General features: G+C 46.5%; 1 protein-coding gene across 1 annotated transcript; it reads right to left on the bottom strand.

Moving 5' to 3' along the window:
* Window positions 1-32,130: 32,130 nt before the first annotated feature.
* Window positions 32,131-36,484, bottom strand: LOC122529598. Its single transcript, XM_043655882.1, has 3 exons — window positions 36,110-36,484; window positions 35,491-35,670; window positions 32,131-33,374 (listed from the first exon to the last, which is right to left on the bottom strand). Exons 1-3 carry the CDS (start codon window positions 36,353-36,355, stop codon window positions 33,324-33,326), a joined length of 477 nt encoding a protein of 158 aa, XP_043511817.1. The 5' UTR covers window positions 36,356-36,484; the 3' UTR covers window positions 32,131-33,323.
* Between the last annotated feature and the right edge of the window lie 35,605 nt (window positions 36,485-72,089).

The following is a 72,089-nucleotide window of genomic DNA, read 5'->3' as shown; positions in this document are numbered from 1 at the left end:
GAGAAATTGAAATTCTTATCCGAGGCGTGTGCGCGGCTGAAAGGCTCTCTCGCGAATCACATAAAGGCCTCATCAGAACGATCGCTCGAATATCCTTGTTCGAAGTCCCGTCGAGGCAAAACGCGAAGAGAGAGAGAGAGAGAGAGAGAGAGAGAGAAAGGGGAAGGGGTGGCGGTGAGGGCCAAAAACGGGGAAATAAAAATGGGGATTGACGGAAGAAGAGAGGAGGCCTGGTGGAGGTGGCGTTGGATATAGCTGCGGGTTAGGCACACTGGGAAAGGTGGTGGTTGGTCGGGGGTGGCGAGTATAGAGGGTGGGCAACATAAAAGGCCAGCAACCCCTATTCCACGCAGGTTTCAATTGTTTCGGTTAGGCAGCGTTCATTTGTTTTTCTTTGCGTGCGCTTTTGCACGCTCCTCTGCCCTTCCACTCTCTTCCTGCTGTGCTCCTCTTTCTTCTCCTCTGCACCCTCTATCGTGTCACTCCTTCTCTTCCCCTTCTTCTTTCTCTTCATCTTGCTGTTCGTTTCTTTCTACGACGTAGTGTGGCACCTACATGTGATATACAGTTGCTCACAAAAGTGTTCAAAGTTTATAGGAATTCTTCAGAGATATATTATTTACTGCAATGTCGTTAGTTTGTTGTATACACATGGAGAGCATTCATTTTATCGTTTCGATGCTCTCTCGCTGTAGTACTCGTGAGTTAATCGAAAATCGTTGCATTTTACATACGTGTCTGATGTCGATTAACTCCATAAAATTAATATAATATAAGAAAAAATACGATTACTTTTAAACTTCGCGGTTATTTAATTTCATCGCGCCTTTTTAGCTTTGCTTCTCTCTCACTTTGCACCACGCTTCTCTTCGGTAGTTTCTCTCCTCTTTTTCCACGTCTCTCTCTTCTTTTTCCATGCCTCTCTCCACCCCAACTTTTATTCACAGGACGCACGTGAAACGTAGATCGTCTTTTGCCTGTCGTTGCTCGTTCATCTCGCTCGCCCCTTGTCGCGCGAGCTGTATTAAAATCGACCATTGTTATCGTAGCAGAGAAGGGAGGAAGGGGGTGGTTCGCTAGCGGTTTCGGGGTGGAAACGAGGTGCTCCGTCAGCGGTCTTCAACGCGACCACAAGGATCGTGCGCCCTGAAAGCTTTTGAAATAATATACCTCGCGTGAATCCCCTAGTCTGCGTCTTGCACAACCGAATACAGCACGCGAGACCTGCAGCCACCTGTGAACGTGTGGCTATTTCGTCCAGAAAACACACGTGGCACAGCGTACACGTCGTGTACCAACTTTATTCCCGTTGTTTTCGAAACCTTTCACTCCATAACTGAGGTTATCTTTGTCGAAGCTATTACTAAAGCAATAGCCTTTCTTTTACAACATATACGACATTTTATTATATTTTTAGTGGAATATTTTAAATTTTATTTTCTTAATTCCGAAGAAAATAAATTGCTGAAACAACAATTTATTCTTATAAAGATGAGAAAATTCTTCTCCTTCCAAAATACAACTATTTTTGTTTAAATCTTACTTCTCATTTTTTCCAAGTCCTGTCTCGAATTTGTTTTTTAACTGACGACTCAAATGCAACTTCAAACTAAAGAATCGGAGAGTCATCGAACCTTTGTTAACAGGCTCTGTCCTAATCGATTTTCATTGGCTTGAACGCGGTCGTTAGTAAGAGATATTAGTTTCACGGAATGGGTGTAGGCGTGGAGAATTGAACGTTCGATCGAATTGAACGGAGGAGACTTTGGGAACGGGGAGGAGACAGATGTTAAAATAATTCTAATTTACACCTGCTCGTAATAAAACGAAAATTCACTGCGGCTAGCCGAATCTCTAAACCGATATCGCAGCGTGGGATAGTCGGTGAATTAGGCGGTGTCATCTGCAGGCGTGAAATTTCGGGTGGGTTTAACCGTAACGCCAACAGCTGACAGGATCGACGCGATAGCCTATATAATAACCCTATTGGCGAACTAGCCCGTTGACGGATCGCCGATCAATTAATCAATAAAATTCGGCTGCACTTCCCATCGACAAAACGATAGATGTCCACGCGTTTTCTATTCATCGTTCACCAGAGATGCAAATAGAAAATTCCCGCGGAAATCACATAGAAAATCGTACGGGTATAGCTAAATGTAGGCTACGTACATATTATTTGCATTTCAATGTTCTCCATTGAACATTGTCGAGTTGAATGAGAGATGGCGTAATTTATTTCGCTCCTTTTGTACCTTTTCACTGCATCCAGAAGCTCATGAAAGTATTCAAACACTTGTAGAAACGTGGTGAAATCTGAAAAATTACAGATAATACAATTATATCACGTTATCGTGTTCGTTTCTGCTTCTTTCTTTTTTTCATTTTCATATATAAAATATTTTGCTTCGGATTAACTTCGAATATTCGTAAGAATTCAACAGTGTGAATCAGTGTTTGAAGTTCAATAAATGAATAATTTCACAGAGCTATTTTAATGTTTCAAGTCTACAGATTTTTGGTGCAAAAAGAACCAGAATTCTTAAAATTCTTATATTAAATAGAACAATCGAGTATCTTGCGATTCGTAAAATCTATTTTGAAAATGATCGAACTTCAAGCTAATAGATCGTAACTCGCAACTTCTAAAAATTCCACCGATAACACTGATGCAGCATAAAGAGCCTAGAGGTATCGTAGAAACAATTTTTCCGTGAGTCACACCGAAAAATACGATACCAAAAATTTCTGCGCGTTACAACGAAATCATTGAATCCTGCGTGTCCCGATGAGCGCGGTGAAACAGGTTTGCTTTCCTTGACGTTGGTCTAATCGTCGCATCCTCGTGGCGACGTGCTCCAATAACGGCTATTTCGCTTAATCGTCGTGTCCGTGTAATTGGCATTTCAGCATAAAGCAGCGGAGCACAGTCGGTGTCGTCACGTCGCCGGTGCCGTTTGACGCGCGCGGATTTTATTCAAGAACGAACGACTGGTAACGACTCATTAGCCGCGATTCAGGATTCTTGCCGGAGGAACAAACTCCTTTTCCTTCATCCCCCTCCTCGTGCGCATCCTATCGATTCTGGACCGCTTGGATCCTCCCCAATACACGGCCGTGCACACGAGTGCGCGTGCACATACAGGGGATCCGTGTGTCCCTCGCGGTATGGCGCGGTGGCGGTACGGCATACGCGAATAAATCGTGGCTTCGTTACACGCGACTCGAAGGCGGCAAACAAATAGGGTTAATTCCACGTGCGCCTGCTAGCCTGAATACGTCGTTTCCGAATGGAGGTAATTCCGGTGACAATGTGGCCTTTGATTTCATAGAACCGCACGGTTGAATGACTACCTCCACCCACCCGCCTCCTCCGCCGACCACCCCTCCGTTCTCCGGGTCCCTTCAACTCCGCGAAAACCCTCTTCCATCCTGGCTGCAGCGAATATACATATAATAAAGTAAAGTCAGCCACCGCCAGCTCCGGCCAACCCGGCCGAAAGGACTTTATTCAGTAACTAGCGATTCATGCGAAATCGTGAATCCGTTTCTGCCCGGCTTCGCTTCCACCTGCACCCTCCCCTCCCCTCCCCTCCACACCCGCCTTCCTTCACCCCTGCTTCCTTTTCCGCCACCCTTTCACGCAGTTTCGTTTCTCTCGTTCGCCTTGTGCGCCAACGTGTTCGACGCGTTCCTCCGTGAACCGTCGTCGTCGTCGTCGTCGTCGTCATCGGTCGTGTCGCGGGAGCTACGACTTTCCATGATTTCTACAGAAACACGTAATGACATATCGATTTAGAGTTGAATGAAGAATAGTCGGTAGGGATAGTCGGGGAAAATCGATAGGCGTTCTTCCTTTTACTCTTTAGTAGAATCTTTGTTGCGACAAGTTGCAGAATTGTAGATTTGGAGTAGGTGGAATTATTAGGTTTATGGAAACGTCGAGGGATGATAGGAAGTCTTGGATTGTCGGGGCCTTCTCGAATTTTTCGAAATTTCAGATACAGATCGTAATACAGAGTCTCCGTTTTGAAAGACGCGAAGCTTAATTTTGTCGAAATTGACATCGACAGTTAACGAAAAATGTTGAGCAATTTTGAACAAGTTGATGGTAGAATCGTTCTGGAAATTTCTTTACCTTAAACTTTCTTCACTTGAAGGTAGTAGATTGTTCTTAAAACTTTAGAGTTGTAAATTTTTTAAAAATTATCAGAATCCCGAACGAATTGTGGCTTAGATTCTCATCGTCGTGACAAAGGTCTAGGAACTGGATAAAGTGCAATTGTTATAAAGATGATATATTGAAAAAAATGGAATCTAGATGGAAAATGCTTTACTTATTAAACATTGTAAAATATCCCCTGTATTGCGTGCATTTTTCATGAATGTATAAAAATCAAAAACTCCAGTTAGAGTAGTTCTTTTTCATCGGTAGCCTGGTGAAATTCTCGAATGTTCCGAAGATTGACAAGAAATCTGGAACAGGTTGCGAGCTTAAACAAATCGGTCTGTGGGACAAACGAGCGAATGCTCTTTTCCTAATGCAGGGGAAAGTGTATCGCAGCGGGTAGCAAATCTACGTATTATACAGACCGATGGGATAGCATATTTCATTTTTATCAACGCCGACCCTAAAAGTAAAACGACAGAATCGTGCGCTTATTTCTCGTAAGGTTAATTCAATCGACTCGATTATCGATATTTATCTAGTTTAAATTTTCCTCGTGTAAATCGTAGGAAATTGAAAAGCCAAGGAATGATTCTCGTGCTCCGAGGAAAATTCCTGGACTTTGGACAGAAAGTATTGTATATTCTGCTGAAAGAACTTCTAAACTTCTCCAGACTAATTTTTTCCTTTTTTTTAAATTCAGTCTTTGGTACAGTATTTGATTCGTATGTTTACGAAAAATTTAGCTGAAGCTTAACTCGTAGAAAAATCTAATCTGAATCTTGTCTAGTTTTAAAATTCTCTAAATTAAATTTTCCTTGAAATATCGATTGAGATCATCGTCAGTAGTGTTAATCCTGCTGGTCACATTTACGTTTCGTATTTTATTCGGCAATGTTTCGTCGTGTGGGGCCTTCTCGAAGAAATTTCCAAGAGGGCCTGTCACGTTCGCGTCTCGCGTCTAGATACATAGACGATAAAGAGAAGGTGGGGGAGGGGCAGAGGGTGGCGATGTTGGTCGCGAGGGGGTTGGGCGTTGAGGGTAGTTGCTTTGCTAGAACGAGAAGAACGCGAAGTCGGTAGGGGGAGAGAAGAGTTTTCGCCGCATTCGGTACTCCTCCTCGGCTTGGAAATATTTCCGAGGATTCAGCGAGTTTATTAAGGCTATTCAGAGCGCGTCTGCCTCTGAGACAGCATTGTGGATACAATTTAGTCTTATTCATCCCTTCGCGGATGTCTAAATATTTTCAACCCCCATCCCACACCTCCCTCTTTTCGTCTTTCTTTCCCTTTCTCGCTCTTTGTGGGTCGCCTTCTGCGTCTCCTTCTCTTTCCGCCAGTTCTATGGGACTTACCCTGGCTGGCGCCACGCACCCTTGTACCATCGGCGGCACATTTGAGCCTCTTCAACCCGAAGCCAAGCGACAGGAATCATTCCAAGCGTCCGGCATCGATATTCGCCGTGTTCGTGTCCGTGACGTGCGACTTAAAATTCCTTTCGACTTTTTCTTTACATGTAAACGAAACAATCTCGAACGAGTCTTTTTAATGACTAGACTGCGAATTTTTAGGTGAATTGGAATTTCCGTACGTACAGTAAAAGAAATGAGACGATAGGTAACTTTGTTTCATTTGGCTATTAAATTAGGATCATTAGAAATTTTTATTTTTATTCGAATATTGTTTTTGCTTGGTTTATCAATTGTTTAGGTCGTTTTGAAATGTCTCTGTTTCTCGTGTAAATAACTTTGGTAAGTTATAAGACAAATTGCTACTTGTCTGACACAGCTTGACATAATCTACTTAGACACTAAATTTCCCGCGTACGATCCTAAATCGATGGCCAGCTGCTCAAGCATCTCGATCAAGAGCAGATCAGATGTAGTTCAGCTTGAAAGTTGATGCGTGCGATATTTATGACGACAAAGAGAAGAGTGCATTTATTGAGCGTAAGCGGTAGGATGATTAAAAAAAAAGGAAACAAGAAAAAAAAATGATCGATGGTAGATGACTATATTTCGATCTCGGACAGCCGAAGGGTTTCTCCGTCTTGCTCGGCTATTCCGAAGCGTTCAACTAGAGTCGATGCTTTTCGTTCCCTCTCTGTTCACCGGCTGAAATTAATTTTCCAGCCTTCCTTGTTCCACTCCCTTCAATTCCTCCCCCTTTCTCTTCGTCGTTGGTCTCACTTGAAGCACGGTCGCGATGAATCCTTCGACATCAAACGATTCTTTCTCGAGGCGCGGCTCTCGGGCGACCATTGTCGCGGTGGATAACGCGTTATGTAAAGCGGGTTCTCGTGCTGGCAGTGCGCGCCTCTCGCTTCCCTCCTCCTCTCTTTCGTTCCTGGACGGTTTCGCACAGTCCCGGACAATCAAAGGAATCCTATCTTCGTCCAACAATACCGCGGCCCCTGCCTGGCCGATAGCTTTGTGAATCCTCCACCTAACAACCACCACGACGATCAGCCACGCCGTCGTCGTCACCGTCGTCGCCTCGAATTTTGCGCAAACGCTGCTTCCTGACCTCCCGAGCTCCCCGCCAATTTCTATTTGTCACAACGATCACCCTCTGTCTTTTCATCGCTCGCGCTTTAATGGCCGAAGTGACGAGTATTTTGGAAAACGAAATCCTTTTCTCTTAATACATTGTTGAATTACTACGAATTAGACGAAGAAAGAAAGACGTTGAATTCAATGTAATCGTAATTATTCGGTCTCTTGACAGTGTCGAGTTAGTAGAAATATCAATTATTATTCCAACAATATCCACCATATCCAGTTGGGTTCAAGGTTGACATTGTTTAAAAGTTAGACTGTCGCGTTTCATCTCGGTATCGATGAAATTCCAAAATGTTTTATAAAACTCGTACAGAGAACAAAACAAGGAAGAAAAAGAAAGATGAACATTTCCCGTGACGAGTGAGACAGCGATTATACTGTAATCCGCGAGATTAGAGTCGAGGATGTTCGCACGAGACCACAAAGGAGAGAGGGGAGGAGGAGGGTTTTCTTCGCACGCCTCCGTCGATGATCAAGAAAGTCGAAATATTAGAAAAATGAAAGAGAGAGAGAGAGAGAGAGAGAAAGTGTGTGTGTGTGTGTGTGTGTAGACGGACTTTTCTTCCCCCTGGTCTTCTATCCATTTCCCTCTCTTCTCGGCCGAGAGGCAAGGACTCTGAGGATTCCGCCACTCTTTGAGTCACTCTCGCTTCTCGCATTGTTTACAGAGTGATGAGTCTTCACACTGGCGCGAGTGCGCCTCTGTCTTTCTCCCTTTCTCCGGATCCCGTCTCTCCCTCGGTCCCATTTCATTCCATTCTTCCGCGTTCCCGCCATTGTTCCGTCGTTCCTTTTATACGGAATAAAGTATCAAGCAGCCCGGCACAATGTACCCCTGTCTTTCTGGGTTCCCTTTATCTCTTTCTCTCTCCTCTGCCCGCCGCCAACCCCCCCCCCTCCTCCCCCTCCTCCGCTGTCCACCCCTTTTCGCGAAATCTTTGTGCTATCGTCGTCCCTCCCGCCGCGCGCGCAAGATCGCTTTGAACGTCGCCGATCGTTTCTCGTTCGTCAAACGAGATCGGGCCCTGAAAAGAATCGCTCCTGCTGGTTGTGAAACACGCCGAGCAAACCAAACATTTTGTCCTATATTATTCCGATGAACAGATCCGATTTACTATATTCGCTTCTGGCGCACGATACATTCACACTCTGCTAGCATAGCGTTTACATGTGACAATTTATTCTCCTCGTGGTAACGCGCGACTGAACATGCGACACCGACTGTGCGAGATTGCAAAAGATTCAATTGGCTTTCTAATGCTTCATATTTCGACTTTTTAACCCTCGGACAGTATCAATGGAGTAGTAATTTTTGTGAAATTACTGAAATTTACGATATTTGAATTTATTCTGTGATAAGAGATCGGTAATTGAAAGAAATTTGTCAAAAGTCCAGTGATATATCATTTAAAAGTTACGCGTTATTCTAACATATCGCTGTAACACTTCAAAATATCATACAAATATTAACACTGCAGCTTATATTAATATCAATACCATATTTCTTCTCTTCTTTTCCTCAATCTTCGTCATTTCTCGTTTGTCCGAGGGTTAATTTTTCTCGTGCGTTTCCCGAGAGATAGAGAGAGAGAGAGAGAGAGAGAGAGAGAGAGAGAGAGAGAGAATCCATCAAAAGGTATTTAAATCGAGACTTGGTAACGCGTAACGTCTCGCAATCTCGTCCGTGTCGAAAGAACTCGCCTACCCCTCGAACCTCCTCTCTACCGTACTTGTGCAGTCTGGCTTTCTCTCCACCTTTGCCGGAGGATCCCGCTTGGATTCGCGGCCGCGCACAAGGAAGAGGATCCTCCTTCCCGTTCTTTCGATTCCCGGTTGGTATATCAGCCACGTTGTGTGCACCATGCTATTTGCTAATAAGAGTCTTTTCAAGCTGCACCTGGTTCTTTGGAAATGGCGGTGGGTGTTGGCGTCGGTGGTGCCGTACAATTCGTGCAATTTAATGCGACTCGAATGCCGGTATTAATTAACAGTCGGCTGCCATTCACGCCCTCAAGACGCGCCGGTTTATTCTTATCTATCTCGTCGATAGGCTGCTTCTTACCGTACTGAAAGTACACGGGATCTTCTTTTCATCTTGCCAACTGTTACTCGTTGAATGATCCTTCGTTGAATGAAAGATCACGCAACCGTGCAAGGAGCCTTCGAAATACTTATTTCTCTCGCTGTTAGGTCTTAACGCGAATCGTGTCTTACCTGTCATCGTCGTTGAGCGAACAATTTCCAGGGGGAAATGCACGAAACGCGTGAAACACGGTTGAGTCTCATGTTTGAGAATTATTTCGATAGTCGTTTATTCTTGACAAAGTGTCGGATCATTTTCATTGACACAAACGATATCCTATCTCGCGGATAGAGGATTGAAATTCAATTTCAAAGTTCAATCGTTACGTCGCGCGGGATGGAATTCACGCGTGAGACGTTCAACGTGTAATTATATTTGCTTGCCAGTCTCTCAAAGTTCGATTTCTATAGCACGCATGGAGTGCTGCTCGCACGTGGAAACGGTCGATGCTTAATTGCACTTATCGCTTCGCTTAATAACCTCGCTAACCGACGCCCTATCGCGCAACAAAAGGAAGGGGAGTGGAATCGCGTTTCGAAGTCATCCCTCGGGATGACTTGACCGAATCTCCACGGTCACGCAGGGGTGCCCCGAAAAGACCGCAGGAGGATAGGGATCGTACACGCGACTAATGAAAGTCAAACTTGATCGATGTAACAGATACAGGAAAGGTAACGTCGGAAAGCTGATTTGTCCTCTTGGAAACCTAGCCCATTGTGCGGGGAATAAATTTCTTTCACCAGCCCGATCGAATTCTGTCGATACATCCTTTCACTATTACTATCAGCTCGCTTTCTTCGCCGACAGCTTTTGTCCATTGATTTCTCTTTGCGAGAAACGACTGCAAGATCACCTGTTTTTTTTTTTGGTTCTTCGATCTTGGAACTGAGTTTGGTGATAAGCTCATGACGAAGTCACGCCGGTCACGGGGCAAACTTTCAAATCGAACTCTGGTAATTAGCTGAAACGTAACACACGGACATTTATGTTTAAAAATTATATATATTTAAAGATCTCGATTTTCAATGCACTTCGAAGTTCAATCCTTTATATTTCAGAAGCTAAGTAATTGTCAATTCAACTCTAACATTTGCTATGGTGTCTATCCATCGCAGCAAATTTAATTTCAAAAACAGACGAAAGAACGTCTTCTTTCTTTCAATTACTGTTTCTCCTTTCGTGCAGTTAGGCGCTACCGGCTTTCTCCTCCTTCTTTCTTTTTTTTTCGTCACGATTGTCCGACCGATTTCACCGGCCCGGGACCACCGTGCTCGTTAATTGTATCCAACGCGTGCAATCTTGCGAGCTAGTGCCAATTGAACCGCACTCGAGCGTAAGTGGGTGATCGGGCTGCGAATAACGAAACGAAGAATCGCGGAAAGAGAGAGGTCAGAGGGGGGTTGCAAGAGAAAGACGGCCGTAGAGCCGCGAAGAAAGGGGGAGGGAAGGAGGGGGGAGAGAAAGAGGAACTCTGAAGAGACGACGCACACGGACGTCGGGGCGCCCGTGCCGGTACATTCACGTACACGACGCTGCGTGACGTCACCGCATTGTTAGACGAGCAAGCATTGTAGTCACTATTGTGAGTCTCCGCCATTATTCTAAGACAATCGTCCGACACAATGAGACGGACGGGAGGATGAGTGGGGGCGGCCGATTCTCTCTTTCTCTCTCCCTCTCTCCCTCTCTCTCCACCCCCTCTACGGCAGGCCACGAGCTTTCGCCCGTATATCGCTTCTCTTTTTCCATCCCTTACCCATCTCTTCCTGCGTGAAGGTACTCTCCACTCTGGCCTGGCGCTCCGACTAGTCCTCCGCGAAGTGGGCGATCTTCTCCCCCGCACTTGCCCCCTTGCGATGATAGTCGTAGCATTTTTGATTTACTGGGAGAAATGAACGGTCAAATCCTGTCAAATTCCGTAGTGAAATCAAAAGGTTCGAAGCTTAGGGATAAGAAATTCCTTCAAGAAGAAGAAAACCTTTGGAACAGGTGTTCATTCGCTTGGTGCTTTTGATAGTCTTTTTAGTTTGATAGTCTTGATAGTTTGAGAGGCTGGTCCTCGCGTGGAGGGCGATCTTCCTAGTTTGATCCGCGAGGAGAAATTGAACGCGAATTCTGCCGTGGTCAACTTGGAATTAATTTCTATCCCATCGAAAGATTTTCCACGTCGTGTGTTCGTTTAAAGCTGGACACATCAAGTTCTTTTCATCTTCTTCCTATCGAGGACACGTGTTCTTCGTAATTCGTGGCACTCTGTACTCTTTTGTCTAAGATCCTCGCAAAGTGGACGGTTATATTTTCGATTTGCCAGTAGAATCTGCCAACTTGGTTCCTGCCAATCGATTTTCCCCCCGTTCCTTCGCGAAGAGAAGCGTTTGGGGCCGGAGGAACTGGTTTCCAATACGTATTTTTCGTAACTCAGTCAGAGACCAGAAACTCGGCTGGCGAGAGCGCGAAAAGGAAGGAAGGAAGGAAGGAAGAAAGGAGAGGAGTCAGTGAATGGAGAACGATGCATTGAATTCCTGTTACTCCAGGGGAACGATGATTACGGCGTTAACAACGGCCGCAAAAATACAATGCGGAAGAACTCGAGCGAGTCAGCCCGGAATGGTCGTCTAATCGAGTCAGCGCAATTAAACAAAGTCGTCCCGTGAGGTCGCGACATTCGCGGATAGCTATCCCTCCGCTCGTTGCCCCGCCGTGCCGCGCCTCGCGGTGCTCGATTCTCTGCTCCGGGTCTCTCTCCCTCGGTTCTTTGCGGCTCGTCGTGGAAGTGCAGGGGGATGAAAGGAGAACAAGAGAAGTACAGACAATAGATTCGGCTCGCCGGTGTGTTGGTGGCGCTGCATTGTCGCCCGGCATTGTTGCGGCCCGGTTATTGTGTCGCTGTTTTGTGACCGATCGCAAGGTGGCGTGCCTCGTGTGCACGGAACCCAACCACCTCGGCCACGATCGTTAGGCACGTTCGCGATTATTCGGAGAAACGATCGTTCGACGATAAACCAAAGCCTCGAAAGTCGCCTCCAACCCCCCGGTCCGGAAGGTCGTCGCCGAGCGACACAAAAGTTCGCGAATCGAGCTTTTTCTCCTATTGACGGCCCTCGCGGAATAAATGAAAGAGAGAAAGAGAGAGAGAGAGAGAGAGAGAGAGAGAGAGAGAGAGAGAGAGGAGTGGAGCGTCGTCGCCGAGGGAGTCGGGGGTGTTGCCTTGGCTTGTTTCGCCTCGCTCCGAGGAACAGTCGTTTCGATGATGTATTCTTTCCTATCGCTAGCGTCGATTTCCCCTCTTCGTCTCTCTTCGACTTTCTTCTTTCTCTCTTTGCTCGTTGAAATCCGCGAGGTTTGGAAAGAGGCGGCCAGGTCTCGCCGGGTCGCGTTGCAAATTAACCATCAAACCGTGTAAGCTTCGTCAAAAGACGAAGATGACGAAGAGAAAGAAGAAGAAGAAGAAGAAGAAGAAGAAGAAGAAGAAGAAGAAGAAGAAGAAGAAGAAGAAGGAGAAGAAGAAGACGCGATGCTCTGACGGGGAAAAAGAGTAGCGGCGGCTGTAGAAAGAGTTAGAGATAGGAAAAAGAGGAGCGACACGATGGTTGTCCTAAGGCTGTAAACTAAGGCGACCGCGTCGCGCATCCTTAGAGTGGCTGCACTTTGAGCGTGCAGCTCCAGTGGTGTGGTGCTGTAGCTGCTGCAGGCGGCGCAGAGAAGGCCATTGTAAGGCCCGTGCACGGTATTCACGGGAATGAATGCGCCCTCTGGAGCGACACAGTCTCAGATGTAAGACACAAGAAGCATAAAAGAGTTGCCATTATGCGAAGCTTAAATAACAGGCGCGCGCTCGCCGACTCTCTCTCTCTCTCTCTCTCTCTCTCTCGCGCGCGCGCTCGTTCGCTCGCTCGCGCGCACGCCGCGCACACCGACGCTCGCTTAAACACGGACTCTCCGGGCGGCCAGCTATCTGTGTAAGCTGTATGCCACACAAAGAAGCAGTTGCATTCTACGGCCGGGGAATTTCTATGGACTGTTTGTGGCGCTGCTGCCTTGTACGGCCACTTCTGTCCTCGGTGCCTTGGTCTTTTCCCTCTTCAGAACTTCTCTCTTTCCTCTCGTCGCGATTCTCCTCCTTTTCCATTCGGTCGTCTTCCAGGCCGTTTCGTCGTCGGCTCGTTCTCCTCCTCTTCTTCTTCTTCCTCGACCGTTTTTCTTTTCTTCGCTGCGTTCCTCTCGGGGCCCTTTCCTTTCGGACTTTCCTTCTCTCTTCTCTCTTTCGCACGCTTCTTCCTCTCCCTTTCTCTCTTCTCATGGCGGAGCTCATCGAGTTCACTTGCTTCCTTAGTAGAAACGCCGCGGATCTCGTAGACGTCGTCGAGACGCATTTTTCAAGCGAGCGAAAAGACCACGAGGAGAGCTCGCTTTCTTGTTCTCCACCTAACTGCGCCTCTCCTTTTTATGTCCTAACGCAGCCGCGTTAAATGCTAATTATCGGAGGACGTCGCCGGGAAGGGTCACGCTCTTTCGCGAGAACTTGCGCTACGAAACCGGTAATGATCAACTTTCGAGGGCATCTTTGCAGATGCGGAATATTGATAAAAACGTCCACGTTGCTACGAACTTTTGAATAGAAGATTCTCGCGTGGCTGAAACGATCGATGATTTTCTTCGTCTTTGGCTGATCGACGTGTTGAGCTAGTGCCAGTTGCCAGTTCGTCCAGAGCTTGTCAATATTAGTAGGGAATAGTAAACATTGAAATCAAGAAAAATTATGAATGGTTTGATAAACTATAAATGCACAATCGTATAGACTTTGGTGATTCGACTCCATCGTGCCTAATTCTAATGGGTGTAAATTTAACAAAACTGCTGTAAATTTATTAAAAAGTGCCTAGTGTCAAACGTTCGTTGAAACGTTAGTAACTAACGGGCGATTGCACGCAGTGCAATAGTCGATTACGACGGATCGGTCACGGCAGTGATACGGGCGCAAATTGATTCAGGGCAAGTAGAAACAACAGGTGCACGCCAGACGAGCGGGCTGGTAACACCGAGGTTTCGATCGCTCAACCCCTTGACTCTCGCAACCCCTCCAGAACTCGCGGTTATGTCAGGCGTTGGCCTCTGGCATTGCGGTAGGTTCCACGCGTTACCCTCGTCCCTGATCTCCGCTCTGATCCCTCCCGGTTTATTCCGCATAGCGGTTGCTCGGTGGTATCTCATCCCCGCCTTTGATAATCCAATCGTTTCGCTCTAACCGATTGTTAAATCTTGTTAACTCTTTCCACAAACACTTCTCTGTAAATCCACGAGAGAATGAAGTCATTTCTCCCTCTCTCTCTCTCTCTCTCTCTCTCTCTCGCTCTCGCATAGGTCGAAGTAATTTGATGCACGCAACTCTTTGGTCGATCCTTTTCGCGAAATTTTTCACTCTCTTCCTCCCCGCCCAACGCGACACAGTCGAAGATTAACTGGCGCCGGGGTTGGGTATTGTTTCAAACTTAAAATAACCCACATCGCGAAGCATGCAGGTGTCTTTTTCCCCGTACGGCCAACGGACGAGTCAATGGTGTAATGTGGGTGGTGGATCGGGTAGGTGCGCGCGCCCTTATTCGACTCTTTTGTCTAGGCGTCCATTCTCTGGCACATTATCAGGCCTATTGTCCCTCACATTGTTACCCCTACCCCGTCGTCTCATTGTTTTGCAATTTCCCCCACTTAACCGATACGACCGCCCCCACCAGCATCCCTTTCCTCGGCTCTCCTTTCCCGTTCTCTACCCGGCCAACCACCACCACCACCACCCCTGTGTTCCTTCGCTTTCGCTTGCCCTATTGCACCGCCACCGCCGCCGGTCCTCTTCTCTATCAGCGTATTCCAGTTTCCCCAGTCTCTCTCTCTCTCTCTCTCTCTCTCTCTCTCTCTTGCCTGTGCCTTGGAAAGCTAACGAGACGTTCGTTATCTTGTCTTCTGGCAATGTGTTTAAGTGTACGTATGGAGAAAATGGAAACAGAGAGGTGGAGGATCGCGGGCCGCGTCTCTCTATAGGGATGGAGATTATGCGGGACCGTTTGCATTCCAAGTTTCTCCACGTTCTCTCGAGCACATGTTCGCGCGCTCGTAGACGATACGTAGGTTGAAAATTTCCGGCCATTCTCGCGCTGTTCTTCGTTTAATTCGTTCGTTTCTTCACACACCCAGTGTGTGTGTGTTCGGTAGGGGTGGTAAAGCGAAGAGACACGTCGTCGACGTTTTGAATGGGATCGAAAAGAGACGTGGAATTAAAAAAAAAAAAGAGAGAAACACAGAAAGAGAGAGAGAGAGAAAAGGAGAGAAACGAGGCGACCGGTGGTTCGCTCGGTAATTCCTCGACGCCATCAGCGAAGGGAAAGTTTCGAAACGAGAATTTCAGTCACCGCAGCAGCCAGAAAGGACGGATGCCTGGAAAACAATAATTAGGAACGCCCGGTGCGCGAATCCGTACAACGTTCAGTTGAGAATATATTTCCGAGCTTTCAGCTCACTCCCTCACCCTCTGTGTCTTTCTCCGCTCTGGCTGCGCCACTCACCCCTCCGCTGGAAGCCCTTGGAACTCCGTAAAATAGACAAAAGCTCCGCTGCCGAACAATTCGTCTATTCTACTGCGCGGTTACGAGCGAACGAGCTTGAGCGTATAACATATTCGCATGGACTCTCTCTCTCTCTCTCTCTCTCTCTTTCTCTGTTTCTCCCTTGCTCGTTTACTCTTTCTTTCTCGTTCGGCACACCCCCTCTACTTTACCACCCTTTGCCTCCTCTTTATCCAACACCAACCCGACCGTTCTCCTGCTTCTCCTCGATCCCTTTTACCCGGCGATCGTCCTTCGTCCTGTGCGTGTGACCGACGACACTGGCATCCACACACGTTCCACTGCACCTGTGTATACCTTTTCATCGCGCCGTCCTATTCTGCGAGCGCGCAGTTTCCAACTTTTAACAGGTTCCTCTGTCGGCAAGCGTGGCTATTTGCGTCCTCCTGCCTACCCGTTGATTCCATCCAGTCTTTCGATTAGCCCATCTCTTGTCATCGCCGCGCGGTATCCGCGACGTGCGTGTATATGCATACTATATCCGACTTTCTCGTCCATTTACGCGGTTCTTTGTTTCCATCTTCCTCCCCTCCCCGCTCCCTCCTTTTTTCTGTTTTGATTTTTATATTCGTCGAGTCCGATCCGATCCGAGTTGTCTTTGCGAGTTCGGCCGCGCTCTCGGCGCGAATCAGACCGGAAAATCGTTGCTTAATGGACAGACGGAGAGGAGCCGCGAGGAGACACACAGAGGGAAGTTAGTCGGCGCGAACTTTCTCTCGGATCGGCGAGAGGCTGGGCATTGTGCGGCCGGAAACGAGGGAAAAAATTCAAATTATTCCGGCACGCATTTAGGCTTTTCTTTTTTCCTTTTTTCTTTTTTTTTTTTTTTTTTCTTCCGCGGAGAGAACGACAGCGCGCGCCGGTTAAATTTGCATCGGCAGCTTATTCAGCGCCGTGAAATCTGGAAATCTCGAGCAACGGCAGCGGCAGCCGCGTGCAGGCTTTCCGCGAGAGAACTCGCATTGTACGAGTCGCATAGAATTCGCGTACTGAATGCTCTCCACTCCCCCTCTCTTTGGTCTTCTTCTCTCACTCTTGCACGCGTACAATCTCTCTGCTCCAGTGTTCTTCCACGTTTTTCTTTCTTCCTTCTTCTTCTCCTCCTCCTCCTTTTTTCTCTCTCTCTCTCTCTCTCTCTCCTCCTTCCCCACCCCCTCCCGCCCGTTTTCTCTTTTCCTCGTCGCAGCCTCTTTTTATTACGGTTTATAATACGCAATATATCCGGCGACGCTCGCGCCGGAAGATTAATAAGACTGACGCGAGAGGTATCGACATTCGAATAGAATGGCTTTGAACGAGCGTATCGGGCATTTGGCTGGTATTTTCGTGACAGCATCACGACGCCTCGTTTGTCACATTACGAGCCATCGACTTTTCCCCTCCGGCGCGGCGGCGCGCCGCAGACGCGCGTGCTACCGTGTGCAACGGGAATTATGCAGCCCGATGCATAATTCCGTCGATGCTTTCGCGACCGCCGCTCGCTACCACTGATTCGTTCAAGCGGTTCGAACCGTTGGCCGCAATCGCTCTCGACGTGCACGCCGATCAGCGTGTCGCGCGCGTTGTGTCTCGTTATCGTTTGCAAGACAGATCCGTATACATGGATCTGTTCTCGCTGATCGTTTCCCATCGTCAAAATTTCCACGTTTCCCCCTTCGGAGTCATTTTCCACGTCTTTCCGGTAGAAACGACGGGAACGTAATCTCGGGTGTGGCTTCGACTATCCAAATTCGATACCATTTTTCATCCACGATAGAAGAATCTCTCAACTGTTGCAATTAAAATTGTTGCTAAAATCGTTGCTCGGCGATTCTGCGGTCCGTAATTTTTTCACACGAGTGAAAACGGAGTTCTATGGGAAATTTGTTTTGTAATGAAACAATTGACAATACTGTAGCGTATGTTCCTTTTAAGTGTAATTGTAGTGAATATTCTTGACAAATTGTCAACCTTTTGAAATTGTAATGTATATTCCTTGTAGTGTACGATGTAACATTCTTGACAAATTATCAGATAACCGATTCCACCACGACCCACGATTACCACGTACAACATACGCATAATTTTCAACGGCATTCAATCTATTCTACAATACACATACGCGTCGACGTGTTTAGTTTTCTACCAATGAAATCTTTGAGAACACACGCATCATCGACATGTCTACTTGACGTGTTTCGTCTCAGACTCTCCCTCTCTATCTCTCTCTGATCATTGCTTTCACAAAGTTGGCAATGATGAATTCCAATGACGAACGCTAGAATGCGCGCGATCTTTCGTGCGGCTCGTAACCCGTCTCGTGTCAAAACGGACCTTGGGAAATAATCACGAAAGTTTCATTTCGAGTATCCACTGGAGATTAAAACCGGGAGAGACGGAGACTTGGTAAAGGTTTGAACAGCGCGTTTCCGTTAGCACGACGACGACGACGACGACGACGACAAATTCATCGAATCGACCGTCGAATTCGACAAAGGTGGCAAGAGGGTAACAAGGAAAGGGTGGATTTCGGGGGGAGGTGGGAGGGAGGAGGAGGATGGTGGCGGTGGTTATGGTAGTGGTCTGGTAACAATGGATGGTAGTGGTGGTGGTCGCCACAATGCCGGCTTGCCTGACTTCTTTGCGTGTCAAATGACTGAAAAGCCGTGGGGAGTGCACGGGCGCGGGGTTGTGGGTGGACCGAGCGGATGGGGGTTGCAGGGCGGGTACACGGTGGTATGAAAGGCGTGCTTTGTTTGGAAACAATGCCGATACTCGGCTACATCCTCATCTCCATTCTTCGCCTTGACGCAGCAGCGCCGCTCCGAAAAGGGTTGCCTTTATTCATCCCTGATTAAAGTTATAGGTTATTTTCGCTCTGTTTCGCGGCGAAATACTTTTCGAAAAATTTTCACCGTATCTTCTCTCTCTCTCTCTCTCTCTCTCTCTCTCTCTCTCTCTGTCGCTGTTCGTTCTGCGAATCAAACCGTCGATTAATTACCGTTTATCGTAATATCGTAGTGCGTGGTGTCGTTTTCCTCTCTTTCTGCTCTTTCTTTCAACGACGTACAACGAACAAGATTCAAGGACGAATTAATCAAATATAGGACACTCCGCCGTATTAGGATACTTCTTGCAATTCCACGCGATTTATATTTCAAACGGAAAGCGCCCGTCCCCAGAACGATCGACCATTTCACACGTTCAATTAACACCAGCCTAGACATTCGAGGAGCACCTCGTCGCGTGCTCTTCGAATTCGATCGATCTCAACCTTCTCGCCCGCTCCAACACGCCTGTCACTCGCATTCGCATTCGCCGCGAAATATTGAAATTCAAATCAGCAGTGGCACACTGGGTTCCTCGCGGTCGCTGCATTTTTAGACGTTGTCGCGCGCGTTGTTGTGTGTATCGGTTATCGAACGACGCTCGTGGCGGACGTGGCTGCTAAAAAGAGTCGCGTGGATTTAGCCAACAAACGCATCTAATTCGCCGGGACTGTGGCGCGTACGAGCGTGCGCGGCTGGTTGCACCGTGGTGCCGACTTGGCCCGTCGGAAATTCACCCCCAACCCCCCGACGTTTTCAAAGAAGGGAGAGAGAGTGAGCCCGGCCCGTGCAAACCGGCAGAGGAGACATCGCCGAAGGAAAGCTCATAACAAACTATTGAAAAGCCAACGAATGAAAAATCAATGGCGGGTGGGCACGGGCCAGACCGGTGTATATATGTATTATTATATATATATATATATACACACACAAACACACACACACACGCGCGCGCGGAAGGGAAAGCTACAGGAGGGTGGAAGTTGAGGGGGTGGAGGAGGGTGGTTTGGTGAATGGAATATTATTGGGGCATCCTTTCACGCGGACTCTACGGAAGCTAGAAGACCTCATCTGGCGAGCTGTATGGATGCCGTTCGCCCCGGCAATGCCGCCTATTGAACCGTTGCTTATATATGTACGTATTTACACACGTTCGCAGATACGGGCACAGGCACACACGCACACGCGCTTGTTGCACACATCGCACGCTCGCTCTGTTACACTAACACCTTCTCTCCTTCGCGTCTTCGCTCGTGTGTCTGTTGCTCGTTCTACGTGTGTTTGCACGTACGAATATCTATAAGTGCACGGTGATGGCGATGGTGGTGATGGTGGTGGTGATGGTGGTGGTGGTAGTAGGCACGTTTGTGCGGCTGTGTCGGTGTAGGTTCTTACATTTCATGATTTATCACGCAGCTTTCAGCGGGCCTCAAAGCGTCCTGAAAGCGCGCAGATTGATAAAAGAAATAATAGAGGACGCGAAATAGAGGGACTCGATCTGATACGAGAAAAGAGTGCGAGGGTGGCTGGAGCATACGCGCGGGGGTGAGACAGACGGAGGATGAACGAGAGACCAAGAGGAGAGAGAGATATTCCAAGAGTTTGGAGCGACCGAACGACGAGGATGACAAGAGAAGAAGGAAGACGAAGAAGAGGGAGGAGGGAGGGGTTGTCGAACGTCGTTTCTGTGAAATAGGGGTGGTGGATCCTTTCGATACGTTTCAGCTCCGCATCCCTCCACCCTTTTTCCTACTCGATTGCGTGTCTTTATACTCAACTGGCACGCGGGCCTTCCCTCGTGCCTTCGCTGTATCTCTCTCTCTCTCTCTCTCTCTCTCTCTCTCTCTCTCTCTCTCTCTCTCTCTCTCTCTCTTGGAATAAACAATAACCCCTTTCGCTTCCTCGTCGATCTTTCCTCCGAGGTTAACGTTTTGTCTCCTGAAAGTGGAATTTCCGATAATGCCGGGGTGTACTTAATGATATTAAGTGTGAAATTGAATGCTTCTCATCGCTTTCATTGTACGTCCGTTACTTCATTCACAACGTACGATATATCACTCGTGAGTTTTCAGATACTTGTATCTGAGAGATGTATGAATGTGAATTGATTATTAGAGGCAATAGGTAGTGCCTTTTTTTTTATGAATTTACAAATGTTTTATAGTAGGAAAAATTACGTAAAGATAGAGTAGTTGTTGCGAGATTCATAATATTTGCGGTTGAAGCAAATTTCTCTTTAAAAATCACATAATTCGTTAGATCGTTAGTTCACTAACTAAATTATATCGTTCAATTCCCCGAGAGGTGAGGTGAGAGCGAAATTGAAGACAGGTAGAAATAGAAATTGCATTTTTAGAATCTCGAATGACACAAAGGCGTTTCGAAACGATGTGTCATGTGACATTGCCTGTTGCGCAGATTGTAGTAAACAAAAAGAATTATTCAAAGAAGACTGACAACGACAGCAAATGCAGAAGCAGGAGAATCAATTCCACCCGAAAATGTCTAGTTCTCCGTTCCTCGTCTTCGTTTCGATTTTCAAACGAAGATCCGCCGACTTGAAACTCTCGCGCCGATTAGATGCTAGTCTACCAGAGTCTTAACAGACGAACAATTCTTTGAACAATCGTAACGCGGCTGATCTGAAAATAATAATATCACGACGCAGGCTGCGTTAACGAGTAATTAACTGCTTCGGTCGATTCGGTAGACAATCCGGAAGACGGCAGTAAAACAAGGTTAGCTCGCGGGGTTGAAGCGAACACGGGAGCAGTGGCGATGTGCTGGCGGCGGCGGCGGCGGCGGCGATGATGGTGGTGGTGGTGGTGGTAAAAGCGGTGGAAGTGGTGGCATCGGAACCGCCCCGGCTTTGCAACCCCGGCGAATGGAGTGACAATGCTGCCACGGGATTCACAGTTCTCCACCACCCCTTTTGTCTTTCCCCTCTTTCCTCTCTATCACTCGCTCGAGCTGCCGTCCCCTTTCATCCCATTTGCAACTTTCCGGCTTTCCAACCACCCGCGCCTTTCGCTCTCTCTCCTCCACCATCTACGCGAGACCCTTTATCCCGTCTTCATACGCCGCCACACTCTCGCCGCACGCGCATCTTTAAGGCGGACGCCTCCTCTTCGGAAGCGATTGAGCGTTTTCTCACCACGTGGTGATCGGATCGCACGTCGATTTCCTGTTTCCATATGTTTTCCTACAGTTTACATCAGTCGACAGATTTGCACGAGGAGCTTTTCACTATCTGAATTACCATGCGTGTAAATATGGCGCTCAGTCTTAAGGGGTTAATTTTCTCTCACGGGAACTTTGATACAACAGCGTAACATATTGACTTCCACGCGAATTTAGGTTCGCAACAATGTTTCTCTTTTCTTTTTTTACAAAATCGTAACAGTTTAAAATATCGACAATCTCTCACTATTGATTCAGTTGCACCATCTTGTAACTGTGAATAGTATTTTGTACAAGTATCGGAGGATGATGAAGACATCGAAACACCATTAAAAATGCTCCCGAAAAGGGATGACTTTACGATTTTTGGCATTATGAAGTCGTCAATCCTTCGGGACCAGCCGGAAGGGGTGGTGTTGAAGCGCGGCCTTGAAAGCGACCAATTCGAACAAGCGATTTATCATTATCTCGATAACCCGGCGAAGATAAGGTGGTGGACGACCCGACTAGTGGTTGTACTCGGCATGGGGTGCTCGTATGATTTACTATTTCCTCGGCACATCTGCTCGCTTAATTAACGTTTCTCCGATGTCATTTCGAAGATACGTATCAACAATCGCAGTTGTGGCTCGCGCACCGGCTTTCGTTAGCACCGAAGGACGTTAGCTAGCGAATTACAGTCACTCGTAATCGTGTTTCGCGGCGTGTTTTATTGCCGAGCGATAAAATTTACCGATCCCTTCCTATTCTCTATTTGATTTATTCACGTGTATGCTGTTTCGCAGTTTTATTTAATCAGTCAGCCTCGCGCTACACTTCGCTTTATATTTTTTAACCGATTGTGTACGCGTATAAAAAAGCAATAGGAAAAAGAGAAAAAAGAAAAAAAAATGAAAAAAAACCCTCTGTTCCTACCCACTGACAACTCTAAAAAGCCAGCATTCAAAGTTTGTAATTGTTGCCTATAAATCATGTAGCTTTTTTCTTTGTTTTTCGGTATACGTAAAAAATATATATATATATATATATATATATATATATATATATGTATATATATTCACGATTCGTTGGATAGTTTACGAGCAATGAAACGCAATCTTTTTGGCCGGCGAGAGCATCCCCGTAATTCACCGACGATGCTGTTTTACGCATCCCCTTGCTACCTCCTGTCGATACGCGTGCATGCACGTAAAGCGAAAACTTTTCGAAATAATGGACGGCTGACCGCATTTTTCAATAGCTTGTGTATCGACTCGTGCACGTGGTTTAGGGTGATTACACGCGGGCTCTAGCATATTGCGCGGATCGTGTAGGGGTGGATCGACTGGAAGCGCGAACGGGGGCGTGGTGTCGATTTGACGGTGCGTGCCACGGATTTACCCTTCGTCTACGATCCCTCTTTTCCCTACCCTCTGTCTACACTGTCTTTTGCTTGTTTTCCAAGATGTTTCAGCCTTGTCCTTTGCAACGACGTTTGCATCGATGATATATTCGTCAGTTGCTTCTCGCAACTGCACTTCATTTCGTTACGTAGATTCGCAGAATTAAGAGAACACTACAATTATTAATGCAATAATTGAATTTTGCATCGACAAAGTACTAAAAATTATCGACAGATTTTCTCATTGATTTTATTAGGGATTCTTTTTTCTAAATTTCGACATTTTACAAAGGCAAACATGAATGACTATGGAACAACGAATTCGCGTGAACGGTCAACGTGTCAGGACGAGATTAATTTGCCTCGAACTACAAGAAACGGGAAACGAGAAGGGAGAAGGAAGATAAAAAGGTAAAAGGCCTCGGGAAAACTTAATCGCGGGTCTGGCCTGGCACGCAACCGCGTCCGGATCCACTTTCCAATAACTGGGAAGTATCGGTGAATGCGGCAGTAAGAGTTCAAGGCTCGGGCCGGCGCGTTCTATCGTCAGGGACGTCGAGAGGCACAAAGGACCAGCGTTTAGCAGCGGCATGCGATTTCGATCCGCGGAAGAGGAACGAGAAATCAGAAGAATAAAGGGGCGAGTACCCCGCAAAGTCACTCGACCTCCATCAGCCATCCTCCCTCTTCTCTACCTACATTATATTTCTTTCGTATTTGCCTCTTCTCTCTCTCTCGCTCTCTCTCTCTCTCTCTCGCTCTCTCTTCTTTCTCTGCGGCCAAACACAGAAACGAGCGCACGTACACGTGCACACAAGCTGAGCATTGCCGCGGTCTTATCGGCAGTTATCGGGCCGTGATGTCACACAATGGGGCAGACAATGCTCGGTACAATACACCCCCTGCTTCTAAACCATTCAACCCTCGCCAGCCACCTCCTGGCTCATCCTCCTTCTCCGGTACCACCACCCCCTTGAATCCAGCACTCCTTTCCTCTCTCGGAATCAGCTCAAACCCCCGGCAACTTAATAAACATAATAGCTGACTGCGACGCTACCGTCAGTAGACGAGAGAAATATTCGAAAGTATCACGATGATGTAAAGATCGCGATAATTCGATGCACGCTCGTTAAGAGTTTGGATCGAATTGGATTTCGGCGATATTCGAATGGGGGGGAAGGACGATAAATAGGTGATTTTGAATTTCGTGCGTGTAGCGTGATACTGATGTTAATTGAAAAGTGAATTAACTAGTTTGGGAGTTGCGCCGATGAACTTTGGAATTACGTTGATGTATAGGAAAGAGTGACGATTCAACTGAACACTGCGAGCCTTTCAGAGGCAATAGCCGGTTAAATTGCGTGCAAATTGAGAAGCGCGAACAGAGAGCGAAAGACACATCGCGTCGATCGCGTTTCCCCGGTATCGTTTTCGTTCGCCTGAAAATAGGGAGTAGAGAGGGAAAAAAAAATTGTCGGACGACAAATATAAGAAACGAGAAACTTGTTTAATCGAGAGCTCGATTCTGTCTGACGCGTTCAGACAGAACTTCGACTCGCGAGAACTTGCGACGCTGAAACGCCAGGATTCGGGCGCGAAAGGCGCTTTAAAAGGCCGATGCCTGGCCTCCACTCGGCATCGCTCGAAATTCCCGGCAATTTCTACAACTTTGCTGCTTAACTCCGCCGGTCTCATTAGGACGTGATTTCTGTTCCAGGTGCTGGAGTCTCGGAGGCCCGTGGCGCGGTAAGTGGCACTTTCGCCCTTTTCATTCCAGACAGAGCCGCGGGTGAGTAATCGTTTAAACCCGTGCGCCACGGTTCGTGGCATTAACGTTGAAGAGCGAGCGAGCGGGCGAGCGAACGAACGAGTGAGAAAGAGAGAATGAGTGAAAAAAAAAAAAAGAGTGTCATTGAGAAGGAAGTACCCTAGTCCGACCGCCCCCGAACGCGTGCAACCCTCCCTCTCGTTCATGTTATATTGACCCAACACAGAGACGCGTATCGATGCTCGGCCGCGTGGCTACCGGCCGAATATGAATAACAATCAGAAACTATAACCCCTCCCTCGTCGTCTATATAACGCCCGTAATATATGTATACGGGGCTCGAGCATTTTTATGTTAATAAGCCAAACGGGGGGAGGGACGAATTGGCCGATTTTTTCCCTCGCTTTTTCTTCTGCTCCTCTCTCGCAAATAGAAATCGTGTCGCACGAATTTGTTCCGCGACAAGGCGGAAAAGAGGAAGGATCTCTGGGGAGAGCGTAAACGCCACGTGCATTGAAACGTAAGCGGCGATGAACGTTCGAGGTCTCGAAACGTTTCGAAACGACTTAGAAATCCGCTCCGAACGAAAATTCTACAGCTTCGGAAGCTGTTGAAAATCTAAATTGGTCGTGGAAGTATCGATAGTTTTTTCCAGTCTCTCTCTACTTTGATGAATTCTCTTCGACGCGAAATGATTCTTTTCCACGATACGAGATAGATACGAGAAGATGCAGGGTCCTCTCTCGTTGATTCGTTTCTTTCCTCTCCCCTGCCGGAGGATTTTTATCAACTGTCTAATTCGACAATTGCGTTCCAATCCAATTGGGATACGCTCTTTAAAACATTCGTGCGATCGTCCCGACAAAGGAGATGGGGGGGTCACGCGATTCGAATATTTCACCGAACAATTTCAACCTGGAGGAGGCGAGGTTCGCGAAACGAATTCGCCTCAAGGTTCTCTTTTCAAGCGGAGCTCTCCCGTGCGTTACTCGCTTGGCCCAGTTTTCCCCTGGTATCTCTCCTGGCAAGCAGCGCGATGATGCTCTTCTTCCCTGGCCGCGTCTTAATTCCGCGATTTCGGCCACGTTTCGAGAATATACACCGCTCTTGTCCGGCCATTCACGCGGATTTCTTCATCTAAGCTTCGTCTGGCTTCTCGCTGGTTAGACAAAATAGAGAGAAGCCGGACGGCGCGCGTTAACCAGCGCCTCTGCCGCGCATTGTACAACGATTTGTACGGATTTCCAGTTCTTTTGCCGTGTGGGCCGCGCGTAGCAAGCGCAACACGCGCCCGCCTCTTGTGCTCGAATCGCCTCGTCTTGGGAGCACGTTCTCTATGGCTTCTCTCGCGAACGAAGAGAGAAACAGCGAGACAAGGGAGCAAGGAGCGAAGGAGAAGGCAACGTGTAAATAGAGAGAGACAGAGACAGAGAAAGAGGTGGAGGAGGAGGAGGAGGAGGAGGAGGAGGAGGAGGAGGAGGAGCAAGAAAGAGAGAGAATCGCGGGGACGGAGAAAGAGAACGAGAGATAGAGAAAGAAAGAAGATCGTGGCTGGCCGTTTTGTGCGCCGCGCGCAAAAGATGCCTTTGAATCCTTAATTCCCTTTGAAACTCTCATTCTGGGAGCAAAATGGCGAGAACGAACCGTATTCTTCGGTTGAATGACGTATTGAGCGAGTTTTGTATGCCGTTGCGTCCGCGTGTGGCTCATCCAGAGCCTATGCCTGCTTATACGTAATACGTTCGCTCTTTTCTCTTCCTACGTTTCTTGCTGCGAAGAAGAGGGCCCCGGCCCTCGCGTTGCTCTTTTTCTTCGTTCCCCCGTTCTTCCACCATTGCCCCCGTCCCTGCCTCACCCTCGAGCCAGTCGTTTTTCTAACGTTCTTTCAGTATTCCTTCGTTACTCGCGTCACGCAGACTTTTACGCGCGATCCTGGAACTTTTTTCCTTCCTTTTCTTTTTCTTTTTTTCTTCCTTTCTTTCTCTCCTTTTCTCCTTCTTCTTTTTTTGTTCTCTTACGCTCTCGACGAATTGAACGTTGCGCTCCTGGTCTCTTTTTACACAGCGAAAGCTACGCTGGCTGGTCCTGTTGATGTTCCGGGACACGTTGGACTCTTCTTCTTCTTCTTCTTCTTCTTCGTCCACGTATGTTTTTCTGTCTTCTAGGTATTTTACTGTAAATGTTGCAATTTCGTCCGAGTCGTACGACGAGTGGAAAATGACAATGGTCGTATAGTTCGATACGTTTATTTAATACGTTGGGATTCCATGCTTTTGGACGGAAAATTCAATTCCAAAATGTTTCCTGTAACGCACATATTTAATATATATATATATATATATATATATATATATATATATATATATATATATATATATATATATATATATATATATTCGTGAAAGAAAGATTCCATCGATGATCAAACCAGCGTAATCTCTTAATTACCCTCGTTATGTCGCGGCTGGAACGAAAGGCCCAGTGACAATCCAAAGGAGGGAAGGATCAAGAAAAGGGAGCAGGATCCGAAAGTGACGAGGAAGGGTGGGTGATCTTGCGAACTTAATCGGGCATCGGTGCTTTCCTTCGCGAACAATTGACGTCTGACTTTGACGTGCCCTCCGACACTTTCTCCGACTTCTCCTTTCTTCGCCGTTCTTTGTTCGATGAGAAATCGGCGGAACGTCGGGTCGAGCCACCGATCGATGGCCCATCATTTACTCAAAGATTCTCCGACTCTCTTTCCGTGAAAAGATCGCTCGCGAACCTGGAACGCTTTTTAATTAAGAACACACACGTACATACATACACACCGGCGAATATATAATTTTTCCATAGCGGCGCCGGTTTCTTTTTTTCACTCGCGCACTCGGTCTTTCGATTCGCGTTCCCTCAAAGAACGAGCCCCCCCGTGAATCGTCTCGCGTCTCTTTCCGATTTCCTTGGTGGAAGAAGAAAGTTCGTTTTTTCGTTCGAGCTTCTAAGAACGAAGATTTATTTCCAACAGGGCGATAATCGGTAATTTTCCCGGCAATTTAAAGACTAAAGAGAGTCGAAAAGCGAGAGGTGGTCTCATTCCGCGTGTTAGAATTTCGAAAATTCAAATTTAACCTTTCACCTGGATCACCGGGTCACCGTAACACTGTTCAACTGTTTAGAGTCTAAAGTGTCTTTGCGGGAAGGCTTCTGCATGGGAAGTCCATTCTTCGAATTATGATTTCCAGAAATCCAAATTGAAGATGTTGGGCTTCTTAGTTTCTCTCTGTTGAATCGCTGCCGCCGAGAAAGACTTCGCGGGGGTAAAAGGGAGGGGGGGGGAGGGGATGGGAGGCAAGAATTCCACATTATCGGCCGGGTTTCTCGCGGATACAATTTCCCAACACAATTTTCTTTTCAGTCGCCCCGAACGAATCTAGCCCAGCCTCGGCACGACGGTGGGTGGCAAATGGCAAAAGGGGGAGGTGAAGGGGCGAGAAAGAGAAAGAGTTAGCTTTGATGGTGGGAGGGGGGAGGGAGAGGGAGGCAGAGAGAGAGAGAGAGAGAGGGTAGCAGAGCAGCGGCAGCCCATATTCGTGCATTGTGGCACGTTCCATCGCGTTCTCAACTGAACTGAACTCGACTCAACAGTGGAGGACACAATGGGCGGTATGAATAAGTATAACAGACAGACACCGGTACAGACAGACACAGGTAGCTCAGGCCGCAGTATGTGAATGAGGAACCCATTTGATAACACGCCTCCACAGCCACCCAGGTCCATTGTGTCGCTTCCTATTCAGCTGCTCTATGCCCTCTTCTCCTCCTCTATCCCCCCTCTTTGCCTCCTTCTACACCCCCGCTGCCTCTGCTGTTCCTGCTCTTCCTCACCCCTTCATTCGCTATCTTCCCCTTCTCCGTTCTGTTCGTTCCGATATCGCCACGGAAATCTTATCCTATCGGGCTTCTCTCTCTCTCTTTTTTTCTCTCTCTGTACCCTGTGTACATGCGAAAAATCACGAGGGTGTCCGTTCTCGTTCCTCAGCTTCCGGTCGGTAGGTGCCACTCGCGTTCTCCGTTTCACGTGGCTTCGTAACTGTAATTTGGCAGCTTGATGATTTGAGGAATTCGAATTGAGCAACTGATATGTCGATACCGATCTTTGATTAAATATTTCTAGTGAATTGTCAACTAAAATTTATCACGATAATAGATTCTTTGTTAAAATGATTTTCCAGAGTCTTCTGTTCGCCGATAAATTCGTTAATATAGGCGAGGAATATAGAGAAAATCATTCCATTATATTTTATCTAAAAGAAGAGCAACGTGGTAGTGTCGGTACGGGCAGTTGAGCTATTACTTTCGGCCATCTGAGGTTTACAGCCTTGTTACGCAGAGATTGACTTAGATAGATATCTCCTGTGATGGAGCGCCCCTGGGCTTTGTAAAAATTTTCGTCAGAAGTTCTGGTTCAGCGTCGATATTTTTGATACGATTTAACTTACTCGACTCGGTAAAAAGGAAAAAGAAAAAAATTTACGCTCTCCGAAAATATGAATCTCAGACTTATGCTTACAAATAATGAGTCTTCCGACGAACTAACGTTGGAACAAGATTTCGTCACAGACATAATGATTTGCTTCTGAATCCTCTATATCTGTTTAGATTTATAAGGATATAAATCATCTCACGTGTTGGAACAATCAACAACGTTATATATAGATTCTTGTAAGAGTACTTTCAATTTTTGAAACTTATTTTTATTTTGTGCTTACTTGCAGTGAATTTGGACTCATCAAAGAGTTGTTTACACATTTTAATCAGTCCTTATCTTCAATTATCATTCAAGAAGTGTCCAAATACTTGTGACAATACCTCGGATATTTCATCAATCGGAACACTCGAGCGCTGTCTCAGGCTTGAACGTTCAAGTTCCAAGAACAATTCCCTGTGCTATATATTCCCTAATCTACGCGCGTGTACCAAACTAACGCGTTCCCCGATGGCCCGGTTACCCACATACTATACGGTTCGCACACGGAACGGTCCGCGAAGCGATTTCCACGGGGTTTTCGCGACGGTGGTGTGTCAGTGGTCACGGATCCTGGCCACCATTCGGTCGATTAGCGTGTCCGTGGATCTAAAAAGCCGGCCGCTTATCCGCGCGGTGGATAATCGGCGCGGTTAGAATGTCGAATGAGCACGGCCGGCCCGTTGTCCAGCCGGAATATTTATCCGAATTGTAATATTGACGCGAAGTGGACAGATATTTTGGAAAGGGTGAAAGCGAGTTTCCCTGGCGCGCGGTCCGCGTCCGCGTTTCAAAATCGATTTTCTAGTCAATGCCGGAAAGCCGGACCGGCAACAATGCTCCGATTTTCGGGATCTCGCTAGCATAAATAGCAAATAGCGAAGGTCCTGTGTATGTGGTCCCGGTTGGACCAGCCAGAACGAACTATCACAGCGCGCACACAGACACACACACTCACACACACACACTCTCTCTCTCTATCTCTCTCTCTCTCTCGTGCTCTCTAGTTCCCGGTTCTGTACGTACGTGTACGTTGTACACCGAGTACCGACAACAATGAGGCAGAGACAAAGGCCAGGTACAATGCTGATGTTGAACTCGACTGATTTCGACGATTTTTGGCCTTTGCATGTGCATCGCGCGTTACTCGACAATGATTCCCGCATACGTAATCATCGCTATGGGCAGGGAAGGCTGGTGTACACTCGCGAGGCAGTGGCTCTCACGTCGCGCCCTCTTTTTCCCTCCGCGAGCGGGTGCCGCGGTTCCTGGAGCGGCCGATGCCGAGAGAGAGCCCGGCTTGCTCTCGCGTAGTGTTACCCGCCGACCGCGCCGCGCTTTTCAATCCCTCGAAACTCCAACGCGGCGTGGCATCGCGATTCCCTTCGTCCCCCTTCGACCCCCCCCCCCCCCGATTTATCGGTTTAAATACCCAGCGCTGACTGGATAATAATAATTGTAAGCGATAGCCGATTTATGGACCGCAATCAGCCGTGTTTCTAGCCGGGCCGGCTACAATCTATCTAATCAATGGCAGTTAATGCCAAACGCGACCCGGGCTATTTAAATGTGAAACTGATAATCGACGCGGGCGTCGTTGCTTAATATTCCGCGATCGTTTCGACGTTTACCGGATCATTAGCTCCGTTCTATGGGCTCGAAGGACGAATCGATCCATCTACGATCCATCGAATCGTTTGCTCACAATCAGTGTCTCTGACATTTTTCGACGAGTACGTTTCTCCCGAGTCGGTGGGGGGGGGGGGAGAATCGGGCACGCGAGCGAACCGCGTAGATGTTACGCACGACATACGCGGGGAGAGGATAGTTGGATCTTCTCCTCTCCACGGTAAGAGAAGCTTAGCTCGGTTCTTTCGCGAGGGGTTTTTCGTGAACCGCGCGCAAAAGGGGGGCCGATCGATTGAGCACCCCTGACCGCACCTGAATAGATACATTGTGCCGGGGCAGCCTATTGACGGGCGATTGTTCCCTCAACAATAACAACAATATCTGAATAGTCGTCGTGCACATCTCTCGCGCGCGTTGCACGCACGCACCCACGCACGCACGCACGCACGCACGCACGCACGCACCCGCGCTCCGCCACTGGCCGCCGTGTGTATGTGTGTTTGTGTGTTTGTGTGTGGCGTGTCGCATCCCTTTGCACACGGGCCCTCGCACGCTCGCGTCGCGCATCCCTTCACACGTACCGGTCTCTTTGCGCGATCGCACTTACACTCGCTCGATCACGTCGAAGATAGAGCCCCCCCCCCTCTCTCTCTCTCTCTCTTCACGACATTCCACGGACCGCGAATAAGTAGCTTGGCGTGTCGGGTTAGATCTTCAAGACTGCGTGTTTGAATTGAATCCGTCGTCGTGGCGTCTCGACAAAGTTCATCGTTCGAGCGTTGGTCGATTTTCTTCTTCTCTTCTCAGGAAGTTGAGATCTTGTCATTAGGCTTGTCGTTAGGGGACGTTGGCGAAGGCAGAACGAATGGTTTTAAACCTGGAAATAAACAATTGTTCATGCACAAAGATTCTGTGAAGCCGTTAGTTTATGAACAGTTGGATCGTACAATACGCAGATAAAATGTTGCTGTCTGGGAGGTTTTCGAACGAGAGAGGTGTAGATAGACTTTTGTTTCGTCCAGTAGACTTTACAACGAGTACACCATACACCATGAACATGCGTCTGTATATTTCTATCTATCGTTTATCACTTGTAAATTGATGCTTCGTAATCTTTCATTAAAATACTTGTTTTTGACAAAGTCGTTTATTCCTTTCGATGAAACTGATCTCAAATTATAATACATCCTATTCAGTCCCCTATTGACAACCAAATTAAAGAGGAAAGTTCCCAAAGAAGAAAAAAATTCGCGACGAAAATTCGAGATTTCAATGCGTTTTAAGTGTTAGTTAATTAAAGGTTGTTCAACGTATAAAGAATACACAGAATGTACAAAAGAGAGAAAGATTCATTGAGCGTTACACGATAATGAATGAATAATCGTATGCTTAATGTGCATTAGTTTAAATAATTGAGCGTAACACGGCGTCGTTGTAAAATATTGTTTATTACCCGCTTATAAACAATGGTCAGTAAAGACTCTAGCGAAATGGTTTCGGTACAATTACAATACTCTGGTTGCGGGCGCGCATTACATTTATCGTGAAAATGTATAAGCCAATTATAATTATAGCGCTCCGGTCGATTCGTAATATTATAATAGGTTGCTATGTCGTCGTGCACAAAGAGGCGTATTTAATGTGAATGCTTATTAATAATTCTACCTGCGAAAAAGTCGCAGCTAGCGACTGTATATACGCTACGCATTGCCAACTTAACGTTGATTAATAATGTTATTATTGACTGGCAAACGAACGTTCATTGTACTTTTGCATCGGCTATATGGCTTTTATAAAATCGGGGAAAGCACGATCGGCTAAATTACATCGGTATTTCACATAGTTTTCCCTCCCACGCGATATCTCCTAATATATCATCAAGCTTGCTCTTTGCAACGTATAAGTGTCACGTGTTCACGTACGTTTTGTAAAAAGAAAATGAAGAAAAAAAAAAACGAAAGAAGAAGGAAAATAAACAAGAGGAAGAGAATGCGAACGAAGTGTCTGGAGCGAAGGGAGGCTTCTTCCTAAAAGGTGCAAGACTGCGTTTTTTCATAAAACGCAGCCTTCGACTGCGTATGCATCAGTTGCATAGCGTGCATTTAATGAAATGATATCGTTGAAATCGTATAAGACCCACGCAGCCCATTACCGGCTGAACGAATGATCGGGGATGCAATCGTCAGATACACGGTTAGCTAATACCGACAGAGAAATGAAAATTGGCACGATTGTTCGGTTGCGATTAACGATGAACAAACACCGGCAATATACGAACAAAGAGCAACAAAAAATTGAACCAAATTTTCCGACAAACCACCACCGTTTTATATCTGACGATCAATCATCCGATACCAACGGACAAAAAAATGTGTATACATATATATGTATATATACGGCGGAAAATTCCAGTTAGAAAAAAAAAGAATCGCTCTTCGCGATCGTTTTCAACGTTTCCTTAAGAGATACACAGTTGATTGCATATTCCCGTTGGTTCACATTTTTGCTTCTAGTGTCGTTCAGTTGTTTCGCGGATTCATTTCGGAGCCGGCTGCCGCTTGTCTCATCTTTCCATTGTAGTTCGTTGTCGTAACGTCGGCGATCTTAAAAATCGATGACAGTCTAAAACAGGTATGGCGATGGCTCGCAAAAGCCACAGTCTTGACAGGTTCTCTGCGAAAACCAGAAGTCGAGGTTTGAGACACAAGGATCGTGAGATTTTCGATCCGAGACTTGATAGATTTAATAGAATATTAGAGTGGAATAGTATAATATTTCAATAAAATATTAGAATTGGAATATTATAATATTGGTTAATGCTTAGAAATTTAGGAATTTGGGATTGGAAGTTTAGAAGGTTTGAAAATTTTAAAAATTGGAACATTCAGAAGTTTGAGAACTTAGAAGTTTGGTGGGTTAAGAATTCAGGGATCTAGAAATTTAGCAATATTTCAATAGAATATTAGAATTGAAATATTATAATATTAGTTAATGCTCAGAAATTTAGGAATTTGGGATTGGCAGTTTAGAAGGTTTGAAAATTGGAACATTCAGAAGTGTGAGAACTTAGGAGTTTGGTAGGTTAAGAATTCAGGAATCTAAAAATTTAGCAATCTGAAAATTTTGGAATTTAGGAATTTGGAAATTTGAAATTTGAAGGAACCTGGAACTTAGAGATTTGGAAATAAATTTGGAAATTTCAAAATTTAGAAATTTGAAAGCTTGGAAGCTCGAGGATTTGGAAACTTGATAATTCAGAAACTTTGGGAAACACGTTGCTAAATTTGCGCAAATATTTCGCCTTCAATCGTTTTGATTCTCGAAATTCGAAAAAGCTCGATGCTTCAACGACTTGAAACTCGAGAATTTAACGATTTAGCGCCTGCTGCGTTGCAACGCGTTGATCATTGACAATAGCCTCGTTTCGAGTTTGTTTTGTTCACAATTTTTTCGACACGCAGCAAAATGGCCCAGTCGTAACGCGAAGGAGGAGGACTGATCGAATCTGTCAAGCTAGCGGGGATTCAGTTAGTTCTTTTCTCGTTCGATCGTTCGATTCCTGTAACGACACGTCGCTGAAACACGTCGTCCGGCCGAAGAAATTCACCATGCAAAACTATTTGACAACGCGTTATCGTCGCGTTCACGACAAAATCAAAGACGTTCGGATGTCGGATCTCGGGAACAAATTTTCCAAAGTACGTTTCATTCATCAAATCAGCGTTGGAACAGCCGACGCTGACAATCGCAAAAACACTTATAAATTTCAGAGCCTCAGAGAAATCAGGATATTGTCGTTGTTGGATCATTTTCCACAATCACTGAACAAGGTCTCCCTTGTCGGTATGAGGATCCCGGAATTTCCTTACAACCAGCACTGGCGGAAATCTTGGTTATTCAAGTATTGGGCAGTTTGTTTAGTCGTCTGTTTGCCCGTGATATATCAATTGCAAGCGACAAGCTCGGAGAAGTTGGGAATCCTTCCGAGGCGGGACTCGGAAACACCGGCGGAGAAGAGTAGAGCCGAGGAGGCAGGAAATATTTCACGTGGTAGAGAATGATTTCGAATGGAAACACTTTCGGAGACAATCCCTTTGACGCGTCTCTCCGAAGGTGGAACGAGGATAGACGGAGTATTACGCTTAATTAGAGCAAAGGACCGTTTAAAGGAGAGACTCGAAATTACTTGGAATAATTTTGCACATGGAAATAGCAGGGGTATTTATATTGATAGTAATAATAAGAACATAGAGAAGACATATGTATAGAGATATTGTAGATTAGTTGTTACAAAAATCACATCGTGTAACGTCACTGACAATGAGTTTAATGTATGTTTCGATATGTATGTGGACGCTTGTTAAATTGTTCTCAGTATTAAATGCACGTAAACAGATATCATGGACGATGTACTCTTGGCTTTTTATCGAATTGAAGAAATCGATGGATTTGCAGCAATAATGATGCAACTATTTAAATTAAATATTTTGGAAAGCTATGAATTCGTAGTTCCAAATAAACTGCAAATAAATTTTTGTACGTTCATAGGAAAACTATAGGCGTGAAGATGTATCAAAAGCACATGATACGCGAGAATATAAAAATTATTCGGAGTGAAGTATGAAGCCAGTGAATATTAATGAAAATACGAGATTGAAGTTGATGAGAATCAGCAGTCTATTTAGAACTACATACATTTTAGAAGTTTATTTAAATTATTGGGAGATGGAAACTACCTCTTGGTTATAGTGACACAGTAATTGATATTAATTGATAAAATTAAACTCACCGTTGGATATTCTTCCGTTAATCCGAATTCTCCTAAACGATAGTAAACCGATCTGTTCTCCATGAAACTTCTGTAATCGTAACGTGGCATCATTGGGATTCTCATTTGCCAGAACGGTTCTCTGACGTTCGCACCCAAATTTAATATATCTCGTTCTCTATAATAAACTCGCAATGGTGGCTGAAAACGAGATGGAAAAACTTTTTAATTTTTATTCTCTTATTCAAACTGCCGATAGTTGTGCAAATTTATATTTTTTTTAAATCTTGTCGATCATTCGATCGAAAGTCAAAGTACAAAGCAACTGTTACAAAATATCCTGACAAGTAGATTTTGATCTAAATTTATGTTTCTGTAAATTTAATTTAAATCTCTTATATACGCAATTTAATATGTATGAAGTAGCGTTAATATACGATTGTCAAATATAATTCTGTTTCTTTCTCTGACCACTCATGTCTCTTGGACTCTCTTTTGTCTATCAGTATATTCAAAGCGGAACACTCGTTACGATTTTCAGCGATCACTACCAACGTTACGTACTATTTCTTCAGCGAAATTTCTGATTATAAAAATAAAAATTTGCACAAATATCTGCAGGCCAATTCACTGCCAATACCTCTTCTTTTTGCTCGATCGGTTCCTCTTCTGGTGAATTTGGCCTGGAAGAGTTTGGAGATAATTGCGGCGTCGATGATCCGGTAGAAGATACCAAACTGGAGATTCCACTTGATTCGCTAGACGGTGATATCGGTGAATATCCAGCCAAACTTCTTACACCTCGTTCGTATAAAATTCTCGTTCCCAAAGCAGCAAAATGTTCAGGCTCTAGACCAGACAGAGGCAAAGCTATCGTTAGCGCCATTTTCTACTTCACTTTTTCTGACCTCCTTCTTTTTAAAATTTTATCATACGAAAGTTTGAACGATTAACGGTGTCGAAAATTTTCTTAATTTCACTACGATTAAAATAAACCTTTCGATTGCTAGAGACCGTTACGACGTTGACCGAAAACTAACTAAAGGTTCAGGTAGACTCTTCTTCGATAACATTCTTGAACATGTATGCCTTATTCATACGTATATCCCCGAATGAGAGTGTATACGAAAGTAAACATGACCTTTCTGATTTTCAAGTGGTATTAGCAACGTATGTTTAATTACAAGCAATAATATGGTACAAATATCCTATAGTATTTCCTAGTTAGTTTTCTAATTTAATCGAACGAACATCAAATGAAAAATTTCTCAAATTAAAATTTTAATTTTTAATGAGTTTTGATATATATTTCTGCCACAAGATGAAGTTTCTTTTTATCGTTTCTCAATGTTGATCTTGTTTTCTGGTGTGGAGAGTGTATAAAATATTCTTTGATAGAATTTATTTGCTGACAGAATTTATCATCATCCCTTAATTCTAAGGGTGAAACGATAAAGATGTAGGTGTCTTTTTTATCGACGAATATGCTTATCTCTCGTTGATAACAATCTGTAATTTCAGCTGTTACCGACACCAGTTCCCTGTACCAACAGTGGTAATTTGGACGAAAGTTCCCTTACCAACAGTTGTACATTCACATTGAAACGAAAGGATATGTTGTTTCTCAACTAATATATTTTATTCAAATATTGTATTACAATTTGCAGTTAAAAATAGAATGTCTACAATATGGAAATTTACATGGAATTCTATGATTTTGATGAACAACTTTGAATTCACCATCACAGATGTGGTGTTCATCTTTACCACATGTCGATAATGTAGAGTCCTTTATATCTCGTTCCTTTTAGAATATATTTTTTTGGTGTTGTACTTTTTGACTACTAGAGGGTTTTCAGAATGAAGCGTTCCTACCCAGTACTATTTTTTTCCTTAAATTATTAATGAAAAACAAGATTTATTTATTTTATTGATATTAGATTTTTGCACAGTCATTAGCAAGATGTTTGTACTGGTTTTACAGTGTAATAGCGTAAAATCATTGGGAAGGCTATATGTATGATTTTCTCGCTAGTGTACGCTAAAATTCTCGATTACTATATAAGACCGATGCATACTATGCACTTCTGTGGTCTGGCGCTACTCGGCTAATGCGGAGGAAAAATCATTGTTCAAGGATCGAACATCAATCGGTGCGACTCAACGGAAGGGTGTCCAATCATATCATCATCATCATCACCACCAACCCAGTGGCACCGCGCGGCTCCGTCTTATCTTCTGACCAGCATCCATGACGTTGCCCTGAAAGAAAGGAGGAGAGAGAGAGAAAAAAACCCCGGCTGCACAGACAAAACGAAAAAAAATCCTTCGCTCCAAGGCAGAAAAACAAAAGGGCCACGACGCCGCCTCCGTTCCCTTTCTTCAGCTCTTTAAAAACTTCAATTGAAGCTCTCGGAGAATATAAGAGATAAGAGGGAGGGGAGGAGGAGGAAGAAGAAATATTGGACATCAAAAAACGGGGAAGTTCCGCCTTTACTTAAAAAGGTTTGAAAGAAGAAAAACAAATCAAACAAAATCCTCTCCTCACTTTGATCGCTGTGATATAAGTGTTCAACTTGAACAATTGATTTGGAATCTTCATAAACTGTAGTAGTTACCAGTTTGACCACATTTTTTGACTCGCTCATCAAATTTTTTTTCTTTGCAATTTTGTTACAATTTTTGAAGTGTTTCTCCTGTCAATTGACATTAGACTTTTTTATATTCGTTTTTGCACAAAGATATATATATATATATATTATTATTTTTAAAATATAACAGAACGGCTATCAAAAATCTATTTGATCATTATTAATCGACTAGGAAGATCTCTTCCCGCTTTGAGATAAATCACTGGATGACCAACTGAGTTGATCTCACTTTTTCCTTAGCAACGCGTTTTCTTTTAATCGTATTCTTTTCCTTTGTTATTTCATCAATCTGAATTAAAATTCTTTGCAATCTATCAAATATTTTTTTCTGCATTTGTAGAACATAAGTTTTAGTTACAAAATCAGACGTTGATCGCGCAGCTATTGCTAAGTGTACTAGGCTTTCTCGATAGTAACTGCTCAAGTGTTCGATCAGTATATAAGAATATTATATAGCATACATTTCCGTGGTCCGGAGCTACTCAGGAAAAGGAAAACTGTACCGGAGATAAGTGCGGTACAGCTCTCTCTCTCTCTCTCTCTTCACCTTCCTTCGTTCCTTCTCTCTATTATCTCTGTTGCGTTGCCATTGAGAGAACGTAAGGAAGAAATATTTCGATCTTGAATCGAAGGCAAAATCCCGGTGACTAAAGCGCGCAGCAGAGCCCATATCCAGCAGCAGCAGTCAAACCACTAAATTTGAGGTCTGTCATCTTCGCAGAGAAAGTTGTTTAAAGAAAATTGGTACACATTGGATTCCGCCATCACCTTTAGAACTCCAAAATCTTTCAAAATTATGGTGGGAAGGAAAAAACAATGAATAATTGCTTCGAATTCCTTCTCCCATCTACCTCCGACGTAAACTCCATCTTGACGGAGTTTTGAGACTTCTCTGCTCAGTGAAAAACTGCATATAAAATTAGAGAAGCTTGTAACTGTAGTAGTAATTCCAATTTGACCACACTTTTGACTCACTCATATTTTTTTCCTTACAATTTTGTTAGAAATTATTTTATTATTTTATTATTAAAAAGCAGAGACTGAAAACCGAAATATTGTGAGGTATTTGCTCACATATTATTATAATATATTATTGTAATATAACCGCTATTTTAGGAAATCGGTTTTAATACTGGTATAAGACGGTCATACCGATATTTTCATACGTATTTTATCGGTATTTGATGTCCACAACGGTAAAAACACCGAAATATATACCGGTACGGTACCGCTTTACTGACGAAAACACATTTTTCATTTTCTACGTAAAGTGACTCTTATTAATATTCGGACATCGTACTATTCCAAATATTGTTGTGGATTTCGATAATAGTATGTTTATAATAGTAAATTTGGATTAATTTTTTAATAATATAATAATACATTCGTTATAGTTTATAGTAACATAAATTTTATTTATTTATTGCACATACTTTTCTTAATATCAGACAATAAACTGAACTATGTCGAAATGTAGGCAAAAATATTCGGACATTTGAGGAACTACAATATTTGTACCTGAAAATTGTTAGCATAAACAATAATTAACCATCCGCTTACTGTGCTGGAGTCATTTTTGACCCGTATTGAGAGCTACTCGAATGCAATAACACATACAGTGATGGGAGTTGCTTGTGTTAGTAGCTGAAGTCTAATTGCACCAACACACGAACGCCAAGTGGCTAACACGTGTCCGTCAAAACCGGCGCAGCAAAACCAACTAACAACGATTGGATCTCTCTCATCATCTTCGCAGAGAAAATTGCTCGGAGAAAATTGTACCACATTGGATTTCGCATCGATCTGTGCATCGTTTAAAACTTACGAAAGATCTTTCAAAATTGTGGTGGGAAGAAAACAACGAAAATTACTTCCCCTCACCCCCTGCCGACGTAAACTCCATCTTGACAGGGTTGTTTGAGACTTTCTCAATTAGGGAAGCTCACGAAATATCCTGAAACTGTAGTAGCAGCTCCAATTTGACCACATTTTTTGACTCGCTCGCTCATGTTTTTTCTCTCGCAATTTTGTTCGAAATTATTTCAAAGTGTGTACTCGTCCTGTCAGCAGGGAAATTACATTTTCCTGCAGTGCCGACTCTGGACATCGCGTGGGTGTTTCTTCAGTGCGCCACTAGAGCGTCTTCAACCACCTTCAACCCCTCTATGTTCATTGAACCTTAACATACCCTTCGACGATACGAAATAGTCACCGCAATGAACCAATTACCAATATATTTAACGAATAATAAAACAAGGACTACGAAACTAGTTTCACAATATCCTTCGTTAGATAATTTTAATAATATCTATCTAAGGACGGTGTCGATATTTGCTCCAATAAATTGCTTCCTGCATGAACGCTCCACTCGGAGCAACGTGATCCCCGCCGATATTCACGGTGACGTAATCGCGCTGTTATTTTCCGTTCGTTATACATTATAATGGCGTTGCTTTCTTGAACCGGCTTGACCACGTATACCGGGTGTCCGGATTCGCGCGCGGAACCCGCCGACCCATCCGGTGGCCTTAGCAACGCACATGCGCCCTTCTTGGACTCTCGTCTCTCCAGTTTCTCTCTCCGGATGGTTGGGGATTGGCCCGGAGTAACACCCCCTCATAATGGGTTCACCCGTCCGCGCTGAGCGCGGCACAGCGACCGGGAAAGAGATGGAAAGAGGGTTGAAGGGTGTCGGATAGAGATGAAGACTGCACGAGGACGCAAGAGAGAGTGAGAGAGAGAGAGTGTGTGAGTGTGTGTGTGAGAGAGAGAGAGAGAGAAGCGAGGTGCAGAGAGTAGAGAGAGTCGAAGACTAAGCGAGAGGATGAAAGACAGGGTGAGACGAGAGGGAAGAGGGCAACGGAAGCCATATTGATTTCCCTATGTTTCCCCGTATTGTTACTATAGCGCCCGGTGAGGGCGCGAGGAGAAGGCAGGTACCACCCTCGTCAACCATCCCGCGCCATCCACCCCTCGACAACCACCCCCGCGCTGCCAGCCAGCCCGCGTTCCGTTCTTCCAAACGATGGTCGCCCCGATGAGGGAGAGACTACGTCGCTGGACGTGCATTCCCTTCCGGTCTCGCATTTCTTTCTTTCTTTCTTTCTTTCTTTCTTTCTTTCTTTCTTTCTTTCTTTCTATCCCTGTCCGCTTTTGCACGCGGCTTTCGGCCTCGCGCACTTTTCTACGTGGTGTTCTTCTATTTTATCTCGCTATCACATCGGTTTTGTTGTTGTCGCTCGTCATGTCCGGGAATCTCTGAGATTCAACAATTTCTAAACTGTGAATTCTTTGATGTTACAACGATCGACGAGGTGAGCGTTAGAAGCGGCAAACGAAGCGAAATATTTGTTTATATTTTATATTATCGTTTATTTGACACGTCTAGCTACTGACGAAAATTACTATCGAAAGTAGCTAGCTGGTCATTGCAGCGAGTACGAATACGACGAATACGAGCAGTTTTCGTTCGAGCATCGAGGAGTATATTTCTTAGGGGAAATTGGAAGATATTTAGGACGATGACGGTTTTATTCTTCTTTCCATCTCTAGCGTAGTAAATTCGTAAAAATCCATAAATGTGTCTCTATATTGTCGCTATACGCTCATCATCGGTCGACTCGACTCACGCAACCGAGCATTCGTGCGTGGCTTAATATTTCTCTTAATGTCGAAACAGCCGAACTCGCTCGCACGAAAAGCACGCGTAGACACACCTGGGTGGTCCATGCCCGATATCAGCTGCGAAACTTCCCAGACGTCCCGTTTTTCTGCACCGTCGTCCTTTGCTCTCCTTCTCGGGGAGAACGAAACGAAGGGGAGGTAAAGAGGAAAGGACAAGCAGAAAGAGAGAGAGAGAGAGAGAGAGACGAAGATAGTGAACCGTGTGGTTGTTACCTAGTGATGCATGGCTCGGTAATAGCTACAATACAACCAGCTTACAAGAGGGGTTCCGTTTCCATCCCGCTCTCGGCGACTTGAGATTTATTGCTCCCCGGCGGATTGCGGATTCCCAGATTCTCCGGTTTGCCCCTTATAAATGACTCCTATTAATTGACCGTGATGCGAGACAGGAAAACAGCGAAATGAAATGAAATGCGAATAATATCGCGTATCAGGACGGACGTTCCTCTTCGGATCGAAAACGATCGACATAATTTCGATCTCGTGTGCAATTTTCCAACAACACGCTTCCGTGCCTTCCTCTGTTCGTCGTCTCACACCCGTTCGTTCGTCCTTTTTAACTAACTCGGTGACGCGTGCAGATTGCCGGACTGCGAATTCGAGTATGAATTTTCGAAAGTGACTGGCCAGATCCGCTAAATAAATTGTCTCATCCATCCAACGTGAATAAGGATAATATTTAGCAATGTATGTAGCCTGTACCGATATCTTCCTAAGTGCTCTGTTCGCGTCTTGAAAAAAGCAGCAAATTTTTTTCAGGTTCAGCGAGAAATGCTCCGTTGCGTCGAGCGTGCGCAGAGAGTCTTCCTCCATCGTCTCTGATGGAGATAATACATCATTTAGATACACTAAAGCTGTTTCGTTTCTCAAGCTACTTAGAGCGGTATTAATCGCGTGATGCATTAGTGAGATCGAACGGCGTTCGTCAAAAATTCGCAATGAATGACCGTCAAGCGTTATACAAACGCGGTATTCTCAATCGATTCGTTATCTGATAGAAACCGGTGACTATGTCTAACATCGTGAAATATTCCCTGGTACCTATAACGATTTAGTTAATCTTCGATCAATAACAGAGTATCGCTCTTTAAAGGTAATCCTGATCAACACTCATCAGAAGTCTATCTACGTACACGCATCCTTTGTTGTTTCTCTTTTTTTGTAAAGACGATCGGAGGCTATGTTTCTCTCTCTCGTTTTCCTTACAAAGACTAACGTAAGGCGATATGCTTTCTCGAATTATTTCGTAGATTTTTCAGAAAATCTGTTACCACGTCGCGGATTTTTTTTCTCTCTCTCTATAAAAGAGAAGTTGTAAGTTTCTATATTCGGTCCTCCTTAACGTAATGATTTTCATTTAGCGTATACTTAATCAATGTCGTAACTTGATCTTGGATATTAACACATGCTGACAGCGCTCGTGCAGTATCGATAACGTCTTCTTCATCTTTTGATCAACATTGTTCGCGGTGTAGCACGAGTTATCGCCTCCTCTTTTCGTCCAACGCGTTCGAGTTTCGTTCGACTTTCCCCTCTTCCCCCAGTACAACTGTGTAATGAATCGTGCTATCTATCAGGCGCAACAATCCTACTCTAGGAATAGCTCGTCTATTCGAATCACTGTCGTCGTGCTACCGACGCAAGGTCGTCGCAGCGGAATCCGATAATCCGGTGGTTGCATATGGGTCAATCTTGACCCGTTTGGCCAGGCATTCCTCGATCAATGAACACGTTGACCCGCTATCAATCGAACATTCTTCTCACGGGGAGTTTTCTTAAAACAATGGAAACGCAACTTGTGGTCCAGCTTCTCGCTGGAAGAAACGTTCGTTTGATATTCAGATTTTTTTTAGCTGTTTGATCTTCGCGTTTCGCGCGTTGTTTCGCAGTTTATTTTTTTCGTGTCCTCTATTGGAGCAATTGGAACGTCATTTCCTCCGGCTGGCTTTTTCACTTCTGGAGGAACTCCGTTTCTACGCGTTTTTCTTCGTGGGCGCTCGTTTTGATTTGTCGCAGGTATGACACTGTCTTTTCCCTAGCGATCGCGGTCGGTCGTCTTGATCGTCCTTCGATTTGAATAGTTTTATATTTATTTTATATCGAGGCCAACAAACAGCTCCGAAGCCACCATATATATCTTGCGTTCGTCTACCGTTACTCTATCGATCATTAACTCGATCAGCTCGACGTCGATGATCATTCTAGTCTGCCTGATGTACGCTAGCTTTGTGCAAGCGCATTCGGCGTAGCTCAGAGCTGAATCAGCGCATTGGAGAACATGCATCAATCGGTCGTGCAATTTTCCTTCGTGAGCAAATACTTGAGAAGAATCTTCAGAATCTTAAAATATTCGAGCTCTGCGAAAGTAATTCGCAACCACTCACGCTATTAATTCAAAATACTTTCGTTCTATTCGCTACCATCCAAATATGTTCGTTGGGGGAAACGTAAGCAAAATCTTAAAATCTTAGACTCTCAAAGTCGCAGTTGTTCAAAGAAGTACCAGATACTGAAAAACCGAAATATTGTGAGGTTTAGGTATTATACCGGTATTTTCTCCCATATTATTGTAATGTAACCGCTATTTTGGGAAATCGGTTATAAGACGGTCATACCAGTATTTTCATACGTATTTTATCGGTATTTGAAGTCCACAACGGTAAAAATACCGAAATATATACCGCTACGGTACGGCTTTACTAACGAAAACACATTTTTCATTTTCTACGTACAGTGACTCTTATTAATTATTCGGACATCATGCTATTCAAAATATTATTGTGGATTTCGATTGTCTATAATAGTAAATTTGGATTAATTTTTTAATAATATTATAGAACATTCATTATAGTTTATAGCAACATAAATTTTATTTATTTATTGCACATACTTTTCTTAATATCAAACAATAAACTGAACCATGTCGAAATGTAGCGTATCAAAAATATTATTCGGACATTTGAAAAACTACGATATTTGAAAATTGTTAACATGAACAATAATTAATATTTTGTTGGGTAGCTCTTAACTTCAATAATATATCGCAGACGCTTAGGGAAATTTCCAATAATATTCTTCCATTCTACGATTAATCGTTGTTTCAACTCCTCTTTCGATTTATCGACGTACGTCAATTAATCATTTTTCACCGAGAAAAAGGAAAAACGTATCGAGAGATCGGTCATCTTTTCAAATTAAGTAAGAGTATCGTGGCTGATATTGTATGGAGATACAACGATGAATTGGTATTAGAAATAATAAAGGATACGTGCATGAGCGTCGTCAAATTTACTAGCGGCAGCTTTATGAAAACATGTAATCATTGTCTCCTTTTCCTTTTCTAATATGTTAATATTTTATTTACCGGTATTATACCGAAACTAATTCGGTTTCATCAAACGTAATCGAATAGTAACCTAAAAATACCGGTATCCGTAATATCGATTCGGTCTCTGGATGAAACTATGTTGATGGCCAATTGCAGAACTGAGATTCTAGATTCATTGATATTCACAGGCACGCTTGGGGGCTTGTTTCGTACAAATTGACTAGTTCGTCCTTGCCAATCACATTTGCCTGGCACTGCTAATCGTTTAGAATTTCGATCGAATATTGAAAAACCGTCTTGACCTTCTGCTTCGGCGTTCTTGATCTGGTAAACGTACTTTCCAAAAATTGTCAGAAGAACACGGACGCAGATCCAGAGCTGGAGAAAACGAGCTCACACAGCTATCGAAATCACTTGAAAATCTATCGCCGATCGAGCAAAGATGGGGAAAGATTTTTGTTTCGTAAGATCTCGAATTTCATCGGCAGAGATTTAGAGAAACCAGCTCCGACAACTACCAAAGGACGAATTAACCGAGGCGTCCCACTCGTACGTAGTTCCATTAATATCGATCTTAATGTCGCGTGCGCCGGGCTGTTTGCAGCGACGATACTTTAATGCTTTCGTCTCCTCTCGTTCCTGAACACGATTCGAACAGCTCGGACTCGCCAGGAACTCGGTTCCGCTGGTTGACACGGCGCGTACCGCCTTTGAAGATCGGACAGCGATCGGGAAAGATCGTTTCGGCGTTCGACACGGGCTCGAGACAGCACGGGTCTTTGTACCCGTTGATGTTTAATCTTATCGACGTTCCCGTTATCGTCTTTACACGATCTGGCGACGTGTCTCATGTTTATTTAAAAGCGCGCAGCGATATATGCTGGTAATCGGGGACCGGTGATCCGGCTTTGCTGGAAGTGGAGGAAACACGCGCGAGCGGATCGGTAGAAACGATGAAAAATTAGAAACGAACCAACGACCAAAGAGAGTCAGAGTCTCTTTCTCTTGGTACTTGGTTCCGTTGTAGGTCGAGGGTTTCACCGACATTCCACAATGTTCATCGAGCTGACAAGAGATAGTGAAAGAGAGAGAGAGAGAGAGAGAGAGAGAGAGAGAGAGAGCAACGAACTTTACGTTCTTCGGCGCGGTTATCGCGCGTTTTTGTCGAAAAGCTTCACCTCTCGGCGGAGGAGATACGACAAGTTCCTCCTCCGTCTATTTGCCCGCTTAGATACACCGGCTATCTCGCGTGTTTTCGAGGAAGGTTAAACAAACTTCTGACGCCCGAAAACCGACGAAGATTACCCGTGTTTGTCGAACGATGCATCATCCCTCGCAAACAGACTGCGCGAGCCTTCCACCGCGATGGAATTTACCGCCGTGAGTCGTATTTGCTCGCGTTAAAACTCTCATTGTCAGCCGACGCGACGCGACGCGACGCGACGCGCCGATCGCGATCCGTGTCCTCGCGTGCTCGTTATCGCCGTCATTCCCGAAAGAAACGCTCGGCTCGCGCTCTTTCTATACAGTATACACTCTCAAGATGCGAGCGTCAGCCACGGCTAGTTTCTCACGGGACGCGTTAACGCCTTTCCAGGCAAGGAGGCAAGGAGCCGCTCGTCGACGAGGATCCACTCGGCGCGGCGTCGCCTCGTGTGCGCAAGCTGCACGAGGATGTTTAGCAAACACTCGGAAAATTCGCTGCATCACCTTTCGGCTTGGCGTTCGGCAAACAAGCCCCGGTTGGAGCGCTTCCAGAAAAGCCCTCGCCGCCCTGCGTAGGCGCCGGCGTCCGCCCCTTCGGAGCATCGTCCGCGAATAATCTCGCGCGCGCGCTCGCGAGGTTTGGCGAGGTCCGATCCACTTCCAGACTTTTGTTCTTTTTTTCTATTTCTCTCTCCATCTTTCTCTCTTTTCTTCCCCATTGAACATGCGCGAGCAACCCTCCGGCGAAACGAGTATGTACCGCTTGGCCACGACCCACAACCAGCACAACCGCGCGAATAATACGATAACCACAATGGACTATTTCGGCCTCAACCTGTTTCGCAAAGCGATCGAGCCCGCCGTTTGAAGTTCCCGACGCCGGCCACCGGGCGCCGGCCACTCTCCCTCCCTCCCTCCCTCCCCCTCTCGCAATCCACCGGCGAAAGGATTTCTAAATACTCGTTCGCGGTATTTGCGGATATCCGCCGTTGGTCTCCGCTAGGCCTCGAAAATACCACTGGCTGGAAGCACGCGGCCACCGTGAGAGGAACGAGCCGAGGAGTGACAGAGACAGATAGAGAACAAACGACGGGACCTTCTCTCACGGGGCGCCTGCAATCCGATCCTCAAAGCCCCATCGGGTAAATACACCCACGTTGGTCAGGGAGGAGGCAGGTTGGAGAAGGAGCGTTTAATTAATTCCGTCCAATATGCCGGCAACGGTTGTTGGATGAAACATTGCCGCGTTTTCGCCATACGTCCGCGTTGTTGCGTTTATACGTTGCGTGGCTAAGTATTTGGTCAATGCAAACCGCCCGCGCCGCGACCAATGCTACCGGGATAATTGGACTGGACACTTGTTTGCCGGCTTGCCCGGGTAACAACTCGACGTCGGAGAGAACGTTTCGTCCTTTCTTCCGCTAAATCGACGCAAATCACGGTCGACGAGTACCCATCTACGTGTAACCGTGAGTGCGAACGAGTTAGAGTAGAGAAAGCAGGGAGCGAGTTTGATATTTCTGTGACTAGGCTAGGTCGGAGCTAGATTCCAGCAGTTGACGATGGAAAGAAGGCCAGTCGTGTTCTTGACCCATATCGCACGCGAGAGTTTCGAAAGTAGAAAAACTTTGAATCCAGATCCTTCGTCCAATTCTGCGCGAATCCGAACCAACGAGATCTAGTAGGATAATAGTTAGCTCCTTCGCCATTGAACAGGACTTTGCGCTAAAAGTGTGCGCATTGATCGAGTCATTTTCCGAGTCTGTTAATTCGTTTTGAAATCGAATCTTTTTTGAATTTCTTGGTAACATTTTGACATAGGCCTAGAATAGTTTTTTTTTGAAACAAACTTTGGTTTTTCAAGCGAAAACGTAACATAAATCTGACCTTAAATTTTTCGAACTTCTTGGTAACATTTTGGCAAGGGCGTGGAATATTTTTTTTCAAAAAAACTTTAATCTCTCAAACGAAAATCTAACCTTAAATTTTTTAAACTTCCTGGTAACATTTTGACATAGGCCTAGAATAGTTTTTTTTTGAAACAAACTTTAATTTTTCAAACGAAAATCTAACCTTAAATTTCTTAGAGACAAACAGTTACATCTGTAGTCGGTCTTTTCCAGATTGGTAGATAGAAATTAAGAAAGATTTCTTTATCGTTTACAATAATTTCTTATCGTACAATTATTCAACTATATCGTCGGATAGAGAAAAATTTTTAATGCGCGATTACTCCACAATTCGTCAACAGATTATATATCCGCTATATATATCCGAAAAAAAGGTTAAACGGTTAGGGCGTTAAATGCGAGTTGCTGGCGCGATCGTCTCTGTATGTACGATCCAACAGCCGTGAATGAAACGCTCGCGAGAGCGGCAGACAGCCAGCGGATGCGCGTCACTTTACGCGTCGACTTTGTTTCGTTGCAGCCCCCGCGGAATTGCAGCCGCGGCGTGGACGCGGAGAGGAGTCCTGTCATTGAAGCCGGTGGGCGACCGGTGGACGCATTGTGTCGGCCCGTCGATACGAGACAACCCCCGTGAAGAGCGCACGGGAACGTCGCGGCGCATCGGAGGGCACCACAGTGCAGCAACAGCAGCAGCAGCAGGCACGCAGCGAAGAGCACACCGCGCGTACACAACGAAGCTGGATCGGATTCGCGCACCCTCCCGGCTGCGTGCTGCGGCAGCTTCTTTTTTCTCGGCGAGTCGTCGTCGTCGTCGTCGTCGCGTTCTGTTCACGCTCTAAAAGGACGACACCGAGTCTTCCCGTCTTTGTCGGTGACGTGGCGTCGCCACTTGTCCACCCCTTGCCGGTCTCGCTCTCACCCTCGTGAAAGGAGTCTGGCTGGCAGAGCACGGAAGAAAGAAGAGTCGCGCGGCGACCCGCTGGAGTGGGGTTGCTAGCGCAGCAGCGGCGCAGAGGGCGGGAGGGAGGCGAAACGTCGGATGGGGGTAGCTGGCAACGTGGTAGAGGAAGCTCTCGGTGGGAACGGTGGGGGCAGACACGGGACGGAACGAAGGCTGTGGAGCGGTCGGTCGAATCGGCGAGCAACAGTGTGCCGCGCGCCGCCGACCAGCGAGCGTATTCGTTGATACGATTGAACGCGAACGAGAGCGCGTGTACTACTACTACCCCCTACGGTCGAAAGGCGCTCGAAGGGGTGAGATTTGGCGTGCGTTGGAAGAACGTTCGCTTCGCGTTCGGTCACGCGGGTGTGCTCGACCTTCTGCCAGACACGCGTATGATACGCTTCTTCGTGTGTTTTTTTCGCGGCAACGTCAGACGAGAGGATACGACGGAGAGTTGGATCGTGTCCGCGAAAGTGTCCGGATCCGTGCGTTCACGAAGTGAAGTTTCATCCAACGATGAAACGGGCTCCGTGCCGGTGTATATCCGACGTGTATTTGTGTGAATGAGAGCAATAAAGGAATGATCGCGACGGTGCGTGGAATAAATAGTGCATCGTTCTCGACGACGACGACGACGACGAAGACGACAACGACGGCGATTACGATCCCGATCGATCATCGTGTCGGTTGACAGCGTATGGCTCGCGATCGTGCGATCCCGTTGCTTCGTCTGCCGTGGAGATTCGCAACGACGCTCCGACACAGAGAGCCGTCGTCCGGCAGTTTCTCCGCAAACGGTGGTCGACGGGCTACGTCGAGAAAGGTGATCGTTGTTGCTGTTGGGACACGATTACGACGGTGTCTGAGTGATTCGTGAGAGGTAAACGAGCTCGCTGTGATACGTGGTCGCAGTGCTGTGTGCTTGTTCGCGAACGAGCAAGCCACGAGGAAGACGGGTGCCCGTATTTTCGAAGGAAATGCGCTGCTAGCAAATCGGCAAGGTGTCGCCCGAATTTTTGAGGTAGGTGACTCTCTCTCTCTCTCTCTCCCCCTGATATTTCGCCGTGTGCCGGCGCGGAATACGATTATCGGGAAATGCGAGCTGGCCTCGGATTATGAGAACGGATATGGCGGTAATTGTACGTGGAAACGTGCGTGAGTGGTGCGGTAATTGCGTCGGGGAATGGACCATATCGCCGAGGTTGAAAGCCTCGGGGGTTGCAAATTACGAACGATGTGTTTCGCGTCGGCACACGTGCAGCCGTTCCGCCCGAGACTCTTTCTCGCCCGCCGGATCCACGTCCACGCGAGATTCGGCAGAACGCGAGTTTTCGGCGACAACTCGGATGAGACCCGAAAAGAAAAAAAGAAACAAAATTCCGCGCGCGCGGAGAAAAGCAGAACTTGACGCAGCATGCATCCCCGACAGGGGCATTGAAAAGAATCGACGTGCAGATCGATATTCGCGACTCGCTGCGAAACGTCGAGCGAGATTAACGCTCGGCACAGTGCCGTGGCGCGTGAATACGACTATCGCGCTTTTCCACCGTTCTCCGCCTTTCTATTTCTCCGTTTTTTCCTTTTTTTTTTTTTTTCATTTGTCGTTTCCGTTCCCTCGCCTCGTTCGAATTATTAAATCGCGTCGAGCGTCGTCGATTCGATTCTCGGGCGTTTTCAACGCGAGACGTTCGTGGGCTCGCCCGTTCGTTCACCTGTTGGTTAATCTCCGTGGCGAGTCGCCACGATGTTTACTTCTCGATTACTCGCGCTGTAACGGCGAATATTCATCGCGATAATTAAACTCGGGGCAACGTTCCATTTGCGATTCGAGGAGAGCCAGAGTACCGCGATATTTTTGCCGAACTGGCAACAACCGTGTTGAAAACTCTCTGTCCTGTGAACGTTTTCCTCGGCGTGGTTCGATTTAAACGAGTTACGACGAACTACATACGTACGTACGTACGTACGTGCACGAGGCCGCGCGGCGAGGAACGAAACGACCGGCGATGAAATTAGAAATAATCTCGAGACTCGCGCGAACTCGGCTCGAACGCGCCTGTCGCTGACAGTTATTAGGGTTAGGGTATGGGCGGGCGTAAAGTTCACGGTGGAAATTCGAGCACAGAGTTGGCTTTCCGTTCGGGAAACGGCGGCGCCGTTTATTTTCACTGTTTGCTTTCTCGTAACGTCGCTTTTTCCAAACCGACGTCTCGTCTCGTTTCTTCGAGTTCCCATCGCGTTGTCTATCGCGCAACGATGACTCGACCACGATTAAACGTACAAAGGAAATTCTATCACGAGCGTGTGCCTCGAAATCGCCACGCGAAAAGTTTAAACATTGGCGAAAAAGGGAAAAGGAAAAAAAAAAAAAAATTCAACGGGGTCTGTAATTGCAGACGCAAGCGGGGCTCGATTGGAATCAGATTTCCAGAGGTATTGCCGGTTGAAAAAGTTGTTGGTACACTGGACACCGTTCGCGCCGTTCAAATCGAGCTGAAAATTTAAACCGGTTTTTCATTCGCGCTGGAAAACACTGTGTAACGCACGCTGGTCCTCTCTCTCTCTCTCTTTCTTTCTCGGAGAGACGAGTCTAAACCTCGACCAACAACCAAGGCTAAATCTCCTCGTCTTGGATGGAAAATCTCTCGTTGCTCGCGCACGGAGCAGAGGATCCGCGTCGTAATCGAGCGTCAAAATTCGTTGAACAAATCCGCGGCTGCGCGTTGTAATGTGTATTTCGCGAGCGTGCTTCGCGACTCGGCTCGAAAAGGCAAGCTTGGTCGCGCCCTTGGCAGTGGATAGTCCGGGCAATCGGCGACAGATGGAAGCACGCCGCGGACCACGAGGATCGACTTTTCACCCCGGCCCACGCGATCTCTCCGTGACGCAAACCTCCTCCTCGAGCTAACAATACACTCGACCGTGCACGTAGGTATGTACACGCGTGTAACCGAGCTATTCGTCGCTATCGCTTCTCCTAACGACGTTTAAACCATGCTCTCTCTATCTGTCTCTCTCTCTCTCTCTCTGTCGATAATGCTAATTGCCGTGGGGAAACTCATCGGTTCGACGCGTCACGCAGGAATGTTGACGTTTCCTCGTTTCTCCGTGTTGGAAACAATTGCTCTTCGATAACGGTGGGAAACAGATACGACTTAATTGACAAAGGGGAACAACTTCGATTCCTTTCGAGAATGAAAACGAGAGAGAGAGAGAGAGAGAGAGAGAGAGAGAGAGAGACGAAGGCAGATGATAAACCAACGAGGATCCCTCCGCCGATCGGGGAACTCGATTTCCAGCGAAATTTCGCTGGAGGGTTGCTCGACGCTGGTGGCAGACTGGCGCGCTCTCGTGTCGCTGAACAGCCTCTGACTGGCGGTGGGGTGAGGATTCCACCCCCGAGTGGAGAGGTTCCCTCTCGCCAGAGGGTCTCGGTTTAATAAAGCACCGGTGAGAAACGCGAAACACGTGCGTGCAAAAGTTCTCCCCACGGAGCGTGTAACGACGTTCCCCGCAAGAGAAAGAGGGAGGAAGGAAGGAAGGAAGGAAGGAAGGAAGGAAGGAAGGAAGGAAGCAAAGAGGTAGGGAGAAAGAGAAGAAAGGATGGATGGAAGAAAGTTACGAGGACGCGGGTGGCCGGGAGTAGTTTTAGATGTCCCGTTAACTTCCCTTCCATATCGCGTTCCTCTGCTCCCCGCTCGCGAGGCGGAGGAACGAGGCAAACGATCCGCGGAGCAACGCCGGAATTTTCCGGCGGCGGAATTATACCGATAGATTCGCGTCAAATCGAAATACGACGGGCGCGCGCGCTGGCTCTCGCGGAGCGCAATACCGGTAATGGGGCCAACGGTTTAACGACGGAGTTTGCCGAAAGTGGCCCGGGCTGTACCGTATTCCCTGGTCGCTCGCTAAACTTGGATATTGGAAAATTGAGTTAACTTATGCCGTGGGATATAGAATGGTTTTCTCTCCCGTTCACCATGCCGTGTGAGAACCGCCGTGATTTCCAGTCGGTTCGCCCTCTCAACGCGGAAAATTCGTTTCGCCGGATTCGTTTCGAAACGACGGTGCCCGCGAGAGGCGAGGAACGAACAAACCTGCCCAATCGCCGAAGGAAACGAATCCTCGTCGTCGTTCGTGTTTCGCCGCCCGCTTCGTGTAACCGTTTGACCGACGAACGTGCGAACGCTGTTGGCCACCGTTGGCTGGCAAACGTGGATGAGGGGGATTCTGCGACGATTTGTGGCTCTGTGACACAAATCGTCGCGACGACGAGCAGAGAGTATCGATGCTGGGCCTGATCCTGCGAGATTGCCGACCGTCCTTCTAACCCTCGTCGCGCGCACGCTCCTCTCTGTCTCCGCGTGTCTGCAAACACTCTACGCCGCTGTATCATCGGGAGATCGACGGCGACTCGTCAAACTACAAATATTTACAGAGCACTCGGACCGGGCCGAGTCGTCGACCACCGCGCCTAATGCGTTTTATAAACTTATCCACGAACTCGGGGGCGATCGTTACCGATCTCTCTCGCGGCCATCTTCCGCGAGGTTCGAGAAAGACCGAGATTCGTTGAACTTTCACATCGGTCGGAGTAAAGGGGACGAGAAAAACGAACGGTGAGAAATCGAGCGAGTCGTGACAAACACACCCGCCGCTTTATTTTACGACGCGTGTCGTTCTTTCGCGAATTCGCGCGGAGAAAATTACAGTACGCACGGACGATCGGGCGTAGGCGGCCCGCGTATTTCCCGATGTCTACAGATTTACGGATCGTTAAGCCTCTCGCGAATTTATACGTTTCTTTTCTGCCGCTGAGTGAGCTCACGCTCGCTGCTTTGCGGCCGTGCTCACGTTTTATTGCGCGTCGCTCGCCTACGCTCGACCGTCGAGCTTACTTATCGTCGAGTCTGCTTACGAAATACCGACGCCGATAACGAATCGTTCCGTAGATTAAGTTTCAGTTTTCGGCTCTTGTTGCTTCCGCTGCGAAAATCGTCCGAGACGAGGAAACGATCCTCCAGTTCGAGGGAATAATCCGATGAAAAATTGCCCCCGGACCAGTTCGAAAATATCTCGCATCGTCTGCGATTCGATGGGGTTGAAAGCGGAAAGAGAACGTACGATTTTCCTGTACGTACGACTGTCGTTCCTTCGTCTCGGTTCGATTCTCTGGATGAAAAGAGAGAGACAGAGAGAGACAGAGAGAGAGAGAGAAAGAGGTATTGAGTGGGACAAAGGGAAGAGAAATACGCGTGAGAGGATAGGGTACGCATCGCGGGGACACGCAGCTCCGGAGGATCTCGTGGAACGTTACGAGCGAGAGAGATCACCCGCCTGGGAATAGCGGCCGGGCGCAGAGGTTATTTCTGGATGGCGAAAAACTTTTAATAGCTTTCTGATAGCTTATTCGGTCGGTCTTATAAATACTTTGGTATCTCGCGTCCCATCCGACTGTCGGCTCTTTTTCTCCTCCTCGATCCGGAGGGGGGGTTTAGGGCGAAAGTGGTGAAAGGGGGACAGTTTTTTCTCATCTCGGCCCCTCCATTGTGCCATGTCCACGTTCGGCCACCAAGACCACCGGAGACCTCGGGCGAAAAGAAAGAAAAAAAAAAAAGAAAGGAAAAACTTTGATCCTCCGGTCGACGAGGGAAGAAATTGTCGCCGTTATTTATTTATTAGACTGGCGCGATGCAGTACCGCTCCAGGGGTATTGCTTGCTTGCACGCGTCCAGCGCGAGGTAAGAAATATCGCGCGGCGGATATCGCTCGCGCTTCGAGCCTTTTCACGCCTGCAGTCTGCAGGTAATTTCGTGTCCGCACCTTTTCAACCCTCTCTGGTAATCTCTGTTGAAGAGATTACGATCTTCTAATGGAGAATTAACGCCGGCAGAGGGAAACGACGGAAGCGTGTTTCGTTCGAGAGAACGAGGCATAAAAGTTGATTAGTTATTCGATTAAAGGAGTTATCGGTGTGTTTCTGCCTTTCAACCGACGCTCGCCATTGGTGCGAGACTCGTCCCAACGACAGTCTCTCTCCCCCCTCTTCTCTTGAAATACTGGCATCGAATTAAATAAATTAAAAAAGAAAACAATAATTCAGTAATGGTGAAATTCGCGAGTGCAAGTGGAAATCAACGTGCGCCATTGGATCATCGCGAGCCACTGAAGGCCGGAATTATTAAATTCGTCGGTGTCCCCTAGTTGAAAGCGAACCATGAACCGATTCTGAATCGGTACGAAAGTTACGCCAACACCGACCAACGTAGAGAGGGAGAAGATAAAGGGGTTGGTCGTTGCACGCGCGCTTCCATCGCAGAAAATAATCGAGTGGTGTACGAGCGTAGCCGCGCCCTTGGCTCTCGACCCTTTTCGTTTCGTAAACGCGGCGCCACCCTTCCTGTCGTCCGCGCGCACCTATAAATAACGTCCCTTACGCACGTTGCAGCAATTTTCTCGCGGAGATACCGCCGGAAACGATCCCGGCCGCATGCATAATCGCAACGGCGGGCGAGCGGGCGGGCTTCGGGCGAAAATTCGAAATTCGGCGTGGAACAATTGCTCGTTATTAGCCGGCCGGTGCGCGGCCGATCGTTATCGGATCGTACGAAAAATGCTAGACGCGAGACAGCTACGGGAAATGCTACGGGACTCGCGCGATAAGCGTTCTATTTCTATCGCGTAGATCGATACGATTTCTAGAACGAGAAATATTTACAGCGTAGTTTTGCCAGTATGATCGATCAACTTTTGCGTTGTACGCGATTAACTTCTTCTTTGCGTACAACTACGCACCTCACTCACTCTTCCAAACCAGAGACCGAATCGGTATTACCGATACCGGTAAACTACCGGTATTTTTAGGTTACTATTCGATTACGTTTGATGAAAATGATGCGAATAACGGTATGATGTTATCAAAACGATATTAGGTCGGTAGATGTATTTCGGTATAATACCAGTAAATAAAATATTAATATATTAGAAAAGGAACAGAAGATAATGATTAAATGTTTTCATAAAGCTGTAAAGATAGTAAATTTGACGACGCTCTTACACGTATCGTTTACTATTTCTAATACCAATTCATCGTTGTATCTCCATATCAGCCACGATACTCTTACTTAATTTTAAAAAATGACCGACTTCTCGATACGTTTTTCCTTTTTCTCGGTGAAAAATGACTAATTGACGTACGTCGATAAATCGAAAGAGGAGTTGAAACAACGATTAATCGTACAATGGAAGAATATTCCGCTAAATTACTTAAAGAATATTACTGAAAATATGCCTAAGCGTCTGCGATATATTATTGAAGTTAAGGGCTATCTAACAAAATATTAATTATCGTTCATGTTAACAATTTTCAAGTTCAACTATCGTAGTTCTTCAAATGTTTGAATATTTTTGCCACGCTACATTTCGACATAGTTCAGTTTATCGTTTGATATTGAGAAAAGTATGTGCAATAAATAAATAAAATTTATGTTACTATAAACTATAATGAATGTTCTATTATACTATTAAAAAATTAATCTAAATTTACTGTTATAAACGATCGAAATCCACAGCAATATTTTGAATAGCATGATGTCCGAATATTAAATAAGAGTCACTGTACGTAGAAAATGAAAAATGTGTTTTCGTCAGTAAAGTGGTATATATTTCGGTATTTTTACCATTGTGGACATCAAATACCGATAAAATACGTATGAAAATACCGGTATGACCGTCTTATACCGGTATTAAAACCGATTTCCCAAATAGCGGTTATATTACGATAATATAGGAGCAAATACCGGTATAATACTTAAACCTCACAATATTTCGGTTTCAGTCTGTGGGTATAATACCTAAACCTCACAATATTTAGGTTTTCAGTCTCTGTTCCAAACTATTGGATTGTCCGGAAAGTTCGTTTCGTGCCGATTTTTTAAGGAAAATTTAAAGAATTCTTTTACCTTTCTCGTAAAAGATAATCATTAAATGCCTATGATAATACAATTTGTTTACTTCCATATTTAAAAGCGTGTAACACTGACAAATATTAATGAATCTTAACCAAACTTTTTTCTAAATGTATCCACCTTTTGGAATGTGTGCGCGTGTCGTTTGTTTTCAAACGTTCCGACATACTTAGACCTGTTCTAATGCCACCTACCGAAAATCGACACCAACTTTCCAACCCAATACTAAATTTCCAAAAGTAATAGTACCTCGAGTCGCTCGACTCGTCCCGTTTCAAAATAAAGCCACTCGTTGCCAGCGATACGGCGTTCGCACCGTCATTATATACGCTCGATCAAGCTTCTCGGTGAAGACACGAAGCGTCGCGCGAGATAATGACCCGGTACACCCGGCCGCGCTCGGATGCGGAGACGCTCGAGGTCGTTGGCAACTCGTTCTCTGCAATTATCGCCAATTTCAACGCGACACCTAATTCCGAGCGATATACCGCGAATTTTCTCTCTCGCGAAGTGCACGCGGCGTCGTCGTTCCGTGTGGTCCGACCAGTTGAAGCCGGTAATCGGCGATCCTCGAACGAAGCGACGAAGGAGGGGTGAAGAACGGAGGAGGAAGAGGGACGCGCTCCGCGCTCGCGCCACAAGCAAAGGAAGATTAACATAGAGATGAGGTCGTCCCGTGAGTCTTTTTCCGCGTGAGTTATGTTCCCGTGACCGTACATCATGACTACGCGCCGCGCGCCAACGCGTTTTCTCTCTCTCTCTTTCTTCTCGTTTCTCTGCCGTGCGTCGTGCACGAGACGTGGCTGAATTACGTTGCATTAAGCATTGCGTCATAGAACAGCGGAGGCTCCTTTTATCGTCGACGACTGAGAAGAAGCGTTCCGCGGGATGGATGATGTGTTTCGCTCGTTTCACGCCCGTGCCTCGCCCGGTAACTCGGTTATTCTTCCCCGGGATTAATTGGTACTCCGGATTAGAGCTCTGTCGGCGAGCGAAGAAAAGAGTCGTTGGAACGGAACGTGATGGCAGAGAGCGCGGAATTGGAGCGAGTCGCGATTTCATTTCCTCTCTCTCTCTCTCTCTTTCTCTCTTTCTGTTTCGGTGGTAGGAGACAATTTTCCAGCGAGAAAAACGGTAAATCCACGGCTCCGGACGGCCGCGTGTCTCCAAATCCAAATGGATCTTCGGCGTGGGTCGAGCACGGCACGCGTCGTTCGCGAGGACGGCAATTGATGACCGCTGCTGGATACCAAAGAGAGAGAGAAAGAGAAAGCGGACAAATTGAGAGAGATCCACGTGGGTGGAAAATATCGTTCGAAATCGTTCAGGCTCCACGACGATATTTCAAATCCGTGGCCTCGTGAGAGTCTCTCGATCGAGAGGAATTCTTTCGAATCTCTTTCTCTCGTCTCGTCGAAGATCAAAACGTGCACGAAGCGAGAAACGATAAAGCAAACGGCATCGACGTTGTTAGCGGCCTGCCGGCTGTTTGCAAACAGCAATGATCATCTTTGTGACGCGTATTGAGCGGAGGTAGCAATCGCGTGTGCCTACATTGGCAACACCGGTGGCAACGCGTGCGACGGTCGAGTTTGTATCACTTAACCGACGCGGCAGACACACGGGACTGGGCGAAGCGAGGCTAATGCTGAAATAATGCGACACTGGTCGCTGCTGGCCGCTGCTGGCCGCGCCGTATGCCAACCGAAAACGCAGATGCCAGTGCCTGTGTCGACACCGTGCGTGCACGCCTCCGTCACGCCGATTCCCAATCGTCTGTTTCCAGTTTCCACGGCTTCGCACAATAACTCGGAGAAACGCCACGGAATTCAGTTCCCCGTTCTTTATTCTCGACTCTCTGCGGCGAATTTCAGCTCGCTTTATGTCGTTTGCAATTAAACGTTTCTCTGCTTTTCCTGCCGACCGCCGGCAGGGAATTATTCGTTCGTCACCTCGAACAGGAGCGAGACGTTAACCGTCCGGTTTGCTCCCCCCCCCCCCCCCCCCCCCCCCCTTTTCCCCCCCGATCTTTGCCGTTGCCGTTCGATAACGAGCGTATTTGCGCAATTACCGCGGAGGCCAGACTCGCACTCGCGGCTCGTTGTTCCGCTGGCGAACGTCGAACGAGATTAACGCCGCTGCCTCGCTGGCTCCCGGAGGCAGAAAGTATTGGATTCCTGACCGGCGTAATTGTCGGTCGAGGCAGCCATAAGCAAAAGGGAGAACGCGTCACTGGAACCGTACCCTTTACCCTTCCTTCTTTTTTTTTTTTTTTTTTCCTCCGCCTCTCCGTTACCTGCAGCTCTCAGCAATGAACTTTGAAGCTCGTCGAATCGACGTTGCTCGTGAATGTTTCAAAGTTCGCTTCTCTCTCTCTCTCTCTCTCTCGAGCTTTTCGCCGGTAACGATGGATGCAGCGACGAAACGAAATACCATGCCGGAGCCAGAGAGCGCAACGATAATAATTAATGCCCGAAGTTTCTGGCGTCGAATCGCGCGTTAGAATCTCGAGACGTTCCAAATTAATCTCGTCTACTTTCACCGCCTCTGGAGAAACCTCCTCTCTCTCTCTCTCTCTCTCTCTCTCACTGTGTCTATCTATCTACCTCTCCCTTCCTCTTTCCGTCTTCCTTTTTTCCCCAAAACTCGTTCGCCGAGGGTTAAATTATGGATCGATGAACGCGCCGGAATTTGTCTCCTCTCATCGCCGCGTTTTTTCCAAGATTCGCGATCGACAACTTCCAAGACGAATTAACGCAGTTTCTGGCGACGCGTCGCGACCGTTTATCTCACACGCGAGGCAAATCGATTTTGACAATCAATTTCCCCGACGAGTTTTCAAGAAACGCTTTCGCCGTACGATCGATCGCGTGGCAAAGTGACAAGAACGAGAGACGAGCTTGTCTCTCCCGGCCGTGGTACATTAAACGAAGTCAGCCGACCATAAATACGAATCACGGCGACATTCGTTCCGGTGGAAAATGGCGAACACGGTGAATTTTCGAGGCGAGGGCAACGTTATGAAATTTCGCGTGACGCGTGGTTCGCGAAATCTCCTCCCACCGAATGTCCGCCGCGTTTCGTATCGCGACCGCCGCCGTTCTTTTTCCAGGCCACCACCGTTCCGTTTCCCAGGGAAATATATTTTCCTGCGCGTCGCCTCGCCCGGGAGCCGGCAGCGTGTAGGCTCGAATTTTCATAATGAAATTACCGTGCGTGTCAGCTGCTGCGCCAAGAAACACGGTTTTCGCGCGGGCACTCTGGCCCGCGGCCAGCAGTGGTATCCGACCGAACACTCGTCACTTCCGTCACCGCGTCGCTTCGAAAAAGTTGGGAAAAAACAACAAGAAGAAAGGAAGGCTTGCCCGCCTCCGAGAGATCAGCACGGAGATCATCTCGGTCATCTTGCGTAATTCACGCAAACGACACCCCTTGCCGACTAGATTTAAATTTATACGCCGGCGTGTAATCTAGTTACGCGGAACTTTTCCTCGGTCTACTTTTCAACGATCGTCGCCCCCCCCCCTCCCTGCTTCTGAATTTTTTTCCAACCGCGGTATAATCCTCTTGTCGCCTCGATGCAACGGTTTATAACGGGCGTTTAATTAACGCGATGAATACGACCGCGTTCTAGCTGCACCGCGGCCGGGTGATACACATCGGTGGTGTTTACTCGCGCCGGGCATCGCCGTACTTTCAAATCACGTTCCTCTTCGTCAAAATTAGCCGGGCCAGCCGACCGTGTGTTCGTATATACAGGGTGGTACGTTATTTAAATCTTCCGTCTTCCGTGACGGCGAGAAAATATATCTTTCGCCTAACGTGAATGGCATCGAAAAGTACCAATAACTGTATTAGAGTGTTAGAATGTTTTTTCACTGTCATTTTCTTGTTTCTTCAAGGACTTACTAGGATCGTTGATATTTTTTTATTGCATCGAGATGTGTCAAAAATAATAAACTTGAGTTTTACCTCTAAATAAATGTGATCTCTATCGGGATCATAGAGTTTAGGTCAGAGAGCCTTTTAATAAAGATGTTTTGTGACGGCGAGAAAATATATTTCTCGCCTAACGTGGCATTGAAAAGTCAATAACTGCATTAGAGTATTAGAATATTTTTTTTAGTGTCATTTTCGTGTTTCTTCAAGAACTTATTAGGATCGTTGATATTTTTTGATTGTATCATGTTGGTAAAAAAAAAAAAAAAAAATACATTCGAATGTATCAAAATAATAAACTTGAGTTTTACCTGTAAATAAATGTGATCTCTATCGGGATCATAGAGCTTGGGTCAGAGAGCCTTTTAATAAAGATGTTTGCCATTTATATTGCATCGTCAATGATAATTTCTTCGAAATTTGTCAGTAATACTCAACGCAAGAATAACACTCATTTATGGTAAATGTGACAACTGTTTGAGAGAAGCAGTTCGAGTGTACTTAATCATACAACTATATATTTCTGGACCACCCTGTACACACACACACACATATTATATATATATATATATGTGCGTAAGGTATTAACCGAGCGCGTACAACGCTCTTTTTTCAGGAACGGCCACTCTCGAGCGCACAATTTCATTAGGGGCGACGTCCACTTTCCTGTTTTCGGCGCATCACTTCTAATTCCGGGGCTCCGTCCGAATTTTCAGCCGCGGTCAGGCTCGACTTCAGCCTCGGACGCGCCGTTGTTCTAGACTATTTCTAGAGAGTGAGAGAGAGGCCGTCTCTCGAGGCTCGCAGACCGGCGAGATTTATCGCGCGAAATCGCGCGACGCGCTACCAATTAACCCTCGGATAAATTCTTCCTCCTGCCTGACTTTGTCCCTCGTGAACAACGAGACGATCTATCGTTCTTCGTCGCGATAACACGCTCGTGACCGTTTTTTTTTTTTTTCTGAGCCACTATGTCACAAGTGTACCGTTTACACGCAAGCGATCGAGTTCTTCAGCGTTTTCAGTTTGCTTGCATCCTCTCAAAGATTTGTCTTCGTAACACTTTTCTTCATGGGAAATGGTTTCGTACTTGAAACGAAGACGTTTCTGCTTCGTTAACGCTGAAACTACCAAAGTTAGAGCAAAAATGACCAATTTATAATTTTTGTCATAAACATTTGACAGATCTGAGAACAATGTATTTTTAAAGATTTAAATAATTGATATACGAATGAAAGTTTGTATACTCCGTTGTATTGTAAAGCTTATGAATTTTTTCGACTTTACTGGAAATTTTATGCTTCAATCGTTTTAGTGTTGATTAGCTTCAAATGTAAATAACCTGTTCGTACCATCTATATATAATCAATCAAATGGTATTTAACACGAAATTTTGTTGATAATTACATCTTTCTAACACGTGATATCATTTAAATTTAACACTAGAACTACCGAGTGGTCAAAATGACTAATTCATAATTTCATTATCAATTTTTACATGTATTACAGATGCAAAATAGTGTATTTGTAGAGGCTTAAATGATTTTTTTTATAAAATACATGAGTAAAAGTTTGTGTATTCCATTATATTTCTATTTTTTTCATTTTAGTATCTCTGATCAAAATTCTATGCTTTAATCTTTGGTACAGCAATCATCAATGTGTATTGTGGATTTACTAGAAGTATAATACACAAAAGTTTCAATCTCTCCTTTCGTGAGAAGCAATACGAAGTCTAGTTTATGTGAATTATTCCAACGAGTGTTGGAATTGACTGGAAGGAATTGACTGTCATCAGAAATTTTTTCTTTCTGAAATTCTTTTGTTCTTCCCACGCCGTTATCATAGCTTTTACTCTAGACATCTGTCTCGGATATTACAACTATTATACATCGCGTCGTACAACATCAAATGTACACGTTCCTTATAGTCATCAGCAAATTATAAAAAGAGAAAGTCTGTCTAGATTTAAGTACGCTTTGTCCACTCAGAAGGAGCAAGTGCAAAAGGTATTTGAAAATATTTAAAAATTATTAAAAAATAAAATATTCAAATTATTAAAAAATTAATATTTAAATTAAATTATATTACCAACGCATGAACAATTTTCGTAATAAACTTTTAATGATGGTACACTGTCCGATATGTTGTTTCGAAACAGAAACTTGCACATAAATCGACAATTTTTCATATGGGGCGCAGAAAATATGCGTTTTCCGTGTTATTTGTTGAAATTATCACTTTGATAGCAGCCACTGTCACGCGTGCGTGATTTCGCGATTAGTCGCGGTCGCCGCTCATAATTCAATCTGTCAGCCATGTTTCTTTCTCTCTGTCCAGTCTCTATGAGACTCGTATCACTTATCCGCAGTTACTTTACTCCAGATCTGATCTTTCTTTTCGTGTTGGTAGCTAAATTGGTGAAATTTATAAAACTCGTTCGTACATCGCAATGAAGGAGGAAGGAAAAAGGTCGTCAGACGGTGTTTTTCTATCTGCGAAAAGCTCGAATCCCACGGGGCCTCGTCCGCCGACGAATATTTAACGCGCGGAAGACGCGGTTTCCTGCTCCGCCTGGAAAATACCGATAGGCTTCGCGAGACGGCATTGTGCCGGTCTCGTCCATTCAATCGTCCCTGCCTCCCCTATCTTCTTTTTCTACACTTTGATCCTTCAGAAGCTGCTGCCTCCTTTCGCGATAGCGAAACGGAAAAGGAAAAATCGAGATTCCTTCTTCTCTCTCTCTCTGCCTTCTCTCACTGCGTCTCTCGCGACGCGTTCGATTTCCAGGCAAATTGCGGATGATATTCTTCGTTCGTCGCTGCTTCGTCGGTGCATCCGCGAGAATTTCGTCGAGACGGCGCGGATGCGATAAACGAACGCGAAATCACCCGAAATTGTGCGGCGTAATCGCGTTTCCCCAGCCGGTCGCAGAGACGAGAAAAGGCTGAGTCGGCCGACGAACAGTGTCGGCGAGGACACGAAAACGGAACGCGATCCGTGCGGCGCGGTGGGTGGGATTGTATCGGGGAGAATTAAATAAAAATCACGCGAACCGGAGATTTGGCGAACGCGCGGAGCCGAGCCAGAGAAACGAGATGAGCGCTTCCACGCTGCGCTCGGTTGGATGCTCGTTCGCATTCTGCTCTGCATATGAATGAGAGGAGAAAGGGAGGGAGCGGATGCAGTGGGAAGAAACGGAGAAGCAGCGCGGGGTGGGTTCCAACTCGCAGCGTCGCCGGCGTTCGAGCTCCGGAATATCGGCCGAGCCAAGAAACGGAACGAAAGGAACGCTGCATTTATTAAACTGAGCGCGGACGTGTTCCTCTTTTCCTCGACTTTTATCCACACCTATTCCCCTCCCCCTCGGTGGCGTTCGCTCCAACTTCCATCTTTTTTCGATCCACTTCCCATCCAGTCTCTGTCTCGCCACGTGCGAAATCGACAGCTCCTCTCTTTCCTCGTCGAGGAAATTTTCTCTTCCTGGAATGGGAAAGAGTTTCCACGCGACCGTTACGGACTCGGTTTCATTTCCGTTTGCGTTTCGAACTCTGCCTTGGCCATGGATCGTCCAGTCGACAGGTTTCCCGGCCGGAGGGTTGCTGGATCATTTCTTTTCCGTTTCCTCGAGCTGACGAATCGAGTCGAGCGGTCGTTGGTCGAGGATGGTTCGAGTATCACGGAGGGAGGTTAATAGGTGCTCTGTTTTGCTAGGCCACTAACGGCGCGTCGTTTTTGCGGTCGCCTTTTCTTTTTTTTTTTTCTCCTCTGACTCGCTCCACTTGTCGGCTGGAACCGACTACCGGAACGGACAAGTGTTCCTCGAAGATGTAAACGGTTCGAGAGAGCCGCCGTGTCTTCCACTTGAGAGCAAGAACAGTCGCGTTGTACGAGAAACGGAGAACCTCGTAACTTTTCGTACTTGACGCGTATTGTAAAAAAAGAAAGAAGAAAAAAGAAAAGATACCACCCACGGTATCATAGATACAGTCGCCACTTGTACATCGGTTGTTTCCTCGTTAGTCTGTATATCGCTCGATACGTCGATCAAAGAAGGATCGGGACGTACCGAAGGAAGGAATCAATCAGCGAAATCGCGCGTCGAATGACGAATAGGAGGTGGCGTCCTATCGGAGGATCGTCCGTTCCGTCCCGATGATATACGCCGCCGCGTATCCCCGGTTGGAGCGTCGCAGCGCCGCGCGGAGAGCAGGCGGAGAGGCCGAAACAATTAATCAAGGGAATACAATCGTGCGCGCCCGGATAGAGGAGCAGCGGGGCGAAGGGAGGGGGAGGGGGGAGGCAGCGGGCAGACGAACCGTTGGCGTGACTGATTCATTATGAGACTGTAATTAAGTCCCTGTATTATTAGCATACCGACTAGATGGAGAACGCGCCATAGCCAGTCGGCAGCGAGTGGAACGACTTGACCCAAAGGTGCTTCCTATGCTAACGAGATATACCTCCCCTCTCTGCCCCACCCCCTCTCTCTCTCTCTATGTCGCGTCTGTATGTGTAGACACGTACGTACGTATGTGGTGCGTAGAAAAAACTGCGCGTTTACCCCCGTTCGTGCACGAGTTACACCGGTCAAGAGCTCTCTCTCTCTCTCTCTCTCTGCATTCTCTGGTCAACGGCCATTAGGACCGGCTACCAGACGCGTATCTCTTAATTAGCCGGCGAAATCCACTCTCCGGCCGTGGGGAGCTTGGCCCGTTATCAATTTAACCCCGGCCGCGAACTTTCTCGGTCAACCGGCATTTTTCTTTTTTTTTCTTCTCTCTCTCTCTCTCTCTCTGTGGTTCTCCGAGTGCTCCTTGCTTCGCCTCTAGACCACCGCCGTGGCCATTCGCCTGTTTTCCCTCGACGATACCCCCGTTGCTAACGAGTTTATCCGACCGACGGCTTCCCGTTGTCCCTCCCCGTTGTTCCGTAGCTTCGATTTCACCAGCTTTTTCTTCCCCTTGGTGTTCGATCGTTCCCTGCATTCCGGCCACCCCCACGTCTGTCCTCGCCGTTCGTTAGAAGGACGCTCGGTTCGCGGTTTCCGGTCCCGGAGGTAACGAGATTTCCGCCGAGCGAACGTAGATTGTTTTCCCGCGGAGGCGCTTTGCGGCGTTCCGAGAGTCAAAGAGAAGAAGGAGGAGGAGGAGAAGAAGGGTAACTCGGTTTCGTGGGTTCCGGGGGAGAACGTTCGAGCTGTTGCCGAGACGAAGAAAAAAAAAAAAAAACAGACGAAGAAGAAGAAGAAGAAAAAAGAAATCAATGCGGCGCGAGTGGAAAGGAGGAAGAATAAATTACGGAGGGAGGCGGTAGGGCCTCAGGGGTGGAGATAAAGCTTCCCTCGCGTGCCGATTAATAGTTCTGTCAATAAGATTAATCGAGCGTTGATTTTCCGTGTGGTTTTCAGCACGCTGAGGTGGAGGATGGAGGAGCTGGAAACGCTGGAGAGCACGGAGTGCCCTGAGTGCCCCGGGCCACCCCCCGAGTTCCGGTTGCCGCCACCCCCTCGGCCACCCTTCCTCACCGACGGCACCTTTTGCTCGGAGGAGCCCCTCACCGAGATCGAAGATTGCGTCGCCATTCCGGTAAGTTTCGATTCTTCGATTATCTCTCTCTTTTCACCCCGCGAAATTCTCTCCGATCGAGAAGGGCGCCTCGCGGCGCTTTTCCTTAATTCATGACGCGCACAACGCGTACGTACGTATTCATAACTTTCTCGTTTGATCCACGGACGATTCGAGTCGTCTCTGAGAAAGTTCGCTCATAAAATATTCCCCGGCGTAATCCGCGCATCCGCGGCCGCTCGAATATTCCATTTTAACCGTATCCTCGAACCGTCAAACACGGCCAAGTCCGACGATCTTTCCCTCGCGAAAGTCGCGAAATCCAGAGGCAAAGATGGAGGATCCGGGCGAGTCTCGCGAATAGCGAGGATGATCGAAATGGCGGAACAGGTGGCAGGAAAGAACCGGTGGAAGAAAAGGGAGGAAACGTCTCGCCGTCGCTCGATTCATATCGAAAGGACGGGATTTTAAGGCGGGATAAATTCCGGAACTCCTTATCCGACGCCGGCAAATTGAATCGGGAATGCGCGGGGACAAAAACGAGAGTCTCTCTCTCTCTCTCTCTCTCCCTCTGTGTAACTTCTTTTCTCCAAGAGAGGAATCGTCTCCCGACGAAATATCACCGCGGAACTCTCGGCTCCTCGACGACGGGGATTTCCCGAAAGGAGAAAACGACTCGAGGTCGACGTCTTTCGAACTGATCGAAATAAGAAAGACAACTGTTAGCAACGATCCAGGTACACGTACAGCGTTAACTTTTCGTGTTCGACTCGCGAGATGGCGGAAGAATTCCAATTAAAGCGGACGAGTTGGTGCAATATTCCCGGCTCGTGTCTCGGGGCGCATGTTTCGAACAAGCTTGCGTCGCGCCTTTAAAATTCTCCTCGTGGATACCGCGGACACCGATAAATCTCGGCTCGGCTGCGAGATCGACTCGATTAATCCTCGACTCGGTTTTATTACAGCTCGGTTTATGTCGCGTCGCGTCGTTTCCGGGACGAATATCTTCCGTTTTGCGGCGAAAATCGGCACTGGCCCGTTTCGACCGATCGAACGACTTTCCACGGTGCGCAGTTTCGAGACTTTCCGAGGAAGTGACTCGTTATTAAAGTATCCTCGCGTTTTACGATCCAGGCGGTAATCCAGGCGCACGGTTCTCGAAAATTTCATTTATGCGAGAGACTCGAGAACTGCGGGGATTAGTGTACGCGTCGCTCTCGCTCGTTAAGCTTTATCGCCGAGCAAATCGGCCCGAGGCCGGCGACACGGAACCGTGCAAAAAGGGAGCACGAAGGAGAGGCCAGGCTGTGGAAAAAGAAACGAAAGAGGGGAGAGAGGGAGAGATGATCGGGACGGATGTTAAATGCGAGGCCAGTTGGTAAGAGTAATCGATTCGAGCGACGGGGCTCGAATGTTGTTTCTCTGGTCTGTTGCTCCTGATCGAGAGAACGTTCCCGGTGGTTCCCGAACGCACAACGAAAAAGAGAAGAAGAGAGAGCAACGACGTGTCGTTTCTGTTATTGTCTTTAGCGGCCCGTTAAAAAACCGTATTTACCCGTGACAGGCGCCATCGGTCTGCCACCGCGCCTCCTCTTTTTCATCGTCGTTCCATTCCTGCTGCACACTCCCTTCCTCTCTCTCTCTCTCTCTCTCTCTCTTCTCTTTCAGCTTTTTCCCTGGTCGCTGCGCGGATAAAAACGGCGCGGGCCTATTAATAGAGAACACGTGTCTCGGCAGCGTCGTGAACCCGAGGACCCATTATCGCCCGACGATTTCACATCATTACGCGTAATTGGAGAATCCACCGGGCCTCCCTCGAGATTTATCTTCCGTTTCGTTTCGATTAAACGGCCCGCGACTTTCGTGAGAATTTCCAGAGGGTGAAAAAGGCGATCGCTTGCAATCGCTTGTAGTTGTAGTCGCGAGCAACCCGAGTGAAATTCGCGTTATCTACGGCGACGAACATTATAATTTTGCTTATAATTTCTATTAACCTCTTGCACTGGAATGACGTGCCACTCACGTCGAGAATTTTTTCTCCCAAACTGCAACATTCTCAGGTTTAAGTATATTTAAATGTGACCCAGGCAAAACAAGTGATGAGTTTATTACTTCTCAATAATTTCTATTCAGTGATATACCGACGAGTTCGAAAGAAAATAGAAAGCGACAAATACGGTTCGGTCACTCGTTATGGTCCGCAATCAGTTGTCAGCGCAAGTGGCTGAGACGTTTAATAGAGCTGTGTTCAAAAATGTGAGTTTCAGTGAAAAGAGATTCCGTTCGAGATTATTACTATTCGTGTTAAGGTGAAATATATTCCCGATACTGTGAAAATAATTTCAATACACTAATTTCAAGTATATCGAAATATAGCCCAGGCAAAACAAATAATAAATTTGTTACTTCTCAATAATTTCCGACGAGTTCGAAAGAAAAATAGAGCGACAAATTATTGTATACGGTTCGGTCACTCGTTATGGTCCGCAATCAGTTGCCAGCGCAAGTGGCTGAGGCGTTTAATAGAGCTGTGTTTCAGTGAAAAAATGTGAGTTTTAGTGAAAAAAGATTCCGTTCGAAATTATTACTATTCGTGTTAAGGTGAAATATATTCCCGATACTGTGAAAATAATTTCAATACACTAATTTCAAGTATATCGAAATATAGCCCAGGCAAAACAAAGAATAAATTTGTTACTTTTCAATAATTTCTATCCAGTGGTATCATACCGACGAATTCGAAAGAAAAAGAGAGCGACGAATTATTGTGTTGGGTCACTCGTTACGGTCCGCGCGAACCAGTTGCCAGGCGCAAGGGGTTAAATCGCTTTAATATCGGACAGTGTCCCTTCACTTTCGGACTGCTGTAGCTTATTATAGATAGAAAAGTAGAGAAGAGTCGAGAGTTGAAAAACGTAGATGGGAGTGGGGACGGCCAACCCGGACGGCGTTAATTAAAAAAACAGACTAAACAGAGTTTAGCTGGACGAATACAATCGCCGCGTTTGTTAAGTCGCGTCTCTCCTTCCTGCGTCTTTCCTGCTCTCTCGCCGACCATCAGACCGCACGGTCCGGAGGATTGCTTTCACCGGATATCCCCCGGGGTTCGTTTCTTTCTTTCCGTCCGGAGGCTGGCGCAATGGTGGTTCCGTGTACCGCGAGAACTGCCCAGCACCAGTGAAACTTTGGATCAACTCTTTCACGGTATATAATGCGACCAATCGCGGTTGCTGCGAGATTGCATCGAGAAGGAGAGAGTCGTTCGAGGACGCGCAGGACGTGGAGGTCCGCTTTCCCCCGCGGGATGGCAACGTTCGATCGAGGAACGGCCAGTTTGAGGGTGGCGAAGCGGCAGGGATGTTGGGAGAGGAAACGGGAAGAAGTCGGCGGTGGCGTTTCTTTTTTTTTTCTTTTTTCTTTGTGTCGACCGAGTCTCTTTATTACGCCTGGGAATCCGCTTTGTTTCTCGCCGCGTTCTGGCAGCAGCGACGAACAGTAGTGACCAGGAAGGGGACGAGGAAAGAGGCGCAAGGAAAAGCGAGAAAAGATGGGAACGCGAAGAAAGATGAGACGAGGGAAAAAGAATAGAGCGGTGTCCTCCCCTAGGCAGAAGTTTTGCTCGGCGGCCAAGTACGCCGAGAGGAGTAAAAAGTGAACTGGCCTGGAAAATGGGAAGAAAAGAAGGGGGATAGTTATTGCCGGTTTCGCTGCGGCGGCGACGTCGAGTTGGGATGTCCCATGGTCGCCGCGCCACCGTGGTGGTATGCTGTCTGTATCGTTGCTTCAGCTACGGTTAATTACAGCACGAGTGGAATTGGTTTCGTTTATCGGGCTGACGACTCGATGGGAACCTATCGTCATTTCGAGCGTCCAGATAGCAAATCGATGCCAGACGTCGACGTCCTTCTGGATATCGACGGAACACCCCCGTCCCGGATTATCTCGTACCGATTGTGTCTCTTCTCTTTCGTCTCGATAGCCCGGATTTCCTATCGTCCCTGCTGTCCGGGGGGACCCGTGTCCCGCGGCAAGTTTTGCCTATCGTAGTGTATCGATGCTCGCTACAAACCAAGCCTCTACAGACTACGATAATTCTCTGATTATTTATCGAGTTTATCCTCTCCAGCCGGACGACAGTCTCCATTTTTCTTTTCTTTTGTTTTTTCCTTCTGTCTCTCTGACAGACGATCGAGCCCTCCCTTCTCTTTCTCCTCTCTTAGCCATTTTAAAAAGTCGATGCTTCGTTGTATCGAAAGTGTATGCACCGTGTCCTGAGAGCAGGATGCGTCCGAATCGCTTCGAACAATTTGTCCTCGCCGCTCGAAGCTCCTCATCGCGCGGAGAACAAAACACCTCGGGGCAGACAGTTACGCGCTTTGTTCACGCGCACCTTTCCGCTTTTTAATCCGTTTTCCCTCTGTCCTCTGCAAATAACGAAAACCGTACAACTCGACAAGATGTCGCGCCGCGGCCAAATCCTCCGCAAAGAGAAACGCGTGCACCCGCGTGACAGCTTGCCGTGGCAAAAGAAAGAAAAAGGAAAAAAACAAAAAAACAAACAAACGCCAACCACGAGCGAGACAATAGACGCTTCATCCCACGTTACGTGGACGACGTAAACGTCACTTTTCGCGAACGAACGAATGCTCGTTTATTATTCTCGTCGTTGGGTATCCGATCGCCGCGATCCAAGCGAAGAAACACCGACGGCGGCTTGAAACGGTCTGTCGCAATAAGTCGGACTTTGGTGCGAGCCAGCTGGTTATTACAGAGCTGTTAATATAGAAAACGAGCAGTCAGTCGAAGCGAGAACTAGGTGTTGGTTATCTCTGCCGATTAGAGCCGATATTAAACGGCGAGTATCGCGTCCGGTCGGGCCGCGATCGGGTGTGACGTAATCAGCGAGCGGTGCGAGCGGCTAAAGTACCGGTTGAAACGTCCGGTATGCGCGCGCACGTACGCATACCCGGCCAACGCATTAAATTTGCCCGGGAAAGCGCGGTAAATCATCGACGTCGCTGCACGCTCCGCGTAAATCATCGATTAATCCGCCGCGGCCCACCGAGTTACCGGCCTATCTCTCTCTCTCTCTCTCTCTGCGTGTTGAACAGGTTTTCGCGTTGGAAATTTCGACTCGATTTTCGCAAACGATAAGATGAACAGACGCCGAGAGAGGGTCAGTCGGGTACAAAGAGAACGCAAAATGCCTCGGAGCGATTGTTTGCGCTGTGGAAACTCAAAGGTTCGTCATATACCCTAGGACTAGGAGCGATAAAACCCACTACTTTTGAAAATTACCCGAAAACTGTGATAGTTACTATATCGCAAGAACGTGAAAAAAAATAAAAAAAAGGCAGTATTTAATCTTCAAATTTGTGTCTTACAACTAAACTTATCAACAACCTCGGTAAATACGAATTATTCT

This window comes from Frieseomelitta varia, unplaced genomic scaffold (assembly GCF_011392965.1).
Source record: "Frieseomelitta varia isolate USP_RPSP 00005682 unplaced genomic scaffold, Fvar_1.2 scaffold_131, whole genome shotgun sequence".
NCBI lineage: Eukaryota > Metazoa > Arthropoda > Insecta > Hymenoptera > Apidae > Frieseomelitta > Frieseomelitta varia.
Note: the sequence above shows the minus strand (reverse complement) of the source record. Positions and strands in the feature narration are given on the sequence as shown.

What these genes read in the sequence shown, in the direction of transcription:
- LOC122529598 (XM_043655882.1), bottom strand. Translation starts at nt 36,355, where the DNA reads ATGGCGCTAACGATAGCTTTGCCTCTGTCTGGTCTAGAGCCTGAACAT. An exon ending in CGATCGAGCAAAAAGAAGAG is followed by an intron (nt 35,671 to 36,109) that starts GTATTGGCAGTG and finishes TCTCGTTTTCAG; the next exon opens with CCACCATTGCGAGTTTATTA. An exon ending in TAACGGAAGAATATCCAACG is followed by an intron (nt 33,375 to 35,490) that starts GTGAGTTTAATT and finishes TGGTTTTCGCAG; the next exon opens with AGAACCTGTCAAGACTGTGG.